At 48.3% G+C, this 68,647-nt stretch overlaps 1 protein-coding gene and 1 long non-coding RNA gene across 2 annotated transcripts in view; one reads left to right on the top strand and one right to left on the bottom strand.

The window, feature by feature from the left end:
* The first annotated feature begins 19,365 nt into the window (after positions 1-19,365).
* Positions 19,366-45,941, top strand: TMEM173 (transmembrane protein 173). The gene is made up of 7 exons (XM_030573212.1): positions 19,366-19,552; positions 36,297-36,541; positions 38,578-38,764; positions 42,450-42,558; positions 42,708-42,946; positions 43,929-44,115; positions 45,349-45,941. The coding sequence occupies exons 2-7, from the start codon at positions 36,297-36,299 to the stop codon at positions 45,531-45,533; spliced, it is 1,152 nt and encodes a 383-aa protein (XP_030429072.1). The 5' UTR covers positions 19,366-19,552; the 3' UTR covers positions 45,534-45,941.
* Positions 45,942-61,123: 15,182 nt separating this feature from the next.
* LOC115656414 overlaps positions 61,124-68,647 on the bottom strand; it is a 13,112-nt gene continuing 5,588 nt past the window's right edge. Inside the window, exons 2-3 of the long non-coding RNA XR_004001656.1 lie at positions 65,371-65,375; positions 61,124-61,316 (exon numbers count right to left, since the gene is read on the bottom strand). This is a non-coding gene — a long non-coding RNA (uncharacterized LOC115656414). The remainder of the gene's footprint in view (positions 61,317-65,370; positions 65,376-68,647) is intronic.

The raw sequence follows: 68,647 nt of genomic DNA, 5'->3' as shown, positions 1-68,647 counted from the left end.
ACATGATCTCCACCCCCTCCAGAAGTGGAGGGTACTTGCTATAGTAGGGGAAGAGGCCAGCCGGCTATTTCCTATAACGTGAACCAAGACTGAGCAATTTCTCTGTATGAAATTCTGCTTTATCTCCCCTGGAGAGAGAGAGAGAGTGGAAAAAAAATCAATAGGGTCCTGTGGTGTTTGAATGGTAGAGTGCATGTTACAGAACATTTATACCACTGTGGAGAGCAGAACTTTGTGAACCTGCTCTGGGCACACAATATGCATGTATATCTCATGTGAACTACGACCACTGACCAAATATTTTTTCCCGCACTGCTTGTAAAGTTATCTGAGTAAAAATGATCATACAGATCATTGTTGCAACCACTGTTATATATTTGCAGCTAATATTGTACAAAGGTTGTCGAATGAGGGGGTCTATGAAAAGGTTATGATTTGCTGATTATGATTATGCTATCTGTATGCATGTATCATTTTTGTATTTGAAGTTATAAGTATTGGCTCTATACTTGGATTTCAAATGTTTGCTCCTGGGGTAACGCCCACATGTTAGCTAGCCAGCAAATCTTGGAGGGACTATTCAGATTAAGTGGCTCACGGAGGGAAATTAAGCATGAACACGTGACTTGCCCATGTAAATCCAAACTCCATCTTGTTGCTGTAATTTTCCACAGTAAGAACAATGGGATGCCCTCCACATGGCAAAAGCTATAAAGGGCCCTGGGAACACCTCCCCTTTGTCTTCAGTCCTGCTTCTTACCTCTGGAGAAACTTTGCTACACACTGAAGCTATGAACAGTGGACTGAATGACCCATCCAAGCTGTGGATGTACTCCAGAGATTTGATTTAAGCTAGTAGTTTATTCCATCACTGCTACAAGCCTGAACCAAGAACTTTGCCATTACTGTATGTAATGGATTCCTTTAACCAATATTAACTCTCACCTTTCTTTCTTTATATAAACTTTTAGATTTTAGATACTAAAGGATTAGCATTAGTATGATTTTTGGATAAAATCTAAGCTATAGATTGACCTGGGTGTGTGGCTAGTCATTTGGGATTAGAAGAACCTATTATTTGATTAAACTGGATGTAAAGAACCACTCATCTCTGAATCCAGTATTTTTGGTGGTGATATAAGAACTAGAATGCCTGAGGAAACTGCCTTTGTTTTCTTGTTAGCCAGTGTGGTGAAACATGAGTTTACTTCTGTGTAGGGTGACCAGATGTCCCGATTTTATAGGGACAGTCCTGATTTTTGGGTCTTTTTCATATATAGGCTCCTATTACCCCTCACACTGGTCTTGATTTTTCACACTTGCTGTCTGGTCACCCTACTTTTGTGGCTGGTTTTGGTCTATCTTATAAAAGAATAATCACCAGTTATGGGTTATGTTTTCAGGGCTGCCCGGGGGGGTCAAGTGGAGCAATTTGCCCCAGATTGCGGGCCCCACAGGGGCCCCCATGAGAATATAGTATTCTATAGTATTGCAACTTTTTTTAATGGAAGGGGCCCCCAAAATTGCTTTGACCCAGGCCCCCTGAATCCTCTGGGTGGCCCTGTGTGTTTGCCCTATTTCTCAGCAGTTCAACCGGAATTTGGCATCCTCAGTTATGACCCATTAAGGCACAGTTACACCACTGTCTCCATGAAGGGTTGATTTCTGAGCAAATACATGTTTTCAGTTTTTGGATCTGCCAGGGGAAAGGGTGGTGGCTGCTGGCCCCATTATATGACAGGAGAGGGCTTTGCCGGGCAGGGCACCTGAGGGGAGGGAACAGGAAAAGGGGTCAATGGGTATGTGCCCTCAATACTGTGGGCCTAACAATGGCTAGTAGGCAGGACATTAGCACATAACCGAGGCCAGGATCCTGGATGGAGCAGCTGTCATCTTGGGAATGTGGATGGGGGGACTAAGCGTGGGGGAGGGAAGCTGCTAGCTCACATCTGGGGCACCTGTAACAGAAGCTGGCACAGTTAATCCTAATAATACGTTGTAAAGATAGGTACTTCTGCCAAAGATTCCCTCCAGAGGATCTTCCTCTTTGGTCCTGGCCTGGCTTGCTGGCTGGGGCTTGGGCTCAGCGAATGCAGGGCAGGAATCTGGTTGGCTTTCAAGCTGGTCAGAGTCCCAAGCAGATCTTGGCTCTCAGGGGGACAGTTCTCTGGCCTCGTCCCACTGATGTGCCGGTGAGTGTTGCCAGCTGTCCTGGGGGCTGGCGGGGAGGGAGAGCTGGCAGCAAGATCTAAAAACCTGGAATGGGCAGCTGTATAACTGTAAAATCCTGTCCCATTCTTCATAAAACAGACTATTCCTGTGTCCCCTGCCCAATGTTTTCCTTGCATTCCTCATTTTAATGAAGCCCACTTGAGCTGCTTGGTCTCTGTCTGGCACTGGTGGGCATCCCAATCACGCCCCCCACATCTGCTTTGCAATGTCCAAAAACAGGTCTTCATTACAGTGGCAGGCAGCAAGAGCTTCCTGCACCAGCACTTGTCCTGAGATGGCCATGAGATCCAGGGTGTCAGCATGGCTCCATGCAGCAGCATGAGGCATGCTGTAAGGTAGAATTGCTGTAGTATCACACGAATACTGATACACTCGAATTCAGGCGCAAATGTGCAAAAATCTGGCCACAGGCCAGCTTTTAAACTGGAGGGGACATCCTGGGAACTTGACACCAGAGCAGGGGAGGGCACACAGATAGACATCAGTAATAGTCAACCACAAAGCAATGTGGGATAGCATTGATGGCATGGAGACTGTTGCCCCCTTACTAAAACTCAGTAGGGCTTTTTGCTTGGCTAGCTCCTAGTACCAAAAGAAAAGGTGAAGGGGGAAATCAGGACCCTGGGACTGACAGTCCCCAGGGGCAATGGAAAGAGGCCAATGCTCCAGGTCAGCCTGATTGACAGGGCAGGCAGGCTAATCAGAGAGTAAGTAGGCCAAGGGGGTCCCATCCTCTCTGTGAGCTGAAATTGCCTGGAACGGAGTGAGGCTGAGCTAAAGAGTAAGCAGGGGTCCAAGCTGAGCTGGGAGCAGAGCCATGCCGGCCAGAGAGAACAAGAGAAGCAGCCCGGGGAGCAGACCTGTGCTGGGAGGGAAGCTGCAACAACCAGGCCAGAGAAGTAGCCCAGGAGACTGGAAGCAGAGCAGCAGCAACACTGGGTCTGGAGCAGTCCTGATCTGGATGTGGTGAGCAGTTGGGGAGAGTGAGGGGGGACCCTGGGCGGGGGGACCCTGGGCAGAGGGCCCATCACAGGGAGACCCCACCAGCAAAGAAGTCTTGCAGGGTAGACTTGAGGGGGATCATAATCATAACCCCAACATGGGGGCTGATGCTGGGAAGAAAGGTCCTGCCATCTAGAGCCTAAAGGCATGTGGCCACCACTGGAGCAAGTGTCTAACCTGCAGCATCCCTGCAGCACAGCCAGGGCCTGAGCAGGAGGCCTAGGACATGTGAGGAACAGACTGAACTTCCTTTTCATTCCAGCGATGGCTGTTCGTGGTGTCCCCTGTGCCACAGAGTGGGGTGACGTGTTTTCCTTTAACCTTTTCCATTTTTTCCTTATTTTTTAAAATTCGGTTGTTGTTTAATAAATTGTATTTGCTATGAACTGTATGAAATGATCAGTGGGTTAGGAAAGCATCCAGTGCTGAGAGGGCACCCCGGAGTGGGAGCACCCTAGCCCCTGTCCTAAGTGACCCCGACAAGGTTGGAGTTGAGTCCCCCGGGAATCCTGGGCCCAGACTTGTTGGGGTTACAAGGACTCAGCCACATCCAGAACCTGTGTTAGCTGGGCCCTACCTTGTGCTCAGGGAAGCCCAGAATCCATATCCTGACCTACTCCTGTACGCTTTTCTCCTTCGGCTCACCTGTGCACAACAAATTAGGATTTTGCGCTATATGTGGGGGAAACGGTAACATCCTTATATGCACAGATATAAAAAGGATAAACTTCTCAACCTTAGTGGGCAAAAGCCAATCTTTATGGGCCCATGCAACCTGCAGGGCCATTGTTAGAATGCTAAGAAAAGAGACGCAGCGATAAGGTACAATTGGAAAAGGTTATCTCTGTTCTGTGCACACATGAGGTGATCAGCTTCAAAGACACTTGCAGAACAATAGGTAAGAAATGGTGGTGAAAGTGGAGTCAAGGGTTAGCAAAAAGAAAGCTCTCTCTCAGCCTCAGAGACAGACAGCAAAGCAGTTTGCATTTCCTTCAGAAGCCAGGAATTGATAGGATTTAACTTGTTTCTGTAACTTCTTTAAGTTTTATGTCTTTAGGGGTATGAGACAAATCAAATATCATGGCTCTCATATCAGCCACTCTTTTTTTCTCTATCCTCAGCTATGTGCCATCTCTGTGTATTCCAAGTCATATTTGCTGACCAGATTAGCTCTGCAGAGCAGGGACAATCCTTCACTATTTATTTGTACAGTACCTAGAATGATAGGGCCCTGGCCAAGCTCCCCTCTAGGTACTACCCTAATATAAATGTAGACTAATAATAGGAAGATCTTACTACTTTTTAGTCCTGTTACGCTCTGGAGCGCCAACACAGCCGTGCAATAGTGAGCTGGAGTCTATTCTGGTTCATGCATCATCAATAGAATTGTTAACTACAGAAAGTTCCATTGTAGAATCTTCACCTCGTGGTGATTTGAGTTTGAGATCCCTGATCTAGTCTGACCTGCACATTGCAGGCCACAAAACCTCACCCACCCACTCCTGTAGTAGATCCAGAACCTCTGGCTGAGTTACTGATGTTCTCAAATCATGATTTAAAGACTTCAAGTTACAGAAAATCCACCATTTACACTAGTTTAAACCTGCAAGGGACCTGGCCCCTAGGCTGCAGAGGAAGGCAAAAGAAAACCCTAGGTCTCTGCCAATCTGACACAGGGGAAATTTCCTTCCCGAACCCACATATAGCGATCTGTTAGGCCCTGAGCATGTTAGAGGTATTTGCTGCTAGTAGTTGCAGATTGGCTACATGCCATCGTAGGCAGTCTCATCATATCATCCCCTTCTTAAATTTAGCAAGGTCAGTATTGAAGCCAGTTAGATTTTTTTTCTCCCACTGCTCCCCTTGGAAGGCTGTTCCAGAACTTCACTCCTCTGATGGCTAGAAAACATCTAATTTCAAGCCTAAACTTGTTGATGGCCAGTTTATATCCATTTGTTCTTGTGTCAGCATTGGAACTTAACTTAAATACTCCCCTCTCTCCCTGGTGTTTATCCCTGTGATATATTTATAGAGAGCAACCATATCTCCTTTCACCTTTCATTTGATTAGGATAAACAAGCCAAGCTCTTTGAGTCTCCTTTCAGAAGGTAGGTTTTCCATTCCTTTGATCACCCTAGTAGCCCTTCTCTGCACCTGCTCCAGTTTGAATTTATCTTTCTTAAACATGGGAGACCAGAACTGTACATAGTATTCCAGATGAGGTCTCACCAGTGCCTGCTATAACGGTACTAACACTTCCCTATCTCTGCTGGAAATACCTCACCTGATGCATCCTAGGATTGCATTCGCCTTTTTCATGGCTACATCACATTTGCACCTTATAGTCCTCCTGTGATCAACCAATAAACCTAGGTCTTTCTCCTCCTTTGTCACTTCAAAATGATACACCTCCAATTTATTGCAAAAAATTCTTGTTGTTAGTCCCTAAGTATTCTGTTAATTTCATCCCTTTTCTATTACTCCAGTTTTCAAAGTTATCCAGATCTTCTTGTATAATATTCCGGTCCTCCTCCATACTGGCAATATCTCCCAACTTTGTGTCATCCACAAATTTTATTAGCGCACTCCCACTTTTTGAGCCAAGATCATTAATAAAAATGTTAAATAAGATTGGTCCCAAGACCAAGACCTGAGGAACTCCACTAGTAACCTCCTTCCAGCTTGACCATTCGCTTTTCATTATGACACTTGGTTTTCTCTCCTTTAACCAGTTCCTTATCCACCTTTCAATTCTCATATTAATCGCCATCTTCTCCAGTTTAACTAATAATTTCCCATGTGGAACTATATTAAATGCCTTAATAAAATCCAGGTAGAGTAGATCAACTGATTTTTTTAGACAAAGGAAATGCAGTAATCTTCTCAAAGAGATCAGGTTGGTCTGGCACGATCTACCTTTTGTAAAACCATGTTATATTTTATTCCAATTACCATTTACCTCTATGTCCTTAACTACTTTTTCTTTCAAAATTTGTCCCAAGACCTTGCATACAATTGAGGTCAAACTAACAGATCATTTCCCAGATCTCTTCCCCCGACCCCCCTTCTTAAAAACGCAGACTATATAGCAATTCTCCAGTCATAAGGTACAACTCCCAATATATAGACTCATTAAAAATCCTTGTTATTGGGCTTGCGATTTCATATGCCAGTTCCTTTACTATTTTTGGATGGAGATTATCCATCCCCCTCAATTTGGTCCCAATAAACTGTTTAAATTTGACTTACACCTCAGATATGGTAATTTCTACTTCCATATCCTCATTTCCATTAGCCACTCTGCCACTACCTCATAGTTCCTCATTACTCTTATTAAAAACTGAGGTAAAGCATTTGTTGAGGTGTTGAGCTATGCTAGATTATGTTTAATCTCAGTGGCATGGGTTTGTGAGATGTGTTCACCAGCAGATGGAGCCATAGAGTCATCTTCAGAGACTCATCGTCAGTAACATACTTGCTGAAATAGGAAGTCAGGTGATAGCTAGAAGTTGCAAAGAACTGGGGGAATGTGCTGCTGTGCATTTCCACAGGAGAGATGAAAGTCATCAGTGCCACTCGGACAAGTCACGATGACACCCAGATCCTGTTGGTTAAAGGTGTTTGCCTGTTACTCAGAGGCTGGAATCCTGTACCCATTCTTGCCATGGCTTGTGATCCATTTTCCTTACCTCTTTCCACATGTCATGAACACAGATTATACCAAGGACTACCCAGAAAGCTGAGCCAGGTCACTGCACGGCTGGGCGTCTGCTCTCTGCTGGAATGCAAACCTACCAAGACCCACTCATTTGGAGAGATCATATCTTTTGGGAATCATCATAAGGAAGATTTTAAAACATCTCTTTCTTGGCCTGTGTGTTTTAGGAAGACATTATCTCAGTCATTTAAACTGAAAACCTCTCTTGCGACAGGATCTCCACAGCTTAAGCTTTGTTGGAGGCTCAGAGAGGCTTACACTGATCTTTTCTCATGAGTTTTTCACACCTGTGGGTCAGACTCCCACTAGTGGAAGCCAGTGCCCCTTCACAAAGTCACTTTAGTAGTAGTTCATTCCCTTTGCAATGCGTAGCAGACACCACAGGTAGCTAGCCCCAGAGCAGCTGTAAGTCGCCAGGCAGCACCGGATTTTTCTCTATAGTCAGTGGCTGGCAGAGGTTAGTGTGTCTTCTCGCTCTCTCTACCAGCTCGGGTAATTGACAAGTAAAGAGACACTGAGCGGTCCCATCCCAGCTTGCTAATTCCTTTTCCTCACCTCTTCTCACTAGAGATGGGCCTAAGCTAGAAAACTCAGATCTAGATCCAGATCCAAAGTTTCCCCAATTTGGGGGGTACTGAGATCCAGGGATTTGGGCTGGCCCACTAGAGAGATTGGAGCCAACTGCAAAGTTCAGATCCCAATCCATTCTTTCCCCAAGTCCTGGGTGTCTGGATCCAGGCTTCTACTTCTGGATGATGTCTAACTCTCAGCTGTCTGGTTTTGTTCCCAGATGGTTTGTAGGGATAGTTCAAAGCTAGAACCATTTCTCCACCACCTTCCCCAGGAGTTTTGGGACCACACCCAGCTCTGATTCTGTTGATCTTTATTTGTGGCCAGTGTATTTGCTGGCTTATGGTGCAATTGCTGTTGTTTTTTCTGTGGAGCTGTTGGTCATGTCATTGTTCTAAACCTCATTGCGGTGGTTAGGGTGATGCTAAAACCTGTTGTGTTTCCTGTTGCTGATTTTATGGTACAGGCCAGCTGCATCATACACGCTGACTTTAGAACATAATCCCCGCATAAGATGTGACTCCACTGTATATTTCTAGATAGCTGCTGCTGCATTGCTGACCCCAAATATTCAAAAATCATGAGACACTCCAAAAAAATCACAAGATTGGCTTAAAAATTAAAATGTTTAAAAAAAAAAACAACATTTTGGGTTCCCTTTATTTGCCTTCTGGCTGTTAAGCCTTTAAGATGTGGTCATGTTTTCAACCATCTTTCCACAACAATGAAGACTAGAAACTTGTTTAAAAAAATGAATGCTGAGATTCTCAGGCCATCACATGATTCCAGGAGCCTGGGACTTTAAGAAAAACACCACTTATCATGAGTTGGCAGTGCCGTTGCTATGATACTGGTATCACTGATATAAGACAGTGAGTGTCATAAACAGATAGCTAAGGGTTAATGTTCTTTTACCTGTAAAGGGGTAACACCAGTAACCTGAAACACCTGACCAGAGGACCATTCAGGAAACAAGACTTTTTCAAACCTGGGTGGAGGGAAGTTTTGGGTGTGAGTTCTTTGTTCTTTGTCTTGTGTCTGTGCCCTCTCGGCTCAGAGTGATTTTTCTATCTCCTGGCTTTCTAATATTCTGTTTCCAAGTTGTAAGTACAAGGATAGTAAGACAATAAGTTTATATTGTTTTTTTGTATTTACATGTGTGTAGTTGCTGGAATGTGTTAAATTGTTTTCTTTTGGAATAAGGCTGTTTATTAACTTTTTTTTTCTTAAGCAATTGACCCTGTAGATTGTCACCTTATACAGAGACTATTTTTAATGTACTTTTCTTTCTTTTTATAAAGCTTTCTTTTTAAGACCTGTTGGAGTTTTTCTTTAGTGGGGACTCCAGGGAATTGAGTCTGCAGCTCACCAGGGAATTGGTGGGAGGAAGAAGTCAGGGGGAAAATCTCTTTGTGTTAGATTTACTAAGCCTGACTTTGCATACCCTCTGGGTGAGGGGGGGAAGAGGGATTAGCTCTCTCGGTACTTGTGTTTCCAGGACTGGAAACAGGGAGGGGGGAATCCCTCTGTTTAGATTCATGGAGCTTGCTTCTGTATATCTCTCCAGGAACCCAGGGAGGGAACACCTGGAGGGGAGGAGGGGGAAGGGAAATGGTTTATTCCCCTTTGCTGTGAGACTCAAGGAATCTGAGTCTTGGGGTCCCCCAGGGAAGGTTTTGGGGAGACCACAGTGAGCTAGGCACTATATAATTCCTAGCTGGTGGCAGCCGTACCAGGTCCAAGGTGGTAACTAAGCTTGGAAGTTTTCATGCTAACACCATATTTGGACGCTAAGGTCCAGATCTGGGAAAAAATGTTATGACAGTGAGACAGAAGGAACAAGGCAGCATTGTATAGTGCCTAGACCTGGGCACAAGGAATCATGAGACTTGAGTCCTTTTCCCAGCTTTGCCCCTCGTTCACTGTGGGGAAAGTCATGTCTCAGCTCCGTGCCTCACTTTCCCTATCTGAGAGTAAGTGTAGGCTCCCAACATGGTAGTCCTGTCTGGAAATTTGCTGCGGGTGGGGAAATCCCAAACATTTTCAAGACTTATTATTTTTTCATCTACATTTTATTTTCATCCAAATTTTCTGGTGCTGTAGTGGGAGCCATGAGCTGGCCCAGGGAGCTCACTGGAGTCCCTCCTCATTTACACTTAAGACTTCACTTTCCAGGGCTCTCAGGCAATTTCCTTTTGCCAGCATGACACTCACCTTAAAGAGAAATTCCAATTCCTCCTACTGACCTATTGCCTCACTTTTAAGTCAGAAATTCTAATGACAAATAAAATATCAAGGTAGAGACTGAAAGTAACACATGCCATGATGGAAACAAATGGTACATCCATTTAACTGGAAACCTATGGTACCCTGCGGCAATATGGACATGGCCTCATATGGGGGGGCGGGGGGAGGGATAATTTAGTGGTTTAAGCATTGGCCTGCTAAACCTAGCATTGTGAGTTTAATCCTTGAGGGGGCCTGTACACGAGTGGAGCCGGGGCTTGACCCTCTCTGGGGGAGGAGGGGAGCCACACCCGCTCACTACACACCGGGGTGGGTCCGGGAAGATAGCCGGCAGTCCTCTCGGCAATCCCCAGCCATGTGGGGCAAGGGGCTCAGGTCCTTCGGCAGGTCTGAGCAACAATAACATTTAAGGCCCCAGCCCTCAGTCAGGGCAGGGCAGCAAACACTGAGTCAAGAAGCTCAGGCCCTGGGGCAGGGCTGAGCAACAGTAACCGGCTTCGGACTCCTCAGGCCAGGGAGAGAGGGAGTCTGCCACCCCTGAACGGGTGGCAGGGGGGACGCAGGCCCTCCCACTCCCCTGCGTCCCAGTCCGGGGCCCTAGCAGCGGCTAGTGATCCACCACTCAGTCAGTGGGGATCCTGGCCGCAACACACTGACATAGGATCCGTCAAGGCTGCAGCCAGACTGGGGTCAGCTGCCCCTGGGCTACTTCCATACTCCCCCTCGGGGCCTACCTGGGTCCTGACGTCGGCCTCTGCAGGGTCCAGGAGCATGGGCTCTTCGCGGCCGGGGCTGGGTGGCAGGTCCGGCAACTCCTCCGGAAAGTCGGCCCAGGGTAACTTCGGGTAGCAGCCGCGGGGAAGCTCCGGCGGTTCCTTTGGGTAGCAGGCGCGGAGGAGCTCCGGCGGTTCCTCTAGGTAGCAGGTGTGGAGGAGCTCCAGCAGGTCCTCCCGGTAGCGGGCGTGGGGGAGCTCTGGCAGCTCCTCCTGGTAGCGGGCGCGGGGGAGCTCTGGCAGCTCCTCCTGGTAGCGGGCACGGGGGAGCTCCGGCCAGTCTGCGCGGCTGCCCTGGGTCGCAGGTGTCTCCCAGTCTCGAGCTCCCTGAGGGACATCTGCTCGCTCCAGCTGCTGGCGCCTGACTGAGCTCTGAGGGCCGGCCTTTATAGTTCCAGGTCGGCGTCTGACCCTTTGAGGGGCGGGCTCAGAGCTCTTTAGCTCCACCCACTCTGGCCTCCGACTGGGCTCTTCCTCCTCTGGAGGACCCACGGCTCCCAAACTGGCTCACTACAGGGCCACTTAGGGATCTGGGGTACACAAGAAAAATAGTTGGTGTTGGTCCTGCTTTGAGCAGGGGGTTGGACTAGATGACCTCCTGAGGTCCCTTCCAACCCTGGTATTCTATGATTCTATGAAAACCTACTGTGGCTCCATAAGAATACACTGTGTGCAGGGGTGAAATAGACTACACAGCTGTGACCCTAACTGCATCCCAATGCTAGAGGGCAAGGGGCTCATTAGTACGTGGAAGTGAGTTTCAGATGGCCTGACCAGTTGAGCATACCCTAACGCACTAATGTCAGACCTGTATCTAAAGGGTTCCCACTAAGATATCAATAGGCAGCTAATAACATACTGATCCTTAGTCTTATTGTGTGGTAAATGTACAGAGGACATAGTCAAAATGACAAGTGGGTCTGCCAGACTGGACTAAAGTTACCCCATCCTAGATAAAGGACTGTGGTTCAGCCACCTGGAAGACATCTCCAAGGTCCATTGAAAGACAATAGGAATGCAAATTAAACAGAGCCATCAAGACAGTAGGGTGAGGAGATTAAATGGACTTTACCTGGGGGGGAACCTTCTGAAGAATCCATTGCAGAGGTTCATTGCACTATAAAGAGAGGGGCAAAGAACCCCAAGACATCTCTTACCAAAGAAGACAAAGGAACCGCTCATTGGATTTTGTGGACCCAGAGTGGTAAGGAAACTACCTTGAACACAGACTGTAGCTTGTTTTGTTAAGTCTTAGCCTCTGGAATTCGCTTTCCACTTTTATTTGCTTGAAACCATTCCTAACTCTAGGACCTGCCGAAGGACCTGAGCCCCTTGCCCCACATGGCTGGGGATTGCCGAGAGGACTGCCGGCTATCTTCCTGGACCCACCCTGGTGTGTAGTGAGCGGGTGTGGCTCCCCTCCTCCCCCCAGAGAGGGTCGAGCCCCGGCTCCACTTGTGTACAGGCCCCCTCAAGGATAAAACTCACAATGCTAGGTTTAGCAGGCCAATGCTTAAACCACTAAATTATCCCTCCCCCCGCCCCGCCATATGAGGCCATGTCCATATTGCCGCAGGGTACCATAGGTTTCCAGTTAAATGGATGTACCATTTGTACCTGAACTCACTTAGAATCCTACCTCCCTTTGTTAATAAACTCGTTTTACTTTGTAATCTAAACCAGCCCAGTGCTCGTTGGAGGTAAAGTGAATGTTAATTCCAGTTAATGTGGCAAGCTGCTGGGTATTGTGTCCTTAAACGCACAAATTTGAACCTTAATATCTCTCTGAGTGCTCCAGGAGAGGGATGGATATTGCAGAGCACACGGCTTTGAGAAAATTCAGGGCTGGGAGTGGTGTGGGGAGTCACCCCTACACAAGGTAACTGGACAAGAGAGACTAGAGCGGGGTTGCTGTGCTGTGGGCAGGCTGGTGGGGTCAGAGATGCTGAACCAGGGCTGCACAGCACACAGTGACTCAGGAAACTGGAAGCATCCAGACAAGAGAACCACAGCAGAAGCAGAGCATTTTAAGGAACCCAGGGTTACAGGGCAGGCGGTAACACAGTCTCTGACTTGTCTGGATTGTACCCCAGAACATGACAACAGGTGATGAGAAATGTTTAGGCGCCAAGGAACCATGGGTGTCGGGAAGATTATGGAATGCAGACAAGCCGTCTTTCAGGCACTGCCTTTTCCAGGAGAGACACTATGCAAGCTAAGGCTTGCAACTACTCCACTTCTGCAAACTACTCCACTGACTCCCACAGAGATTTGCAGCACAGAATAGTTTGCAGAACTGGAGCCTAAAGTTTCTTTTCCTTGTGTTTGTTAGTTGGATTGTAATCAACAAATGGAATTTCCTTCTGCATTACAACGACAACGGCTCCTCTGGATCCTGTATTCCATCTCCATGTTTCTGCTGATCGCACTTTTCTTCTGCAGTTTGCAGTAGTTAAAATGTTTCTTTCATGCAGATCATTAGTAATAATTATTGCACACTGAGCTGATTTTTGACTGGTGTTGTCTGAGGCTTTTGGGAGCCAGACCATCCAAAACCGGAAGTGAAATAGCTGTAAATAGCTCATACATTATGCTATGTTCTGACAATAGAACTGAACCAAATCAATGAGGAGGAGGGATAGCTGAGTGGTTTGAGAAGTGGCTTGCTAAACCCAGGATTGTGAGTTCAATCCTTGAGGGGGCCATTTGGCAATCTGGGGAAAAATCTGTCAGGGATGGTACTTGTTCCTGCTGTATGGAGATTGAGGGAAGTCCCAGATAACTGGAAAAAGGCTAATGTAGTGCCCATCTTTAAAAAAGGAAAGAAGGAGGATCCAGGGAACTACAGGCCAGTCAGCCTCACCTCAGTCCCTGGAAAAATCATGGAGCAGGTCCTCAAGGAATCAATTCTGAAGCACTTAGAGAAGAGGAAAGTGATCAGGAACAATCAGCATGGATTCACCAAGGGCAAGCCATGCCTGACTAACCTAATTGCCTCCTATGAGGAGATAACTGGGTCTGTGGATGAGGGGAAAGCAGTGGATGTATTATTCCTTGACTTTAGCAAAGCTTTTGAGATAGTCTCCCACACTATTCTTGCCAGCAAGTTAAAGTAGTATGGGCTGGATGAATGGACTATAAGGTGGACAGAAAGCTGGCTAGATCGTCGGGCTCAATGGGTAGTGATCAATGGCTCCATGTCTAGATGGCAGCCGGTTTCAAGTGGAGTGCCCCAAGGGTCGGTGTTGGTGTTGGAGCTGGTTTTGTTCAATATCTGCATTAATGATCTGGAGGATGGCATGGATTGCATCCTCAACAAGTTTGCAGATGACACTAAACTGGGAGGAGTGGTAGATATGCTGGAGGGTAGGGATAGGATACAGAGGGACCTAGACAAATTAGAGGATTGGGCCAAAAGAAACCTGATACGGTTCAACAAAGACAAGTGCAGAGTCCTGCACTTAAGATGGAAGAATCCCATTCACTGTTACAGACTAGGGACTGAATGGCTCGGAAGCAGTTCTGCAGAAAAGGACCTAGGGGTTACAGTGAACAAGAAGCTGGATATGAGTCAACAGTATGCCCTTGCTGCCAAGAAGGCTAGCGGCATTTTGGGCTGTATAAGTAGAGGCATTGCCAGCAGATCGAGGGACTTGATCATTCCCCTCTATTCGGCATTGGTGAGGCCTCATCTGGAGTACTGTGTCCAGTTTTGGGCCCCACACTACAAGAAGGATGTGGAAAAATTGGAAAGAGTCCAATGGAGGGCAACAAAAATGATTAGGGGGCTGGAACACATGACTTATGAGGCGAGACTGAGAGAACTGGGATTGTTTAGTCTACAGAAGAATGAGGGGCAGTTTGATAGCTGCTTTCAACAACCTGAAAGGGGGTTCCAAAGAGGATGGATCTAGACCAGTGGTTCTCAAACTGGGGTTTGCAAAATGTTACCGTGGGTTCTCGGGAAAAAATTCCCTAACGGTGGACAGAGCTGTCCCTAGGGACCCCGGGCAGCACGGGGCCAGCAGCCCAGAGCCCCTGGACTTCCAAGAGCTAAGCAGATCAAAGCAAGCATACCTATCACACTTTGGAGATTTAAACTTCAAGACTCCTTATAAGAAACAGAAAGGGAGGTGAATATTTTTTGCTGTTTTTAAAATTAAATAGACAGCTAGTATTGTGTTTAAAATTATTATGAAGAACAAATTTAAGCTTTGTTGTAATGTGCGCTGTTTGCCTGGACTGCTAAAAGCTTGTGTAGGAGGAACTCTTTTGAGTTGGCTTCTTAAATACCTTCATGCTGTTTCACATCTGATACTCCTTGATGAAACATAGGAGCCTTGTCTTATAATAGGCTTATTCAAAGTGACACAAGCTACGAAAGTGAAATCTTGGAAGAGTGTTGTTGTTTTCATAATGTAATAAACATACTGTAATGATTAATAATTAATAATAAATAGTAATAAGCATGTCATAAAACAAATTTTATATTTCCAAGATCACTGCTTTTATAATTTATACTCAGGTAAAGGAGAATATTCCTGGAAATATTCATTTTTAAGAGGGGGTTTGCGAGACTTGACGTGCTAGTGAAAGAGGTTCACAGGCTGTTAAAGTTTGGGAACCACTGATCTAGCCTGGTCTCAGTGGTGACAGATGACTGAACAAGGAGTAATGGTCTCAAGTTGCAGTGGGGGAGGTTTAGGTTGGATATTAGCAGGGCCGGTGCAAGGATGTTTCGCACCATAGGTGAAACTTCCTCCTTGCGGGACCCGGTCCTCATCCTGAGGCACCCCCACCATGGCAGCTACCCCCCTCTGCCCTGAGGCACCCCCCTTGCGGCAGCTCCCCACCCCGCACCCTCCACCTTGAGGCACCCCCCCACATCCCAGCTCACCCCTGCTCCGCACATGAGCACCCCGGGTATGCAGTTACTGCTTCACTTCTCTCGCCTCCCAGGCTTGCGGCACCTAAGCTGATTGGCACCGCAAGCCTGGGAGGCAGGAGAAGTGAAGCAGCTCACCCCTGCCCCACCTCCTCCCCGAGCACGCCATGGCTGCTTCACTTCTCCCGCCTCACAGGCTTGCGGCGCCAATCAGCTTAGGCGCTGCAAGCCTGGGAGGCGGGAGAAATGAAACAGCCATGGTGTGCTCAGGGAGGAGGCGGGGCAGGGGTGAGCTAGGGAGCGGAGTTCCCCTGTGTGCCGCTCCCCCCCTTACTTGCTGCAGGCGGCCCTCCCCGCGCCCCCCTGCCCCAGCTCCCTCTGCCTAAATGCCGGCGGCGACTGGGGCGGCTAAAGATCCAGCCGCCGCGGTCACGGCCAAAGAAAATGGCGCTCCTCAAATCCCAGCACCCTAGGCGACCGCCTAGGTCACCTAAATGGTTGCACCGGCCTTGGATATTAGGAAAAACTTTTTCACTAGGAGGGTGGTGAAGCACTGGAATGTGTTCCCTAGGGAGGTAGTAGAATCTCCTTCCGTAGAGATTTCTAAGGTCAGGCTTGACAAAGCCCTGGCTGGGATGATTTAGTTGGGAATTGGTCCGGCTTTGAGCAGGGGGTTGACTAGATGACCTCCTCAGGTCCCTTCCAATCCTGATATTCTGTGATTCTATGATTGCAAGGAATCCAACCACAAGAGGTCTGACGTCAGTGTAGCGACTCACAAACCATGTGAAAAGCTGGATAGGTGTTACCAGTGGATCCATGGGATTCTTCTGAACTAGAGAGTATTGCAAGCAATAGAAGGCATAAAATCCCAGTTTCTGAGTAGGCTTATTTCTTCTCCATCCAGTCATTTTGTAGCCAGTGGTAAATTAGTTCAGTGGGATATATTTCAAATGAGATTGTATCATAGTATAAATGATACTTTCAATTGAGAGAAAGGAGATCCTTCTATGGGGACACACTGCTGCAAAAGATGGGTATGAAGGAGGCTGCAGCATCAGAATGCATTCTGAAAAATAAAGGAGTGAGATTTCTCAACAAATAAATGACCAAGCTTATTAGTTGAAATCAACTATGTATTTCACTTTTAATTATTAGACGGACATTGAGCCTCTGTTGAACATGGGATTTTGCAAATGATCAAGGACACCCGAAAACTTGATTCAGCATCTTCCCAGGCGAGCAGTTTTGTTCTGTTCTACAGGGTTCTGTTTTGTACACACTATCTGAAATATACAAGTCCTTGACTTCTCCACCAGGGAGGCCTATTCTTTTGGCCATTGGTAAAGTGACCCTATGTCCCCAGTTTCCAAGGACAGTCCTGAGTTTCCATTTGATGGCCCAGTCTCCCTGGAACTTCTTTTGATGACCTGGCCCTCGTGGTCACAATAGGAAATGCTGGGTGCTGAGCTCTTTTGAAAACCTGGTCCTTGGTCTTTTTTTTCTGAGTGATCAGTTCATTTGCCCCAGTCTCTGCTGCTGTTGGTCATTTGAGAACATTTGTTATTTGCCAGGCTCAGCTGCCCCCGCATTGCTATTGTGTGAGAACCACTCTGCAGAGTCTGTAAAACATCCCTTCCCCCATTCTCTCTGCCCTTACTCATGGTGTTGGTCAGTTACCACTCCCCTTGACAAGCACCACCAAACTGGTGTTTTCACGTTCTCCAGCATTTCCCAGACTTTAGCAAATTGAACCCCCCTCACCCTCCATTTTAACAAAATGTAACCAATTATGACCTCCCATCCCCCGCAGCCCCATCATGTATTGCTGAAGGCCTACCTGAAATGAGCTTTCAATCAGAATAGATAATGTAGAGCTTCATAATATACTACACCTCTACCCTGATATAACGCAACCCGATATAACCCGAATTCGGATATAACGCGGTAAAGCAGTGCTCTGGGAGGGGTTCGACTGCACACTCTGGTGGATCAAAGCAAGTTCGATATAACGCAGTTTCACCTATAATGCAGTAAGATTTTTTGGCTCCCAAGGACAGCGTTATATTGGGGTAGAGGTATACTTCTCCCTTCCCTTCTGCTTTGATTGGCAGTGAAATAGTTAACAATGTTGGCACTTAAAATACCATCACTGGCATTTGAGGTTGCACCTATTGAAATGAATGGAGCAGTTCACAGCATGAAGCTACTGTTTCAGACTCTCTGCAAACTCAGAGAGCTGGCATTGCATTCATTACACTCAGCTCATTAACCGCTAGTGATTTCAAACCCACATCTTCAAAGTTATCTAGACCCCTAACTGCCATTGATTTCAATGGGAGTTAGGCACCTAAATACCTTTGAGGATCTTGGCCTTACTTTCTTAAAGTGAAAGTTTAGATTTAGAACTATTCAGAGGTCTGCACAGGCCACGTCAGCCAGGCAGTTGTCCTCTCCCTCCCATCCTGGGATGTGGGGATACCACACACTTTGGAATATGCTGATTTATTCTATTCAAAGATTGTGGCACTATATGAACTTTTTAAAACCTCATGGCTTCTGGTGACTTCGTCTCTGGGACTTGCTCTAGTCCTAGTGTTTGTTTGTCTGTGATATGTGATTGACATCAGTCGATACTCATGAGTGTACAGCGCTTTATTTCCTATTCACAACCTGAGGCTTTTGTATAAAGCAGGTTTTTGCTCCTCAAGATATAGGAAGGCGCTTCTGTATTGAAATAATAGTCAGAGACAAGATTTTCAAAAATAGGAGCCTAACTAAGTGTTACCATCTCTCGTGATATTATTGCAAGTCTGATGATTCTTACTTGGTAGTTGGCTCTCAAAGCCCTACCTCCCGGAGTCATGTGAATATGTGAGAATCTCGCTTTCGTTAAAAACAGGACATTTCTAGTCCTCTCGGTGTGGAGAAAACCTTCAAAACATGACCTATATGTACTGCAAAGGCTCAAAACCCCAAGTAAAAAGAACCCATGATGTATTGTTTTTAAAATCCTCCTAAAGTTTAAGCCAATCTCCTGATCACAGGGGGCCTGACTCATGGTTTTTGAGTGCCTGGGGTTGGAAATACTGTTAACTGGGCAAATATCTAGATGAGTTGATGCATCCTTGGAAGACCTCGGCATGCCCCCAGGGATATGCGTACCCTTGGTTGAGAACCACTGCCTAGCTTTTACTTTTGAACTATGAATTCTATTTGCTGTCTGCAGGCCTGACCCAAGCCCGGTGAAGACACCCAGGGACTTCACTGGACTTTGATTCAGACCTTGTTTCTCTCATATATGATTCATTAGTGACTTTAATGATTAAGGTTGGGATTTTCAAAGCTGTATAAGATAATTAAGCCGCACAGAAATATTCAAGTACTATTTATTCCAGTATGTTCAGGAAGGCTATTTTGTGTGTGTTGGAATTCCCCAACCTTTACTACTTCTAATTTGCTGAGCTGTAGCCACAGCAACACGTAACTGTGTGGGGTGGGGTGGGGTGGCTGGGGACCCATACATGTGACACCATTTTCTTATAAATACTCCTCATTATCGGCGCATTATCTGCCAGATGTTAAACTCCTCCTTCGCAAACTGCTGATCTCGACAAGTTCTAGCCCTGTTTGACTTCCCCTTTTTTTAAAAAAAAAAATCAGGGTACAGCCTGTGGCTGATGAAAGGGCTGAGTTGCAGCCTCTTCTAGGAACAGCCAGTATCTGTTTATATCAGAGACACCTGCAACTTCCCACTCAGCTTTGCAAAGAACCCAGCCCCTGTGCTGCAGATTCCTGTGTGACCACAGAACATGAGAGTGCTCAGCCTGGGTGGGAGGACTGGAAGGGATTAATTGCATACAGGCTGCTGGTTTCATTTTCATTCTCTGGACTGCTCTTCTCAATGAATCATCAGACTCTGAATGAGTTTCCACAAACCCACACCCTGGGTATCTTCACGCAAAGATTTCAGTTGTAGTGTGGCAGAGCGACGGGTTCCAATTTCTGCTCTCGACCTGCCTCGGAAAGCACTAGCTGCAAGTGTGTGGGCTGGGGCGTGGAGCAAACCACCAGAACAGGAGACATCAGAGCAGCTTCAAGAACCACGGGCTGTTAATTGCACAGGTGAGCACAGCATTCCCCAGCAGGTGCAGAGCAGCTCCCACCCTCCAGTGCCTGGGTAGCTGGGCCAGACCTAATGCTAACAGACAGCTTGAACCCTGCCCAGGGCCAGCTCCAGGTTTTTTGCTGCCTCAAGCAAAAAAAAAAAGTGCCGCCCCTTGAAAAGTGCCGCACCAAGCATGCTGGTGTGTAGGGCTGGCCCTGACCCTGTCTCTGCCTTGTTCTTATTCACTGGTGCTTTGGAAGCTGGAGGCAGCCGGGCCTTTGGAGGCCCATGGCTCTGTGATCCCACTGGCAGTGGTTCTCCGCCTATGGACTGGTCAGTCCGTGCTGGCCTGGGAGGCGGAGGTGGGGAATAGGGTTGGGAGGTGTCTGGTGGAGGGAGGCTCTCTCTCTTAAACCGCTTCCCAGAATGTTGTCATGTGAGCCCACCGGAGTGGCAGTCGTCCTCCTGACAGAACCACATCCCACGCTGCCCGCTTGGCACTGGAAGACCTGAGGAGTTTAGACTCACCCAGAGTCTGACCATCTTCCATTAACCCTGCAGGACCTTGTAGGTGACACAGGTTTCCTCCCACAGCTGTTGGCCAGTACTCCCCCCTCTCTCCCACCCCCAAACAGAGCTCTATATACGGTCACTAAGTCCCTGGCCATTGTCAGTCTAACATGAGGGACACTCTGATACTGCAGAGATGAGCACTAGTACCAAACCGGACAGAAAGGACCCAGCCTGGGACATCAGGTCATGGCCAGTGCCGCAAGTACAATTGCCACTCTGTATAGGGGGGGAAGGCTCAGTAGGTAGCTAGGAATTGAGGTCTGCACTAACCTAGCGCTTGGAAGACCTGGGTTTATCTCCTTGCTCCCCAATTTCCTCTGTGACCCTAGGCCAGGGGTGCCGAAATGGGGGGATCCTGGGGCAAAGGGGCAGCATAGAAGCGGGGCCTTGGGGAAAGGGGTAGTGCAAGGGCAGGGCCTTGGGGAGAAGGGGCGGCATGGGGGCAGGGCCATGGCTCGGCAGCCAGCATCAGGGGTGCCATTTAAAGGGGGTGGAGGGCTTCTGCCCCCCTCCCCTCAGTTTTGGCATATGTCCTAATCCCAGGCAGAGCTCTTAACTGAGGGCACGTCTACACTGGCAAAGTAACAGTGCCGGCAGTTACAGTGCTGCTTAGAAAGTGCTGAAGGAAAACCGCTGTTGTGTGTTCAAAGTGACAGCTGCCAGCACAATAGCGTGTTCACACTTGCAGCACTTTTCACAGACAGCAAATGTGAAAAATCGGGACGGGGTGAGGGGTAACAGGAGCCTATATAAGAAAAAGACCCCAAAATCAGGACTGTCCCTATAAAATCGGGACATCTGGTCACCCTAAGCACTTGCGGAGCAGTGCACTCTGGGCAGCTATCCCACAGAGCTCCTCTTTCCATTCTGATGCCTATGTGGAATGTGAGTTCTACAGGGAGGTGGGGCTTCCAGGTTGTGCCCCTAAGGCAGCGAGTCAGTCTTTCGTTTACAAACAGGCAGAGTGATTCAGATAAGAATAAGCATAAGCTTTCGTGGGTGAATACCCACTTGGTCAGATGCATGCTCCAAATATCTGTTAGTCTATAAGGTGCCACAGGACTCTTTGCTGCTTTTTATAGATCCAGACTAACACGGCTACCTCTCTGATACTCAGATAAGAAAGGGCTGTTAATTAAATTAAGGATCTGGAAGTCCTTAGATGAGCCTGTAAAACAGATATGCCTCTGCGGGGGAGAGGGGAGGTGCTTTAAGACAGAACACGGGGGATTCAGAAGACATACAGCCAAGATTGCATTAAGAAAAGAGGGAAATGTGAGGGGGATAGGTGAAAAGAAGGGGCCAAAACCAAGGGAAGGGATAGCATGTGGCACCATCACCACAGTATCTGAGCACCTCACAATGTCTAACCTAAAAAGCGACAAAGAGTCCTGTGGCACCTTATAGACTAACAGACATATTGGAGCATAAGTTTTCGTGGGTGAATACTCACTTCATCGGATGCATGTGAATGTCTAACCTATTTCTCCTCACAGTCCCTCAGTGAGGTAGAGCGGTGCTTTTATCCCCATTGTACAGATGGAGTACTGAGGCACAGAGAGTCTAAGGGCCAGATTTTCAAAGGTGTTTCGGAACCTAATGGGATTTTCAAAGGCACCTGGAAGGTTAGGTGCTTTGTAAAGCCCACTAGATGCCTAGCTGCATCTTTGGGTGCCTAAAAAGCTTTGAAACTCTGTCCCTAAGGTAGTGGCCTGAGGCCATACAGGAAGTCCATGTGGGAAGTAGAACCCAGGTCTCTCAGAGCTAGCTCTCTATCCATTGGACCAGCCTCTCTCTCTGCTGCATGCTGCAAAAAAGAGGATTCTGATAGATGGGAGCAAAACCAAGAAGGCCAGTTCTCTGAGATCCCAGCAAATGATCCCAGGTGATTGTGATTGTGAGAAAGAGATCATGCTTCAACTTGTAGATTGCTCTAAGGGGCATATGAATGTTTAACACATCTGGCATGTAAATACCTTGCAACCCAGTCTACAACAGTGCCACGCAAACACCTGTTCTCACTTTCAGGTGACATTGTAAATAAATAGTGGGCAGCATTATCTCCTGTAAATGTAAACAAACTTGTTTGTCTGAGTGATTCTCTGAGCAAGAAGTAGGATTGAGTGCACATGTAGGCTCTAAAGTTTTACATTGTTTTGTTTTTGACTGCTGTTATGTAAAAAAATAATAATTCTACATTTGTAAGTTGCACTTTCACAATGAAGAGATTGCACTATAGTACTTGAATGAGGTGAACTGAAAAATACTATTTCTTTTGGGTTTTTTACAGTGCAAATATATGTAATAAAAATAATAAAGTGAGCACTATACACTGTATTATGTGTTGTAATAGAAATCAATATAAACCTCTACCCCGATATAACGCTGTCCTCAGGAGCCAAAAAATCTTACCACGTTATAGGTGAAACAGCATTATATTGAACTTGCTTTGGCCTTGAGCATTTCCGTTATTAATAGTCAGCAAACATGCCTGCCCTGACCCCCACCTTCTTCCCATCCCGACTGACCCCTCAGAACCCCCGACTCATCCAACCCCCCCACTCCTTGTCCCCTGACTACCCCCTCCATTGACCACCCACCCCAACCACCCCTCCCAAGACCCCACCCCCTGCCTATGCCCCCCTGCTCCTTGTCCCCTGACTGCCCCCTTCAGAGACCCCCCCATCCCTAATCACCTCCAGGACTCCCATGCCCTATCCAACGTCCCCATTCCCCATCCCCTGACCACCCCGCCCCCAGAACCTCTGATCCATCCAACCCCCCTGCTCCCTGTCCCCTGACCGCCCACTGAGATGCCCCCCTGCCCCTTATCCAACCCCTCAGCCCCAGCCTGGCACCCTTAACACGCCACTGAGAGCAGTGTGTCAGAGCCAGCCATGCTGACGCGCTGATCCGCTGAAGCGTGCAGCGCTGCCCCCCAGAGCTCTGTTTTACTGCATTATATCCAAATTTGTATTATATTGGGTTGCATTATATTGGGATAGAGGTGTCAAAATATTTATAATAAATTTAAATTAGTATTCTATTATTGTTCAACAGTGAGATTAAAATTGTGATTAATCGTGATTAATTTTTTAATTGAGTTAATTTGTTTTGAGTTAATTGCTTGAAATAACTGTGATTGACAGCTCTGATTCAAACTTTGACTGCCTTTAGGTGTTACAAATAGCTCACAAATACAAAAATAATTCCAAAAAACATCATTTGGCTGCTATCTTTTTAAAAGCAATGCACTTGGGTAAAAACACCATCAGCACTAAAGCTTTTTCTCCAAATAAGCAAATCTAACCACTAGTGCATGAAATATAAATGTGTAGTTTTAAATGTATCAGCAGCAAAAAAGAATACTCTTTTTCCATCTTTATCCATTCTAAGCGCACAGACAAAAAATAATAACAAAAACTGGTTTGTTATTAAACATCTTACAAATATAACAACAGCCAGGGCTTTGTTTTAGCTACAAATAAAATAAGTTGTAAGTGTAACCAGGGTGTGAATGAGCTCTCCTTGACATCTAGTGATGAGCTGAGGGAAGACACTTCAGGAACAGACTGACTTTGCATAGTCATGCCTACTCTGCCTAGGTATGCAGCATGATGATGGATCTGCTTTGCCAAAATGATCCCTTTTGGCCGGTGCTGGGTTATAGATCACTTCAGTATTGAGATCCGGGGAATGCAATGTTCTTCTTATTGCATGAATAAAGCAGTGGCAGCAGAGGCAACAGCAAACAGCCAGTTACAGGGCGCACAGTGACTGCATACATTGCTTGGTGCCTCTCCCCGCTTTCTGGGGTGAGAGGTGAACACACCTCTGAACTCTGGGTCTTTGTTAACCAAAGACAGCCAACTGTGAGTAGGGTGCAGTGGCGGGGGGAGGGGAAGGAGGTGATGTGTTAAAGGGACATTTATTTGTAGGACTTTCCCACCACAAGGTGGGAAACTGAGGCAAAGGACACTGCCTAATCCGCTGTGAGGTTGGGTTCCTTTAGAGTTGTGTACTGGTAAATGTGGTTGTTGTATTTTCCCAAACTAATGCTTGGTTCCCTTTTCCTTTTCATGAAAAGTTCTCTTTTGTAATACACACACTCAGTGCTCGTGAGAGGGGAAGTATTGGCTCTTAAAGGCACTCTGGGGTGGTGGTAAATTTTCCCAGATTACTAGGTGGGGGCTTCAACCAGTTCTGTGTTGTGTTAAGAGGAACCCCTTTATATTGAACGCAGTCCTTCTTGCTGCCGACTCCACCCAGCAGAAGGGTTAAATAAGATTTTAGCTTTATTAATGGCTAAAAAGTTTAACTATATTTTTCTAACGTCTAATCAAATACAATTTGTAAATCCCAATTTTAAAATAAAAAATGTGCAAACCTTAAAGTACAACCAAATACACCTCTACCCCAATATAAATCGACCTGATATAACTCGAATTCGGATATAACACAGTAAAGCAGCGCTCCAGGGAGGCGGGGCTGTGCACTGTGGCAGATCAAAGCAAGTTCGATATAACGTGGTAAGATCTTTTTGGCTCCTGAAGACAGCATTATATTGGGGTAGAGGTGTAGTTTTTCTATGGGCTTAAACTAAAATAAGGTTTTTGTTTATAATTGTGGTGTTATGAACCAAATCAAAGGTCTGATCCTATGGAGAACTGATTAATTAAAAAGGGGGCCTATGTTGTCATAATTGGGCCTAGAAATTTAACTTGATTGTGAGCTCAACTGTAAAAACTATATGTAAATTCATACGTCACAATACCCTGTAATGAGAAGCGTAAATGGGAGAAGTTGCACAAGGACCACACAAAAACTAAATGAGTCCAAACGAAAAGGCTACTAATATAACTCAAGCACAACTATCACTTAAAATTGAAAAGAAAAGTGTAAAACCAGCAAGCAGTGAACCAAAATCAGAAATTAGGGCTACTGTAATTGGCGGACAAAATAATGAGGGGAGGGCAAGGGTGCTGGAAAGGCCATGGGCGGCGAGTTATATACCCACATGGTGCCCAGGCACCAGCAATATTCAGAGCCCAGGGGCCCAGCTCCACCAATGTTTGGGGCCGGATCTTCCCCTGCCCGGCCCCACCTGCTGCCCCCCTGCACCTCCCCCAAGTGTCCCCTGGCCCCCCTTTGCTGGCCCTGTGCATATCCCTGGGCCTCTGAGGGAGCAGAGCGTCCCTTCCTCTTCATAGCTCCATGCTGCCTCCCTGCAGCAACTGCTGTCGCAGGGTCCTAGGGCCATCCATATCAACTGCCGGGGCAGACTAACTCTGAGCCTGCCCTTCCCCCTCAGACCCTTCCCTTTTCCAGCAGGACCCTCCAGCAGCACAGGACCCCTTACCCACAGTCACTGCTCCTGCCCCATGCTGGGCAAGGAGGCAGCCCCATCCCTCATCCCCGGTGAGGCTACAGTCAGGGGCAACAGCAGAGGAGGAGGTGCACGCAGCGCCCCCCGGCACCCACGATGGGGGAGGTGAGGGGAATTCCTGGACCTGAGATGGGTCCTAGGAGCACATGCAGTGACAGTGGTGGGGGTGAGTGTGCAGCTGGGGGGGAGGTGTCAAAGTTAGATTCAGGACTCACAGTTTGTCAGACCACTCTGTTTTAGTAGCACAGCGCTCTGCTAATAACACCAGATAATGTGAGCACCATGCAAGACACAAACTATCTTATTTATACAGATAAAAGGGCACGAACTTAACAAGATAACAAAGGAAGCAGAATCAGACAAGTTTACCAGCGACTAGACATGCAAAGTTAATTTCCTCACTAAGTTTTACCAATCTCTAGTTAATGTTTCACCATTAGCTTAAATGGGCTCATTGTTTATGCCTTAATGTTTCTTTTCCTGAAACCTGTATTTCAACATTTATTTCTGCTTAAAGGTGCATACAGCATTTTTTTAATCCATTCTTATTTTTACAATATAATTCATTCTACTTTCACAGCAGGAAAGGGGGCTCCTCCCCCAAAGCTCGCTGCTGCTGGCAGGGAAAGAGCTGGGGGGAGTCCTCCTCTCTGGCCCCTGTCCCAGAGCAGCCTGCCTGCACCCCAAACTCATCCCCATCCCTGCCCCACCCCAGAGCCCATACCCCCAGCCAGAGCTTTCACCCTCACCGCACCCTCAACCCTCTACCCCAGCCCTGAGCCCCTCCAACACCCCAAACACCTTATCCCCAGACCCAGCCAGAGCCCTCATCCCTCTGCACCCTAACTGTCTTCCCGAACCCTGAGCCCCCTCCTGCATCATGAACCCCTCATCCCCAGCCCCACCCCACAGCCCTCACCCCACACCCCAACCCTCTGCCATAGCCCTGAGCCCCCTCCCACACCTCAAACCTCTCACTTCCAGCCCCAGCCAGAGCCCTCACACCGTACACCCCTACCCTCGCCCTGAGCCCCTCCCACACCTCAAACCCCTCATCCCCAGCCCCTCCAGAGCCCTTTACCCCCGCATCATAACCATCTGCCCCAACCCTGAGCCCCCTCCTGCCTCATCAACCCCTCATCCCCACCCCACAGCCCTCACCCCACACCCCACCCCTCTTCCATAGCCCTGAGCCCCCTCCCACACCCCAAACCTCTCATCCCAGCCCCACCCCAAACCCAGCCCCACCCCTGCACCCCATCCCTCCCCCAAACTCCCTCCCAGAGCCTGCACCCCCTCCCTACACACTCCCTCCCATCCCCAAACTCCCTCCTAGTGCCTGCACCCTGCACCCCTCCTGCACCCCAGACCTCCTCCCCCACCCAAACTCCATCCCAGAGCCTTGGGCAGGTGGAGGGCGGAGTTTGGGCGGGGACAAGTTCTGGGCACCACCAAAATTTCTATAAACCTGTCGCCCATAGGAATGGGGGAGCCAGGAGGCCATGGCCCTCCCACTTTTTCCCAGCCATAAGGGCAAGTGATGGGGCTGGGGGTGGATGGAGAAGAGCAATTGGGGGTGGGGTCTTGGGTGGAAGGATGGGGTGGGGCCTCCCCCCACTGTTAGGGACTTTCTGCTGCTTCTGCGGGAGGAGCTATTCCACTCATCACTTGCATTTTGGGTTCTTAAAGAACAAGACTTAAAGAAAAAGAAAAACTGACTGCTGGAGGAGTGTAACCCAAACGCCTCCGAGTGTGGTGTTCTATCCCATCTAGTGGTGTAGAGAAAGAGCTGCTGATGACCGGGGTCTGTCGGTGTTACATGAGCTTCACCTTCATGGCTATCACCCCTGCCTTGTCCTGGGACCCCGGGTCCTTGTCATCCTAATCTTAAAACATTTCCTGACCAAGCCAAAGAAACCAAGCCAAATGCCATTGTGAGGCTTTTCCCCTGCCCCTCCCCTCCAATGTGTCCTTTTCCTTCCACACCTTTCCTTCTGTCTAACCAGAGTCTGGCTTAGACAGCCAAATGTGTACATTTTACAACACAGCCATACCCTGTGATCAAACCAAGGCAGCCAAATGCAATGCCCTAAACAGCCCAACGCTGGTACAAGTTTGCTGAGTCCCAAAATAGCTAATAAAACTGCTTGTGTTTCTCCAGCAGTAGAAGTTGCAAGTAAAACTCAAGAGACAGAAGCGCCATTTTTGATCTTTGGTGCTCTGTTCTGTCCCCTTCATGTATCTTTGTCTTGTCTTCTAGGAAATGGAATTGAACTTCAACAGCTATTGCAATGACAGCTTGAGTCCATTTCAACTAACTTCTTTTCTCCACCCCAAAAAACCCTGTTATTATCATATTTAACACCATCTAAACGACTGTAAACATGGAGTTTTTTTCCATCTGAAAACCTCTCTCCAGCTAAAATACAAAAAACAAGAAGCATTAAAATAAGTCTATGTTAAAGCATTTGAAATGTAAAGTATTAGCTGTTTTTCCTTCTTTTCAGTATTTTTAATAGAAGGTGTCATAAACAGATAATTAAGGGTAAATGCCTCTTTTACCTATTAAGGGTTAAGAAGTTCACCTAGCCTAGCTGACACCTGACCAGAGGAACCAATGGGGGAACAAGATGTTTCAAAAGGAAGGAGGGAAGTTTCCTTTGTTTAGAGTCAGTTTCAGTTTCAGCTGGAGTAAAAGAAGATCAAGGAACCAGCCTCTTATCAGAGTAATAAGTTTTAGAAAAGAATAAATAGGTTTATGTTTATTTTCTTTTGTAACTTGTCTTTGTGCAATTAGGGGAATAATCAAATTTGGATATTCTTGTGTGTACTAAGGTTTTTGCCCAGGGGAACATCCTGTGTTTTAAATCTGTTGTCTGTGAGATCAGCTTGTATGCTATCTCCGGGGGGGGGGGGGGAAGGTTCTTTCTTTTACTTTTCTTTTCTTTAATTAAAAGCCTTCTTTTTTAAGAACCTGTTTGATTTTTCCCCCTGTTTTTTTTTAAATCCAAGGGGATTGGATCTGAACTCACCAGGGATTGGTGGGGGGAAAAGGGAGGGGGAAGGAGTAATTCTTCCTTGTTTTAAGATCCAGGGGGTTTGGATCAGTGTTCACCAGGGAATTGGTGGAGGAGTCTCTCAAGGCTACCCAGGGAGGGGAAGGTTTTGGGGGAGAGGACAGAGTTTTCCATATGACTCAAACATTTGGATGATGGCAGCAAAACCAGATCTAAGCTGGTAATTAAGCTTAGGATGTTCATATGCAGGTTCTCATATCTACTCTAAAGTCCAGAGTAGGGGTGAAACCTATGACAGAAGGTTAAAATGATTTTAATAGTCTGTTTGCCATGGCACTAAGCAAGCTAAAGTCTCTGTATACCCAACCCAAAACCTTTTTTAACGTTAAACAGTGAGAGTGTTACATTCACTCCTTTGACCTATACCAGGGGTAGGCAACCTATGGCACGTTTGCCAAAGGTGGCACACAAACTGTTTTTCAGTGGCACTCACACTGCCCAGGTCCTGGCCACCAGTCCGGGGGGGCTCTGCATTTTAATTTAATTTTAAATGAAGCTTCTTAAACATTTTAAAAATCTTATTTACTTTACATACAACAATAGTTTAGTTATATATTATAGATTTATAGAAAAGGAACTTCTAAAAACATTAAAATGTATTACTGGCACACAAAACCTTAAATTAGAGTGAATAAATGAAGACTCGGCACACCACTTCTGAAAGGTTGCCAAACCCTGGCCTATACGGTCCATCTAAATTAGTGCAACAGTTTTGGCACCAAAGATGGGGCCTAAAGGGTTAATACATATCCAGTAGCTAATATCTTAGCAAACAAGCAACTGGTTTTTAAAGCTGATTTAAAACAAAAATTTGTTTTAAAATTTTGCATGTGTTATTCTCGTTTGCAAAGCCAACCATTAATGATTTTGTTTTTTAAAAAGTGTTTTTTTAAGTTATAAATTCTTTTACATTTTTTTAACAAATGTTTTGTTTTGTTTTCTTTTTTCCCCCCTTTATTTTAGGGTTTGTAGTTTTTATAAACAGTAAAAACTTTAAAGGTTTAATGTAAAAGTATTTTAGAAAAGGAAAAGTAGGAAAATAATATTTTAAATTGTTAGATTGCTAAAGCAATCTTTTACTAAAATGCTAACTTAATTAAAAGCTGCTACCACATTAACTATACATTAAATCTCAAACCACCAAAAGCTATTGCAACACCAAACTTTTTTTTGTAATTTTTGTAAAAAATATCAACCCGAAAGAGCCAGAAGCTGCATTTTCTACCTTTGCTGTTCTTTTCTGACCCCTTTGTGTGTCTTCGTCATGTTTTGTCTTCTAGGAAACAGGACTCCACTTTAACAGGAACAGTAACAATGATGGATCCAACCCATCTCAACTAACTTTTTCTCTTCTAAAATCTCTCTCCAGATAAGAAAAAAGAAAACAGTTGCTGAAATAAATTTTACTTACTACTCTATATTTAAAATGCTTTAACTGTTTTTCCTTCTTTTCTAAATTTTTAATAAAAGGTTAGCAAGCTCTTGAATGGTGTTTGCTATGAAACTAAGCAAAGTAATGTCTCTGTATACCACTTGCTTAACACTGTTTAATGTTAAACAGTAACGGGGTGATATTAACACCTATGGCCCATATAGACCATCTAAATTAATACAATAGACCTCACCAAATGCTTTGGCATTTGGTCTTATAGACTCAGACTCATAGACTCATAGGTCAGAAGGGACCAATATGATCATCTAGTCTGACCTCCTGCACAAGGCAGGCCACAGAACCCTACCCTACCACTTTTATACAACCCCTAATCCAGGACTGAGTTATTGAAATCCTCAAAACTGGTTTGAAGACCTCAAACTGAAGAGAATCCACCAGCAAGCGACCCATGCCCCACACTGCAGAGGAAGGCGAAAAACCTCCAGGGCCCCTGCCAATCCGCCCTGGAGGAAAATTCCTTCCCGACCCCAAATATGGCGATCAGCTAAACCCTGAGCATGTGGGCAAGACTCACCAGCCAGCACCCAAGAAGGAATTCTCTGCAGTAACTCAGTTCCCATCCCATCCAACATCTCCCCGCAGACAATTGAGCAGACCTATCTGGTGATAATCCAAGATCAATTGCCCAAATTAAACTATCCTATCATAACATCCCCTCCATATATTTATCAAGCTTAGTCTTGAAGCCAGATAAGTCTTTTGCCCCCACTACTTCCCTCGGAAGGCTGTTCCAAAACTTCACTCCCCTAATGGTTAGAAACCTTCGTCTAATTTCAAGTCTAAACTTCCTAATATCCAGTTTGTACCCATTCGTCCTCGTGCCTACATTAGAACTAAACTTAAATAATTCCTCTCCCTCCCTAACGTTAACGCCCCTGATATATTTATATAGAACAAGCATATCCCCCCGCAGCCTTCTTTTGGCCAGGCTAAACAAGCCAAGCTCTTTGAGTCTCCTTTCATAAGGCAGGTTTTCCATTCCTCGGATCATCCTAGTAGCCCGTCTCTGGACCTGTTCCAGTTTGAATTCATCCTTCTTGAACATGGGACACCAGAACTGCACACAATATTCCAGATGGGGTCTCACCAGCGCCTTATATAATGGTACTAACACCTCCTTATCCCTGCTGGAAATACCTCGCCTAATGCATCCTAAAATCACATTTGCTTTTTTAACAGCCGTATCACATTGGCGGCTCATAGTCATCCTGCTATCGACCAATACCCCAAGGTCCTTCTCCTCCTCCGTCGCTTCCAACTGATGCGTCCCCAACGTATATCTAAAATTCTTATTATTAATCCCTAAGTGCATGACTTTGCACTTTTCACTATTGTATTTCATCCTATTACTCTTACTCCAGTTTACAAGGTGATCCAGATCTTCCTGAATAGTATCCCTGTCCTTCTCCGTGTTAGCAATACCCCCCAACTTTGTGTCATCCGCAAACTTTATTAGCACATTCCCGCTCTTTGTGTCAAGGTCAGTAATAAAAAGGTTAAATAAGATCGGTCCCAAAACCGATCCTTGAGAGACTCCACTAGTAACCTCCTTCCAGCCTGACAGTTCACCCTTCAATACGACCCGCTGGAGTCTCCCCTTTAACCAGTTCCTTATCCACCTTACAAATTTCATATTCATCCCCATCTTTTCCAATTTAACTAACAGTTCCCCATGCGGAACCGTGTCAAACGCCTTACTGAAATCGAGGTAAATTAGATCTACCGCATTTCCTTTATCTAAGTAATCCGTCACCTTCTCAAAGAAGGAGATCAGATTGGTTTGGCACGATCTACCTTTAGTAAATCCATGTTGCAATTCGTCCCAATTACCATTGACCTCTATGTCCTTGACTACTTTCTCCCTTAAAATTTTTTCCAAGACCTTACATACTACAGATGTCAAGCTAATAGGCCTATAATTACCTGGATCACTTTTATTCCCTTTCTTAAAAATAGGGACTACGTTAGCAATCCTCCAGTCGTACGGCACAACCCCCGAGTTTATCGACTGCTTAAAAATTATCGCTAACGGGTTCGCAATTTCACACGCCAGTTCCTTTAATATCCTCGGATAGAGATTGTCCGGGCCCTCCTATTTTGTCCCATCAAGCTGTTCCAGTTTGGCCTCTACCTCAGTTGCGGTAATATCCACCTCCATATCCACATTCCCACTTATCATCCCTCCATCATCGCTAAACTCCTCACTAGTCTTATTAAAAACTGAGGCAAAGTACTTATTTAGATATTGGGCCATGCCTAGGTTGTCCTTTACCTCCATTCCATCCTCAGTGTATAGCGGCCCCACTTCTTCTTTCTTTGTTTTCTTCTTGTTTATGTGGCTGTAGAACCTTTTACTATTGGTTTTGATTCCCTTTGCAAGGTCCAGTTCAATGCGGCTTTTAGCCTTCCTCACTTTATCCCTACATGTTCTGACCTCACCAAGGTAGCTTCCCTTGCTAATCCCGCCTTTCTTCCACTCCCTGTAAGCTTTCTGCTTTCTCCTAATCCCCTCTCTGAGTTGCTTGCTCATCCAGCTTGGCCTACAACTCCTGCCCATGGTTTTTTTCCCCTTTCTTGGGATGCAGGCTTCCGACAATTTCCGCAGCTGCGACTTAAAGTAATTCCAGGCCTCCTCCACATTTAAATACGCCAGTTCCTCCGTCCAATCCACTTCCTTAACTAATTTCCTTAACTCTTTAAAATTAGCCCTCAAGAAATCGAAAACCCTAATCCGAGATCTACATTTGTTTATCCTTCCATCTAGTTTGAACTGAATCAGCTCATGATCACTCGAACCAAGGTTATCCCCTACCACCATTTCTTCTACGAGGTCCTCACTGCTCACGAAAACCAAATCTAAAATGGCATCCCCTCTCGTAGGTACTTCAACTACTTGATGAAGAAATCCATCCGCTATCACATCCAGAAAAATCTGACCCCTATTATTCTTGCAAGCACTCGTCCTCCAGTCTATATCCGGGAAGTTGAAGTCTCCCATAATCACACATTTCCCCTTTGTGTTTACTTCATTAAAGACATTAAAGAGGTCTCTATCCATATCCAAATCAGATCTGGGCGGTCTATAGCACACCCCAAGCACTATCTCAGGGGAAGCTCTAGTTGCTTTTTTACCCAGTGTGATTTTTGCCCAGACAGACTCTGTCGTATCCATTCCATCGCTTCTTATTTCATTACAGTTAATCTCATCATTGATGTACAAGGCTACTCCACCACCTTTGCCTTTCTTCCTGTCTTTTCTAAACAGCACATAGCCTTCAATACCTGTACTCCAGTCATGAGTACTATTCCACCAGGTTTCTGTTATCCCTATAATATCCGGTTTCACTTCCTGCACCAGTAGCTCCAGTTCCTCCATCTTGTTACCTAGGCTCCTCGCATTAGTGTACAGACATTTTAATTTTTGGCGTTTAGAGTCAATGACATTCTTTCCCCCGTCGTGCACAGACCTTCTACCACCAGCATCACCCGTTAATCTGGTTTCTACTCCACTATTCCTCCTTGGATCAATTCTTTGGTCCGCAAGGGTATCCCCTCTCACGTTGTTTACTTCCCTCTCCAGGTTGTATTCCGGCGTGGAGATCTCCTGAATATCTCCCAACCATCTCCCCCAACTTCCTAGTTTAAAGCTCTCTTGATGAGGTCGGCGAGCCTCCATCCTAGAATTCTATTTCCTTCCTTACTTAGATGAAGTCCATCCTGAACGAACAGTTGTCTGTCCGCAAATGCTTCCCAATGACCGTACATCCCAAAGCCCTCCTTGTAACACCAATGTCTGAGCCATCTGTTGATCGCCATAATCTTGTCACTCCTTCGTCGCCCTGCCCTAGGAACCGGCAGAATCCCACTGAAGATCACCTGAGCCTCGATTTCTTTGAGCGTCTTCCCCAGTCTGGCATAATCCTCCTTGATACAGTCCAGCGAGTAACTAGCCGTATCATTCGTTCCCACATGAAGGACAATCAACGGATTCTTTCCCGCTCCCGCTAGGATCCTATTCAGCCTCAGGTCCACATCCTGTATCTTAGCCCCTGGCAGACAGCACACCCTTCTGTTCTCCCGATCAGGTCTAGTTACAGGCCTGTCTATTCTTCTCAGTAAAGAGTCTCCAATCACGTAGACTTGCCTTTTCCTGGCGACAGTGTGATTCTCCAGTCTATCCCCCACCCCAGCTTGCCGCAAGTCCTCTCGATTTGTATTCGCCCTTACAATCCTCCTAGGGCTCATACTTGGTGCCGCCTCCATCGACTCCTCCCCTCCTTCTGCAGGACTAGCTGCTCGTCTCTTTTTCCTTGCCCTCTCTCCTTCAGCAGCCTGCTGTGCTCCATCTTCATTTTCCAACTCAGCAAACCTGTTCCTGAGTTCTAATTCTCCATCGCTGGCCCGTCTTTTCCTCTGCCTGGTTCTGCTAGTCACATGCTTCCACCGTCCACTTTCCTCACCCAGCAGCCCCTCCTCAGAGTACTTTGGTCCTGCTTCTATCCGCTTGTCTGAGCTTATCTCCTGTGCCTCATCATGTCTGTGTTCCATCATCTGCTCAAACCCCCTTCTAAACTCAGCCAGAGTATCCACCTGCATCTCCAGTCCTCTTATCTTTTCTTCCAGCAGCTCTATCAGGCGGCACTTCATGCAGACAAAACTCCTTTCAGGTGCCCCCTCCAGGACCATGTACATGCCACAGCTACCGCATCCGGTCATACTCAGCATGTCTCTACCTGCTGCCTCTGCCTCCGTCATACCATTCCACCTCTGTGCCTGGCAGTCCACGCCTCACGCCGTTCCACAGGCCACCAACGAGCACTGGACCCCTGCCCCTTTCCTTGTCTGCCTTCCTGGTTTCTCTGCCTTGGTCTCCCCTGTGACCTCCCCTTGGGAACTCCCACTGGAACTCCCCTGTTAGCAGCTCTGTTGGCTGGCTTCTGTGCCGCTGCAGCTGTCAGAGACCCCTAGCTCAGAGGGGCCCAAACGAGGCTGCTATTTCCCCCATGGGATCCTGAGTGAGTTCATGCAGATCAGAAAGGAACCCAAGGTTCAAGATATTGGTCTAGCCCCCTCAGTGCTGCTTGCCTGGGAACACTGCAAAATTCTATGGCAGCTGCTTGCTGCCTGCTGGTGTTTGAGGAAGATGATGGAGGTTCTCATTAATTTATTCCTCTGTAAATCTCTCCTTGGGCTGGCATAGAGCCAACTTAGCATCTTCAAGCCACCTCTCCTCCCAGTCTTGGGTGCACATCTGGGGCAATGGGTGTCTCCCTGTCCTGGGACTCCCCAGCTGCAAGAATGGTCCCTTGGGGCTACTGGCAGCCAGCACAAAGTAGAGAAGCCCCAAGACTGCTCTAAGTTGTTCTTTGGGATAAGACCAGTCTCAGCAGCCACAGGATCAAGGAGCTGCAAAGGTGGTTTAGAGGCATCTTTGTGCCACCTTATTTCCCTCCCCCCCGCCTTAATGTCAAGCACCCAAAGGCTAGTCCTGAGGATCTGGCCCAGGGTCTCATGAAATGGCTAGCTGATCACAAATTCTCTAAAGCCATAACAAGCTCCTTTCAGTCTGATCCTCTCTCACCACGGTAACAGAGGGTCACTTGGCCTTAAAGAGCTCCTGAAGCAGGAAAGAGAGGACCCTCAGAAAGCTTTGAAGTTAGGTTTTCAAAAGTCGCTGCTTGCATTTTAAGGGCCATTTTTGAGCCCTTGTGGGGAAGATGACTGACTAACCACCCCACCGAATCAGAGCACGTAGGCCAAATTCCAGCCCTTTGTGGGAAGTGTGCATGAGAGAGATTTGCAAAGGGGATCTACAAGTAGTCTGGGTAGGACACAGTTGGGATGGAGGGCACCTGCCCATCCAGGCTAGGCTGGGTTAGCAGTCACTTCTTGCTGCAACTTCTCCCCCCACCACCACCAAGATTTGGGGCCATTGGATCTGCCCTGTGTTCAGCCTGATTGCCCATGTCCCTGTTGCTTCACCAGCCCCGATGCCATGGTCCCTTGGAAAGAACCATTTCAGAGCAGTGCCCTATAACATGCAGGGCTAAACCACCCCAGAGGTGGCTTCATGTCAGTGATCAGTGCATAAATTGTATAGGTTTATGAAGTGCTTTGGGATTCTTCACGACACTCTAGAAATCCAAGATCTTATTGATTGTGCCTGTCCCTTTGCCTCATCCCTAGCTGCTTTTTAACAATGTCTGGGACTGTCCTCAGGGTTGTTGTTTTTATCAGTGTTTAAGATGTCTGGGTGTGTCTCTTTGCTGCAGATGTCTCATGAAACGGAAAGACCCAGTGTCCAAACTTCCCCAATCATCCCCAAACCTCGGGGAAGAAGGGCTCACTACGCAACCTGGGGCTTCATTGTTCTCTGCATATTTGCCATGTATCACATGGAGCAGTCCTGGCACCATCTCGCAGAGTACATCACCTTCTACTTCGCGGCCCTGCAGATCGGAGCTCTGCTCAGAGGGGTTTGCAACCTCATGGAAGAGATTTGGCACGTGCAATCCAGGTGACTGAGTTTACAGCTCTCTGCTCTTGAGAGGCATGCTCAGGCTGGCACTTGTAAATGGTCCAGGAAAGAAAGTAAGAGAACTAATCCCTGTGAGGAAGGCAGGCAAACATAGGTGCATGGGTCCTACTAGCTATACAGGAGCCGTAAAGGAATACAAAGAAGCATGGGCTTTGCAATCTGATCAGTGATGGTTTCCCATCTGCCCCACGCTCCTCTCTGTTGATGTCCCTCAAGTTTCTCTGCTCAATCCCTCCCTCTTCTCTCTCCCTCTATCCAGTCTCTTGTGCCTTTACTATTGGGAGCAACTCTGCAGATTGCCCATTACCCATAATGCCCAGGCAAGAAGCTGCATGACTATTAAGTCACAACTTAGGGATGTCCCATGCCTACGTCCCACACATCTATTAAAGCCCATGGGATCTACGTGGGAGGACATCATCTGTGGGGGTTCTCTCATGTTGGCCTATGTGGGTTCAGGGCTTGCTTTGTCTCTGGTACAGGTTCACGTCCAAACCCACCAGATCTCAGATGTCCCTGGGTGCCATGTCACCCCAGTGGAGTCAGGCTGCCTGGGCCTGCCCTGGCTGAGGCAAAACCCAAGGCCTCCAGTGTAGAAGGCTCCCCAGCAATGGCACTCCACACTGGGGCTGGATTGCCTTCCCCAGTAAGCTCTACAGTGTTGGTTGGGGAGGCAGCAGACACTGCCGTAGCTGTTACTTCCCCAGCGTGGGCCCATCTGCTCCCTGCTGGCTGAGTCCCCACCTATGTGGACAGTCTTTTATAGGGACCTCCTGGGCTGGGGAGGGAAGAGAATGGAGAGAGGTAAATAGTGATGTCCCCCAGCGGTCTATACTGAGCCCATCCTATTCAACATATTCATAAATGATCTGGAACAAGGGATAAACCGTGAGCTGGCAAAATTTGCAGATGATACAAAATAACTCAAGGTAATTAAATCACAGGCAGACTGCGAAGAGCTACAAAAGGATCTCACAAAACTGGGTGACTGGGCAACAAAATGGCAGATGAAATTCAATGTTGATAAATGCAGAGTAATGCACACTGGAAAACATATTCCCAACTATACATACAATATGATGGGATCTAAATTAGCTGTTAGCACTCAAGAAAGAGATCTTGGAGTCATTGTGAATAGTTCTCTGAAAACAGCCAGTAAATGTGTAGCGGCACTCAAAAAAGTGAACAAAATGTTGAGAATCATTAAGAAAGGGATAGATAGTAATACAGAAAATATCATATTGCCTCTATATAAGTCCATGGTATGCCCACATTTTGTATACTGCATGTAGATGTGGTCATCCCATCTCAAAAAAGATATATTGGAATTTGAAAAGGTTCAAAAAAGCACAACAAAAATGATTAGGGGTATGGAACGGCTTTCATAGGAGGAGAGATTAATAAGATTGGGACTTTTCAGCTTGTAAAAGAGAAGACTAAGGAGGATATGATAGAGGTCTATAAAATCATGACTGGTGTGGAGAAAGTGAATAAGGAAGTGTTATTTACTCCTCAGAACACAAGAACGAGGGGTCACCAAATGAAATTAATAGGCAGCAGATCTAAAACAAACAAAAGGAAGTATCTTTTCACACAAGGCACAGTGAACCTGTGGAACTCTTGGCCAGAGGATGTTGTGGAGGCCAAGACTATAACAGGGTTAAAAAAAAACTGAGATAACTTCATGGAGGATATTAGCCAGGATGGGCAGGGATGGTGTCCCTAGCCTCTGTTTGCCAGAAGCTGGGAATGGGTGACAGGGGATGGATCACTTGATGATTACCTGTTCTGTTCATTCTCTCTGGGGCACCTGGCATTGGTCACTGTCGGAAGACAAGATACTGGCTCAGATGGACCTTTGATCTGACCCAGTATTGCCATTCTTATGTTCTTTTCAATGCAGTGGGGATCTCTCCTTCTCAGGGCAGGGGTGTGCTGAGTCTGGAAACCCCTCTGCATGCTGATGTCCCGGGTGCAGACTGACAGCCCTGTCTCCTTGTCTCCCTTTTCCTCAGATATCGCAGCAGCTGGTGGAGGGTGGTGGTTGCCTGCTTGAGCCCGAGTCTGCGCCGCCACATGCTCCTGCTGCTGATCAGCATCTGTGCCTACATGGCCTTGTTCAGCGATACTGGGCTGCAACTCTTCCTCAACCTCATCCTCCTCTGTCTCTGCCAGCTCCTCAGCTTTGCCTTTGGGCTTCAGGTAAGGGCAGGACACCTCAATCCCCAGCAGCCTGGCAATACACCCCTTTGCTCCCCAGAGAATCCTCAGTGATCCTGGCATGCGTAGGCCAGGCCTGCGTAACCCAGGCTATGCGGTGCTCTGCCCTCCACTAGTGGACAGGCCACATATAACATTTTGAGTCCTTTAGCTACACCCTTTGGCTAAGGAGCCTGGGTTCTCTAGTTCACATCATGGACTCATGCTTTAAGGTCCTGAATTCCCCACAAGTGGTGACCCATCCCAAGGTGTTTCATTGCAGGTGCACATGGAAATTGCAGCAACTAAACTTAATCATTTTCTCAATCAATGTTGTGAACTCATTGGGACCCCCTGCGGTGGCTGATCTGAAGCTGATTGGAGCATTGTTCATCTCAGTCTAGCTTCATTCGTCGCCTTACAAGAAGAACTAGGAGAAGTGGGATGAAGCTGAGCAAAGGAAAACTGAGAATGAAGATAGCTCACGTGGCAGGTGGCTGTGCTGGGGCTGTACATCCTGTCTGGGCTGTAAAAATCACCAGCGCTAGTAAGCATTCCCACTAGTAATAATAGGAGATGCTTCTTCAGGATGAGATATCTGTAGAAGACATTCCTTGGTCCTTTATATCTGGACTGGGGCAGGCACTGAGGGTTATGCTGCAGGGAACGATCCTGCATCACAAAGAGAGTGGAGAGCTGAGCTGCTAGGTCAGGCTCATCTCTGATCCCTAGGGACATTTAATCTGTTGCAAGGGAGATTCAGGTTAGATATTAGGAAAAGCTTTCTGACTCTAAAGGTAGTTAAGCCCTGGAACAGGCTTCCAAGGAAGGTTGTGGAATGCCCATCACTGGAGTTTGTTAACAACAAATTGGACAAACACCTGTCAGGGATGGTCTAGGTTTACTTGGTCCTGCCTCAGCGCAGGAGGCTGGACCTGATGCCCTCCCAAGGTCCCTTCCAGCAAGGCGGACTTTAGGCCGATTCCCCCAATTCCCCCAAATTGGACCCGGTGCCTAAGAGGGCCCTGCGCCCAGCCAGAGTGCAGCAAGCCCGCAGCCCCGCTCCCTGGGCAGAGCGCTGCAAGCCCTGTGGCCCTGCTCCCCAGCCAGAGCACTGCAAGCCTGTAGCCCTGCTCCTCCCGTCAAAGCGTGGCAATCCCCGCAGCCCCGCTTCCCCGGCCAGAGCACGGCAATCCTCGCGGCCCTGCTCTCCCACCCGGAACAATGCAAGCCCGTGGCCCTGCTCCTCCCGCCGGAGCACAGCAAGTCCCACGGCCCCATTACCCCAGCTGGAGCATGGCAAGCCCCATGGCCCCGCTACCCCAGCTGGAGCCCAGCAACCCCGCAGCCCTGCTACCCTGGCCGGAGCGTGGCAAGCCCCACGGCCCCGTTATCCTGGCTGGAACCCAGCAACCCCGCAGTCCTGCTACTCCGGCAGGAGCGCTGCAAGCCCTGCGGCCCCACTCCCCTGGCCGGAGCGTGGCAAGCCCCATGGCCCGGCTCCCCTGGCTGGAGCACAGAAAGTCCCGTGGCCCCGCTACTCTAGCTGGAGCGCGGCAATCCCCACCCTGCTACCATGGCCGGAGCCAAGCAACCCTGCTGCCCCGCTCCCCCAGCCAGAGCACGGCAAGCCCCGCAGCTCCGCTCTCCCAGCTGGAGCGCGACTCTCTGAAGTGCTGCCGAAGACTTGGAGCGGCTCCCAGTGAGTACAAGCCCCATGAATCGGGCCCCGCACTTGCTAAAGCCGGCCCTGCCTTCCAGCCCTGCATTTCCATGATTGTAAGATGGAACCTCACCATGTTTGCTGTGGCTGATGAACCCTGCCTTGTCTGCACATGCTGCTCTTCTTCCAACTGAATAGTTTTAGAAGCCACGATGCAGCAAAATTCTTTTCATTAGAGCAACCCCATTAATATTTGATATCATCGTCCTGATGCCACCATCTGTCTCGTCAGGGAAGCTAGCGGACTACTCAATTCAACTAGCTTTTAATGAGAACTACCACCCCAGGGTTCCAGTACCATCCCCAGCACCCGCAGAACTCCTACTTTAGAATGTTGGCATTTTTAAACCTGGCACTCAAGCGAGTGCTTGGGAAGAGAGGTATATTTAGCTGCTGTTTCCAAAGGGTTAATTAATTGGAGTGCTGCAGGCTTACAAAGCTGCCCTCTGCTCTCCATAACACCAGTGTAAATCCAGTGTATTTCTAATGACTTCATTAGGGTTACTCTGAATTGACACTCCAGATTCAAAGATTAGAAAACATGCCTTACGATGATAGACTCCAGAAAGCTCAATCTAGTTATTTTAGCAAAGAGAAGATTAAGTGGTGAGTTGTTTACACTCTATAAGTATCTACATGGGGAACAAATATTTAATAATGGGTTCTTCTTTATAGTTTTCTCTGCTAGACTGAAGATTCAATAGCTGGAGGTTGAAGCTAGACAAATTCAGACTGGAAATAAAGCGTACATTTATAATAGTGAGAGTGATTAACCACTGGAACAATTTACCAAAGATCATGGTGGATTCTCCATCACTGGCAATTTGTAAACCACGACTGGGTGTCTTTCTAAAAGATCTGCTCTAGGAATTATTTTGGGAAAGTTCTTCGGCCTGTGGAATACAGGAGGTCAGATTAGTGACCACAATAGTCCCTTCTGGCCTTGGAATCTACGACACCACTAGAACTGAGAGCAGAGTTTGGCCTATGGTGAGAAATAGAGACCCTTACAAAAATTTTGAACTGAGAGGATTTTGGTGTGAAAGGAGGATCTAGGATGCCTAAGGGGTTTGAACACCTAATCTATATAATAGAATTCTGGGATTATTACCAGTCTGTGTCATGCTGAAATTTAGACTCTCTGTTGAGTCAGGGAGAAGTAGTGAACACAGCTACAAAAATGGTTGAGAGCTCTTTTGTTTAGAATATCACCAGGTTCAATCGCCACTGGGATTCACTGTCAGTTACGATCCAAGTTTTAAATTCTAGGCCATTTTGACTTCTCAGATTTCACCCCTGCAGCAGCAAGACATGCCATGCCAAAACTCCTAGGCCATGGTGATATCAGAGGTAACTCAGCCAATCACCACCCTTATTCTACAGCTAATTTGCATGCAGTAATTTCATGGGTTGTAGAGGTAGACTATGCAGATGATAGATCACGTGACTCAGCTGCCATACCTGTGTGGACAGCACGGGTTTCGAGCCACTGGTCCACACTAAAATTGTCAGACACTTAGGTGGCTTTGAGCATCTCAAACAGGGCACTTGCAGGCTGGATTTCTGGGCTGTCTTCCCAACTGTGCCACTGAAGCCTTAGGCCTCATAGTGGTGTACAGCAGACCTGGAAGTTACACATGTGTGTGTGGTCAGAATCGGGCCTGCTCTTTGAGTTGGGGTAAGACATTTAACCCTGGTGGGCCGCCCTTTCCTCATCTGTTAAAGGAAGATGATGATTGACCTGCCTCGTAGGGCTGCTGTGGGAGTTGAGTAGGGTTGGTTTATAAACTCTTTGAGGAGTTCTAGACCTGCAGTGTATGGCTTATGCAAGGGAAAGCATGGCTGCTTGGCTTTCAGGTGTATTCAGAGAGATGGCAGGAGACACAGTCACCAGTAGGTGTGAGAGGAAATCCTGCTTAGCTTGTGAGATGGTTTAGTTATGGCATTTCTTCCTTCAATCTGTAGAGTCCCTCTGCTGTGGAAGTGTCTGAAATCTGTGAAAAGAACAACCGCAACGTAGCACAAGGACTAGCCTGGTCTTACTATGTGGGGTACTTAAAGTTAGTTCTGCCACGTAAGTAGTTGTTTCCCTGTTTGCATGGGAATACAAAATCCTTTGTAATAAAACTCCTCCTTTGCACACATCAAAGGGGAGCCAATGAGCCAGTCAGAAAGCTGCTACCCTCACTTCATTCTCTCTGCTCCATGTTCTTTTCCTCTAAGGCCTTAAAGACTTGATCAGTGAGTTCAACAGAGCCAATAACAATTTGCTGAAGTGCAAGGAGACCTGGAAATTGCACATCCTTCTCCCGGTGAGCTGTGAGATATACGATGACCTGCAGAAGGCTGACAGCCACATCCAGTACTGGAAGGATCTCCCGGCACTGCAGTTGGACCGTGCTGGCACTAAATGGAGAAGCTACAAACAAAGCATCTATACAATTTTGGGTGAAGACAAAAAGGTACATTTATCATCACGCTTCTCTAGCTGAAGGGCCACGGGAAGGATGGATGTGAGCAGAGACGGGCCTGGGACACAAAGTTTAGCTGTGGATCCAAATTCCCCAAATGGTTGAGAAATTCAGGTGCTGGATTATGGCTTGGGCCCACTTCTAGCCAGGAGACATGAATAGTGTAAAGGTGGCCATGCTCCAAGATAGGGCTGTAGAGCCTCCAAAGGGCCAGTTCAGAACAGCATCCAGCAGTTGGGATGAAGAGAAGCACATGCCTTTGCACAGCCTTGGGATTCACACAAGGCCTTTCATTGCAGCCATAAACCTCTGCAGGAAAATCCCAGTTTACTTAGCTGTATGCAAACTCTCTACGCAGTAAAGCTCCTATCTGCATTAATACAGCTACACCTAGAAGCTGCACTAACCCTGTTGTATTGACAGCAAAAACAGCCTTGGACATATACCCCCATGCAGTAGGATAAGGCCTTCCTGTTCCAGCCTCCCTCCATCCCCCAATATACACACTGCCAGCTTGATCACCATCCCTGATTCCCTCTCCCTGTTCCCATTTGTCACTGGCACTATCAGGCCATGGCAGACACTGAAGTGCCTTGTCCCCCTGCCTGCTTGGACAGCAGAGCACTGACTGCAGCAGTCCAGCTGCCCAGCGTAGAGGCAGAGCCACCTCCATGCTCGTGAGCAGGCAGAGAAGGCAGCTGTGAGGAGTCTCTTGGCTGCCCAGGGCCAGGGGCCAGTGGGGAGGGAGCTGGGGTGGTCCTTGCATGGGCACACAGGTCCCCCAAAAGCCTAGGTATGACCCTGCTTGGCAGAGCTCTGGCAGCTGCTGTGTTGTGCATAGGAGGGGGCATCAAAAGGTTCAGCCAGTAGCGCTGGAATTCCCGGGGACCAGCCACCTGGGGAGGGATGCCTTAGCCGTGGTCTTAGGCCTGCTGGGGTAATGACCAGGTCTCTCCCTCTCTCGTCCCTCTAGCTGTATTACTGCATTGTGGAGTACGCCCCCCCGCTGCAGTCCCTCTACGCTATGTCCCAGGATGAAAGCGCCGCCTTCAGCAGGGAGGATCGCCTGGAGCAAGCCCAGCTCTTCTGTAGGACCTTGGGGGAGATCTTACAGCACTCCAAGGAATGTGTGGGCTGCTACCGGCTCATTGTGTATGAGGGTGAGGAGCTGGGGGACTGCACCAGGGGAGGAGAAGTGCTGGGGTCTTATCCACACCCTGATCCTCAGGCACAGAAGCTTACTGCGTCTTCCGGCGCACACCCAGCACGGCAGTTAGCAGGATTATACCATCATCTCACTGGTGCTCTCTGGTGTTCACTGTGCTGGGTAAGAGTGGCTCAGGGTCCCCATCATAGATCACGTGGGCCCTTTAATGCACATGGGCTCCTGTGGCATGGGGGGCTAGGTCCTCTCACACCATAGCCCCTTGGGCCATGGGGAGGTTTCTGCAGTGCATTGGGGACCTTTCGTGTGCAAGGCCTCCTAATTAATGGGGTCCCTGATGCCCCTCCCCAGGCTCTAAGGCAGGGGGATCCCAAAACATAGCCACCATCCGTCAGAGGTGACTCTGATGCTGTGGAGTAGGAAAGCCCCATTTAGCCTGTTTTGCCCTCTGCCTGTTTCTCCTGAGTTTGCTGGAACTGGATGACAAAACCCCACCAGAGCTTCCTGAAAAAAACATTCGGAGAGGAACATTTCTCATTTTGCTCAAATTGTGAGTGAAAATTTTCCATTTTTTTTTAGTTTTGTTTTGGTGGGGGGAAAACTCACTCTCACTTTTCTCTACTGGAGAAAGTGTGGGAAAAGTGTAAGAATGGGTTTTTTTCCCCTACTTTCTCTTGCTTTTTTGTACGTATTCCCTGTTTTCCACTGGGGAAAAAATGTAAAACTGGGGGAGGGGGCAGGGGTTCCCACCAAAATGAAAATTCCCAACAAAATTCAAAAATTTCTTTTTGAAATTCATTGATAAATGAAATATTTCCACCTTTTGGAGCAGGGGAGAGAGAAATTTTTCATTTTGGTCAAAAGGTGTTTTCTTTCCCCTCCCCTCAAAATGTTTGGCTGGAAGAGCATCCAACAGCTTTACATTTCACCCTTTCTGCCAACAATTAGCAAGTCTAATGCTAGACACCTGGCCGCATTGGCAGCTGCAAGGCTTGAACCTGTAAATTTTAGGTTAGCTGATATTGTACTAAGCTCCTGGACCTCTAGCTGTGGCCTGGCTGCCACTAGAGGCACTAGAGTGCCCCACCAAGTAGATGTGAGATGCATGGGCAGCGATAGTACCTCTTCTTGCTGAAGGGTTTGGAGGATCTGCTTGCTGGAGACTCAGATTGCCTTGGATCACAGCCCATTGAAGCCGGTGGTGTTTGTTTTCTATTTTATTTTCCAGAGTCGGGAGACAGCGACAGCCATTTATTGTCAAAAGAGATCCTAAGGCACATCAGACAGCAGCACCTGGAGGAATATACCATGTGTGAGGGGAATCACGAGTCCACCACCTTCCTCTCAACAGAGCCCAGTATCCTGATCAGTGACTCGGAGCTACCCAGGCCTCTGCGGAGCGATGGCTTCTGAAACATGTGGGTGGAACTGGCAGGTTACTCCCTCTTCAAGCCAGTGGTGTAGCTGGGTTCTAAGAGCAGGGGGAGCAAATATAAAAAAGGCACCCCCTCTTGGCTCCTTCTCTGGCCGCACCTCCCTTGGCTCCTCCTCTGGCCGCTCTGCGCCCCCCACTTTGGCTCCTCTGGCCACGCTGTGGCCATGATGAGCCCCCCCTCACTCCGACCGCACCGCCTCCCCCTTGGAGTCTTGGACCCACCCCCCGGAGCAGTGCTCGGCAGCATCCTGGGTCCCCCACCCTCCCAAGGGGCTTCTGAACCACTTGTGGCGACTGGCAGCTCCGTCCGCCTCGTCCCCCAGCTCATTGCTGGTTTGAAAAGACTTCTGTGCACACCACCCCCCGCCGCCTCCCCCTGGTCTCTGGGGAGAAAGGGCAGCCCCTAAGGAAACCTGGAGGGGGAACTCTCACCTGACCAACGCCAGCCTGAGCGCGGGAGACGCCGGGCAGGCGTCAGCAGCGCTTCTGAGCGAGAGAGGCGGGCTGTGTCCTGAAATAACCCTGCAACTAGGGCAGCGGGGCGGGGGGGGGGGGGGAAGTAATGCTAAGCACAGGCTGAGAGAGGAAAGCAGGAGCGAGCCCGGGCTCTGTTTCTCTTTCTGTTCCTCGGGCCATCCTGGTTGGCTCCTCTGGCCGTGCCGCCCCCCCCCATGGCTCCTCCGGCCGTGGTCCCCCTCACTCCTCTGGCCATGCCCGCCCCCCTCCCCATGGCTCCTCTGGCTGTGCTGCGGCCATGCTGCACCCCCTCTCACTCCTCCAGCCGTTCCTGCTGCCTCCCCAGCCATGGCTCCTCCGGCCATCCTCCCCCTACATGGCTCCTCTGCAGGGCCAGCGCTTCCATTTAGGTGACCTAGGCAATCGCCTAGGGTGCCAGGATTATTGGGGGGCGGCATTTTGCCAGGTGGGGGGGCGGCAGGTGGCTCCGGTGGACCTGCCGCAGGCGTGCCTATGGAGGGTCCCCTGGTCCTGCGGCTCCAGTGGACCTGCCGCAGGCATTCCTGTGGACAGTCCGCTGCTCCCGCGGCTCCGGTGGACCAGCAGACCATCCGCAGGAATGCCTGCGGCAGGTCCACCAGAGCTGCGGGACCAGCGTGCGGGGCGGTGAAATGGCCGTGTGGGAGGTGGGAGGAGCGTTTCTATTATCTCAGTAAGTTGCCAGCAGACAGGGAAACACTCTTGAACAATTGTATGGATCTTCACCAGATGCTGACACATGGGGAATGTTCAGACCTCAGTGACACTGAGCTCTATGTCGATTTGGACAATATCCATCACATTTTCAGGGCTGCCCAGAGGATTTAGGGGTCCTAGGGCAAAGCAATTTCAGGGGCTCCTTCCATAAAAAAAAGTTGCAATACTATAGAATACTATGTTCTCGTGGGGGCCCTTGTGGGGCCCGAGTCAAATTGCCCCCCTTCCCCCTCCCAGGCAGCCCTGGGAAAAATAAACATTTTAAAACCTTCCCCATCTCGGCACAAACCCAGTTTTGAGAAAACTTCTTTTCAAGTCATCTTTACAAGGTATCACTGCTTCTCAGCATCAGCTAGTGCTAAAAGGCACTAAAGCTCGTTAAAAGATTGGATAAATAATTTCCATCAAAACTTTTTTTGGATTGAAAACTAGGGGTTTTTAAAAAGCACACAAAAAAAATCACATCTGCTTTCCTTCAAAATTTGTTGTAGTTTTTTTAATTGAAAAGCTGAAATTAGTCTGCCAAAACCTGAACATGGTTTGGGGTTTCAGAAGTGTGTGGCCAAATATTTGCTGCTTGCTGTGTTTGTTTAAAGAAACAATAAAAAAATTCTGCTTAAAAAAAAAAATCCAAAACTTTTGAACCACCTCAACTTGTGACCAAACGCCTGAGCCCATCCAGTCAGAGATTTTTCCAGGTTTCTGATACACTGCTGGCTTCCTTGACTCATAGCTGTCTCCATAACTTTGGGTTCATTTAGCTTAGAACGTAAGAACATAAGAATGGTCCATCCAGCCCAGTATCCTGTCTACCGACAGTGGCCAATGCCAAATGCCCCAGAGGGAGTGAACCTAACAGGTAATGTTCAAGTGATCTCTCTCCTGCCATCCATCTCCACCTTCTGACAAACAGAGGCTAGGGACACCATTCCTTACCCATCCTGGCTAATAGCCATTAATGGACTTAACCTTCATGAATTTATCTGTTTCCTAGAGACTGGCTCCATGGGGTCCCTCACAAGCTGGAGACAGATACTGTGGATTTGTCTTTAGTATAGCTTATGTACATACTCCACGAACTGAGCATTTGAACGTGTTCCAGAATCTGGGATGAGCCTATGTTGTGAAAACTGAAATGCTCAAAATAGAACATGCATGTGAATGGACATAGGGTGCTAAAATTAAATTAACCCACGGATTCTCAAACTGGGGGTAGGGACCCCTTGGGGTCATGAGGTTATTACTGGGGGTTGCGAGCTCTCCGCCTCCACCTCACACCCCGCTTTGCCTCCAGCATTTATAATAGTCTTAAATATATAAAAAAGTATTTTTAATTTATAAGGGTGGGGTCACACTCAGAGGTTTGCTATGTGAAAGGGGTCACCAGTACAAAAGTTTGAGAACCACTGAATTAACCCCTCTGGAGCCTTGGGGAATCCTAGGTGGTGTAGGACATTGCTCTTCTCATGTGATCCCTCCCCCATGGAAAAGATAACAGCTTGGCTCTTCGTGTTAAATAGCTGTCTGCAAGCCTCAAACTGCGGAATGAGCTTTAGAGTAGGGAAGGCTGTGTCTCTCCAAACAGCCTGGCCCTGCCCCCTATCTGACCCCATCCACTTCCTCCCCCCTGACTGCCCACCTCAGAATCCCCAACCCATCCTGCACCTTGTCCCCTCACCCCCCTCCAAGACCCCATAAACACTACCCTGGGACCCCACCCCCCACCAACCCCCCGGTTCCCTGTCCTCTGACCCCGCCCCAGAACCTCTGCCCCCTCACTGTCCCCGGGACTCCCTGCCTCTTATCCATCTCCCCCAGCCCCAGCCGCCTGCCATGCTGCTTACCCCTGCCTCCCCCATCTCCCGGGGGCTCAGCACGCCTCGGCCAGGAGCGGCCCTGGACAGCCCTGCAGCGTCCTGGCACCAGTGGGGCCTGCGTTCGCCCCCTTACCTTGTGGCTCTGAGCAGGGAGGAGCTCAGGCCCCGCCTGAGCCATGCCACTTTAGCTCTGTCCAGGGCCACTCCTGGATACGATGCGCTGAGGCACCGGGGGATGGGGGAACGTAGGGCCAGAGCATTCTCATAGGGGCCCCTGCAGGGCCCAGGACCTGGGTAAAATTGCCCCATTTGGCCCCCCTCTGAGTGGCCCTGCACAGTTTGCCATACGAGAAGCACTCTCCACTCCAAGTTCTCCAATTCATTCATGATGCAGAGCTGAAGGACACTTTTCCTCATGTGAGGATAGCTTTGAGGATTCTGCTCAGACTGTTGGTCACAGTCGTGACTTGTGAGGGCAGCTTTTCGAAGCTCAGGCTCATTAAAACATATCTTGGATTGGCGATGGCGGATGAGAGACTGACATCGCTTGCTATTTTATCCTTGCAAATGCTATTGGCTAGTCTCTGGATCTCTCTGATGCTGTGCTTCAATTCGTGGAGACAAAGGCAACAAAAGCCATGAACTAAAGGATTATGGTTAACAATCTAAGGCTATCACCTACTGTAATACTATTTAATACTGCTCCACCTCATGGTGGTGCACAGTTCAATTTCTTCATGTTAGTATATTTCAGTTATTATTAAAATTAAAAAGTTTGCTTAAGCATAGAGGAAACAAATTTTTTATTTGCTTATATATGGCATGAATAAATACAGATTTACAGCTCCTAATGTGCAAATTTATCATCTTATGAGACAGGGATAAATCATGTATGCAAATCGTGCATCAAAGTCATGAAATGGTCTTCAAATGGAATAAAAAAGAAGGTATTCAAAAGTTTAACGACTATGAAGAGGGGTGCTGAAGATGCTCCTTTCCTGGGGTGCAATTTGGTCTAGGGCCAGCCCTGGCCACGGGTTCCACCGTGTTACCTGTCAGCTCTGTGTTCTTGGAGAACCAGGGCGCAGTACCCAGCCTGTCTGATTCACGAAAGTCCTTCCCCCCCCGCCCACTGCCCAGCCTCTCCTTGAACCAAAACTGATCAGAAGAAAAACTTACAAAAAGCAATGAAAAAGCAGTAGGATACACACCTACACCCCTGACATAAGGGTGACAGGATTAAGGAAACTCCCCTAGCTTCATTTGCATGGAAGATGGGACAAGGAGGCATCTCAATTAGCATACAGAATGGAGAACAGAGATTCCAAAGCAAGAACCGCATGGAACCCTGGAACCAGAAAAGCCGAGAAGCACTGCATCATGGGGGAATCTCTGCTCCACATGTTAATGAACCCATGCCTGCACACGCCCAGCTCAGCAGTTATCAGACCAATTCTAGTAATAAATCCTTTATTGGTATTCAAAATAGCGATGCTCCCTAACTGCATTGTGAACTCCCTGGAAGGAACATCGCCCATAGCCAGGAATCATCAGCTCCCATTGTCTAATCTGAACAAAACAACTTTGGAATACTCCCTTGAATCACCAGTTTACACATAAACAAATCTAGTCTTCTCTCTTGAACTATTGTTGTTTCTCTACAAAAACCCCTACCCAGGCTCAAGTAAGTGCTCTAATGCCTGGATCCAGGGCTGGCTCTGGCTTTTTCGCTGCCCCAAGCAAAAAAAAGAAAAAAACCCTGTGTGGGGGCTGGAGCAGCAAAGGCAGGGGGGTGGGAAACCAACCTGCAGGCCAGCCGGAGCAACAAGGGGGACGGGGAACAAACCTGCCACTCGGCTGGAGCAGCGAAGTGAGGGTGGGGCGAGGGGTGGGAAACCTGCCGGCCGGTCAGAGCAACGAAGGAGGGGGGCGGGAAACAAACCTGCTGGCCAGAGCAGCGAAGGGGGGGGCGCGAAACAAACCTGCCAGCTGGAGCAGCAAAGGGGCGGGGTGCGAAACAAACCTGCCGGCCGGAACAGCAAAGTGGGGGGGGTGGGAAACAAACCGCCTGGCCGGAGCAGCGAAGGGAAGAAAAAACAAAAAAACAAAAAGAGGAAAAAAGATCTGCGGGGCGGCAGGAGTGCGGGTGCAGGGGGACTCCCAGCCCTGTAGACCCCAGGCAGTGGAGTGCACACCCCAGCTAGCGGGGGGTTAGGGAGGGAGAGAAGGGGGCAGCCAGGGCTTCCTGAAGCGAGGCACTCGCCATGCAACCACTCCCACCGCACCGCCTGCCGAGAGGGCTCCATGCCGCTCCGGTGGGCAGGCAGGGAAGGATGCGGGCTACCGGGCTGGGCTTGCTGCAGACCTGGCACCGCTCCCAGCAGCTCCCATCCTCTGCGCCGCCACACCCTACAGGGCGGCAGGAGCAGCAAACCAAAAAGAAAAAAACCTGCAGGGGCAGTGGAAGCTGCGAAGCGCAAAAAAAAAAAAAAAAGGATTGGGAAGAATGCCGCCCCTTGGAATCTGCTGCCCCAAGCGCCAGCTTGCTTGGCTGGTGCCTGGAGCCAGCCCTGCCTGAATCCAAAATCTGCATCAGTTCCATTGGGACTTCATCTTCTCCTGACTGACTGTGCTGGGGGCTCTGCCTGTCTCCAGCACTCCGGACCTTCAGCTACCACTACCACCTAGGACCCCTGATTGATTCAAGCTTCACAGAGTGATGAGAATACATCTCTCTCTCTCTCTCTCTCTCTCTCTCTCTCTCCGGAGTATAGCCTTCTAACCCTGACTTGTGTGATCAGTTGCAGTTTTCAAAACCTGACTGTTATAATGAAATTTAACTTAGATTTAATATTATAACTGTTTTGTTTGTTTGGCTTCCCTATGGTTATTACCTGGCAATAAATAACTTTCATGATGTTACCGAAATGTCAGGTCCGCCTAACTGAGAGCCAATGACAGCTAGACAGGGATAAGGAAAAGGTTGCTTTATTCTGCAGAAGAAAGGAGAGTTCTGTACCTTGGTACAAAAAACTCCATACAAAAACCGAGAATCTTTTATACACACTCACACACAGGCTTCGGTTGTGTTAGCATTTGATTGGTGGTTAGCAAACCTTGCACTTCTGCAATTTGCTTAGCAAAAACCAGCTTAGAACCAGCTTTAACTGCCTTAAGACTGATAAGGAAAGACAGTTCAAAAGTTCAGACTACTGTGTCCATGAGGTGTCCAATTTCTTTTAAGGGTTGCCAGCTATTATAAGGCTACTAGCTATTAGGGGGTCGCTGCCAGCTGTCACAGTCCCCTCTTTGGGCCTGACAATGCAAATTGTCAGTCCCGTTACGCAATTTGCAATCAAGTTGGAGGGAGAGATATTGTGTTTTTTTACGGACAGTAGAGCTCTTAGTAACAGCACTACATAAACATTTTGCACATTGCAACATTACCTGAACAATACATAGAAAGAAAAGAAAGAAAATAATTTATTTGTTAATTTTACGGAAAAGGCCAGTAAACCATGACCCAAGGTTTGGGAGGAGGTCCTCAAAATTAAGGGTATGATTAAGAGATACAGTGTGGAAAACAACAACTGCATCCTTGATGGCATGCAAATTTTTTTTAATTAAACCAGAGCGATTAATATAAAAACAGCATTATTTTTAAGGTGAGCACAGCCCCCCCACCACTTCAGCATTCATAGCATCTAGCACATGCCTATTTTGCAGTGTTACTTTTGCTATGTTATTAATTTCTTGTTGTAACTTTTGGAACGCGTCCAAGGAAGCGTTAACTGCTTTTTCAAGTTCTGCAGAAATGTTTATCACTGCCCTTTTTAGCTTTGCCACCCCCAGTCCAGGAATTAGTTTACATATAAAGGAATGAAATCCCGTTTGCCTGATTACTAGGGGGTTGTCGGCACGTTTAACCCATCCCCTTTCAAGGGTATGAAGAGCTTGTGAGAATAAGTCCCCAGGTTGAGGATTTGGCGTGAATCCAGTGTGGTGTTTACTTGAACGTCTGGTAATACTTTGACCACACCGGCTATGCCAACCCGGCGGGAGAGCTTTATAAGCATTATGGCCACAAATAAAATACAGACCGGGGCTCTGTAAATAAAGGGCGAGGGAGCTTCCTGCTACTTGGTGGCGCCAAGATACCCTAACATCGCGATGTTTGGAGTCGCCAAATACCCTGCCCCGGCACCGCCAATGGGATGCATTCAAATGTCCCATGGCGTGGGTGTTGTTTAAGACACTCCCACAGTATGTAACAGCAAACAAGTGTGATGTAAAGCTTACTATTGCCCCTGGCATTCAGAGATTTTTACAAGGGATGAGTGAGGTGATAAAATGCCAGAGGAGATATTCATATAATATGCATGGGTCTCATTTATGGGACCCAAGGGAAGAAATGAAGGAAACCACTTCCCTTGATAACGTTCGCCTGTTAATTTTGCAATATAGGCCTTTTGAAACTGGCAGGGAGGTCTCTGGGTGTCTACACCAATTTTTAAGGGGTAAAAGGTTTCATTTTTAACACTAAACTTAAGGGTTTGATTGCAGGTTTCTAAGGGAATGTAACCCAGTTCCTTCCTGGTCCCATCAACAGCCTTAAAACATAGTGCCAACTTATACTTAAACCCAAGGATATCGAAAAGGGGGACCCCTTGGGCCTCCCAAGTATGATGCCAAACCTCAGACGTTTTTCCATACTTATTGGACTAGTATTTTTTTTTTACTACCATTTAGCTTTTCGCCCCACTTGTAGGGAGAGAGTTTCAGAGAGGTTTAAAGGTACAGCCCACAGTCCTATTTTTTCCTCAGAACGAGTTTGATGACACAACCAACAGTCAGACAAGTGTCCCAACGTGGCCAGTCGCTGAAGAGGTTTAGCCTGTGGGTGCGGGTTAACTTGTACAAGGGGCAGGCTCAGAAATAATAGCCACTGCAGCACCATCTGAGAACGCATAGTCACAAAGTCTCAGGATTTTGTTTATCGGAACAAAAGCTTTAGTCCTTCGAGAGGTTCAGTTTTCCAGGTATCGTCTGCTTCTGGCTGTTCTGGGTCACGGTGGGAAGAGCTGACAGTGCTCCCTTGAAGTCCGATGTCGTTTGCTTTTGGCCTCGACCTAGGGGCTAGCTTGATTCGGGTGTGGTGGTATCCCGTTCCCTTACTCGAATTGCAGTGTGGGAGGTAAGAAGGACTTGAAAAGGGCCAGCCCACTGGGGTTGGAGAGGCTCGATTTTCCACTCTTTTACATAGACCCAATCCCCTAGCTGGATCCAGTGAGCAGGTACATTAGCGGGTAAGGACTGAAATTGGGCTGCATACCTGTGAAGAGACATGAGAGTATTTTGGAGAGAAACAACTTATCTGGTCAACTCCTCATCCCCCCAAGTGGCTAAATTAGTTACAGGTCCTGGGTCAGCAAATCCGGTGTATGGCCTGCCGAATAAGAGTTTAAAAGGTGAGAGACCAAGCCGACCCCTAGAGGCAGTTCGAACTGCCAAGAGGGCCAAAGGCAGAGCCTAAAGCCATTTTAACCCAGTTTGTGCACATATTTTGGAGAGCTTAAGCTTTAAAGTTTGGTTGTTTTTTTTATTTGCTCAGAAGATGGTGGTCTTTAAGGAGAATGTAGAAGCCAGGTCATACCTAGGGCCTTTGCAATGTATTGAATAACCTGGGCAGTGAAATGAGTCCCTTGATTAGAGTCAATAGACCTAAGAGGACCAAACCTAGGAATAACATGGTTTAATAAGGTTTTCCCCACTTCCAAGGCAGTTGCTCGTCTAGTCGGGAATGCTTCGTCCAGCCAGTCAGTTGGCACACAATTACAAGAAGATACTTGTAGCCTTGGCACTTGGGCATCCCTGAGTAGTCGATTTGGAGCCGTTCGAAGGGCGTATATGCCCATAACCTTGCTCCAGGGGGGCCTTTTGGTTCCCTCCTTGGATTGAATTTTGCACAAATGTCACAGGTGGAAAGGACTTTTTTGGCTTCCTGGAATACCCTAGGGGCATACCAAGTCTGTTTACAATAGCTGCCATGGCCTTTGCTCCACCGTGTGTTTCTTGGTGTAGCTTAAATAGGGCAGGCCACAGAGCAGCCCGGGGCAAGGCTTTTCTCCCATCAGGTAGCTGCCACTCCCCCCTTGGTGTCTTAGTGGCCCCTATGTCCTCCCAGCGACTAACCTTTGATGGTTCAGGGACAAATGGGACCGGTGTTGATGGGGGAGAGGGTGCGAGCTCCATTTGCTTGGTAATATAAGGTTGTAGGGAGGCCGCTTTTGATGCTGCATTAGCCAATCGGTTCCCACAGACAGTGGGATCATTTCCCTTCTGGTGGGCATGAACATGAATAATGGCAATCTCGGATGGCAGGTGCATGGCCTTTAATAGTTCCAGAATTAAGGGCCCATGTGCTACTTTAGTGCCACCGGAGGTAATAAAATCACGCTCTGCCCAGAGTTGGCCCGTGGCATGGCAAATGCCAAAAGCGTATTTGGAATCAGTATAGATGTTTACAGACTGACCTGCTGCCAGCTCACATGCTTGGGTGAGGGCTACCAATTCTGTTGCCTGGGCTGAGGTGGAGGGTCCCAGGGGTGCAGACTGTAATACCTCAAACTTGGTAGATACTGCAAATCCAGATATTCGTTGGCCCTCCATGACCAATGCCAAGCCATTTGTATACAGTTCCAGGTCAGCATTTGGAATGGGCACATCTGAAAGATCTGGTCGAGGTTTTTTCTGATAATGCACTACTTGAAGACAATCATGTGAAGGCTTATGATTGTTGTCCGGAAAAGGTAAAAGGGTTGCAGGGTTCAAGGTATGACATTGCTCAATCTTCAAATTGGTTCTGCACAATAAAGAAACTTTTAAATGGATTAGTCTCTGAGAGGTTAAATTCTGAGTGCCCTTTTGGACTAGCAGTAGTTGGACCGCATGTGGGGTCTGTAGGACCATCGGATGGCCTAAAGTAACCTTTTCTGCTTGGGGTACCAGAAGGCCAACAGCAACCACCGCCCGAAGGCAACCAGGAAAGCCTTGTGCCACAGGATCCAATTTCTGGGAATAGTAGGCCACAGGTCGTTCCTTGTACGAAAAGTCTGGGTCAGGACACCTGAAGCCACCCGAAGCCACCCCTAGTCGCTCATGCACATAGAGAATGAAGGGCTTCCGATAATCGGGGAGTCCAAGGGCTGGGGCTGAGGCCAAGGCTGTTTTAACCTCCTGAAAGGCTTTGATAGCCCCAGAATTCCAGTGCAGGGGCTCCTTGGCATCATGGGTTATCTGCTCATAAAGGGGCTTTGACATTTTTTCAAAACCTGGAATCCAAGAACGGCAAAATCCTGCAAGGCCTAGAAATCCCTGCATTTCACGTTTAGTTTTTGGCTGTGGGATGTTAAGGATTGACTGGATACGGGCACTAAATAGAGCTTGATGTCCTGGGGTCAGTATATGACCGAGGTAGGTTACCTGGTCCTTGGCAAACTGAAGCTTAGAAAAACACTTTATGTTCCTTATTTACCAAGCAATTTAGCAAGTAAATAGTGTCTGTTTTGCATGTTACCTGATCAGGAGAACAAACCAGGACGTCATCCACATACAAGAGATAAGTGGACCCACCAGGTAGTTTAATATCAGCTAAATCACATGTCAGGATAGAGGAGAAAATGGTTGGTGATTCAACATATCCTTGTGGTAGCCAAGTCCAGGTCAGCTGTTTTGCCCTCCCGGTCTCTGGATCCGTCCATGTAAATGCGAAGATATCCCAGCTGTCTTGATCTAGGGGAATACCCAGCTGTCTTGATCTAGGGGAATACTTAAAAAGGCATTACACAAGTCTGTTACCGAATAGCAAGCAGTACCTGCTGGAATGGCAGTCAGGATAGTGTGAGGATTAGGTACCACATTGTGTCTAGCCTGAACGACTTTATTCACTGCATGCAAGTCCTGGACAAATCAGTATACCGGTTTTTCCTCTGGATTCATGTCAGGTTTTTTGACTGGCAGAATGGGGGTGTTGAAAGGAGACTTGGTGCGAACTAGCACTCCCAACCACAGGAATGTGGTGATAAGGTTCTGGAGGCCTAGCAGAGCTTCTTAGGGGATGGGATACTGGCAAATTTGAGGAATTACAATGCCTGGCTTCAAGGTTATATGCACTAGTTCTATCCGGAGAGTGGCCAAGTCTGTTTTTAAAGTACCCCATAGGGATGCTTTTACCCCCTGTCTGAGTCGCTTGGGTAGGATTGGGTCTGCAGGCAGGATCGAGTCCTCTGAAGCCTGGGTCAAAACAGCACATAGCTGGGGAAGTTGGTTTTGAGGTAACCAGAGGACGATCCTGTCATCTGAAAAAAAGATTTGAGCATGCAATTTACACAACTGGTCTTTACCCAAGAGGTTAGCTGGGGAATCCGGAGCTAGCAAAAAGGCATGGGAGGTGGAGACACCAGAGATTTCCACAGTCGCCTTCTGCAACACAGAACAGTCAAATGGCTTTCTGCCTATACCCATTACAGGAATACTTTTATTCATGAGGCTTCCCTTCTTCGGCTTGACAGTAACAGTGGAGAGGGCAGCCCTAGAGTCCAGAAGGCAAGATTAAATGGTTCCTCCCAAAGTTAGACGGACCTGGGGGTCCTTGGAGGAACAAACATAAGTGGTAAAATCATTTGAATAGATGACAGAAGAACCCCCTGGTCGTCATTCCTCACTGTCGTTAACGTCTGTTCTCCCCACAGTCATCTGCAGCACGTGATTTTTGTGTTTGGGAAGGTGGGTGGGAGTGCTGGGTACAAAGCTGCAATAAGCACTTCTTTAACATTCCTTTCTGAACACCAGGTAAAGACCATTTATTTACATGTAATTCAAAGGGCTATCCTTCGAGGGTTTCCGCTGAGACCAACCCATCCCCTTTTCTGGCACTCAAATAGAGAATTAAACAGAAAGGAGGAGGGAATAATGGTCTAATCCAAAAAATCCAAGCCAACAATCTCTGCTCACACTGACGGCTACAGGGGATGGAACAGAAGGATCTTAATAAGACCTCAGGGCTTCCTCGCACGCTATGGCTTCCACCCTGAGGAATTACGAACAAGAAGCTCAGTTCCGCCCACACACCTAACACCCAAAGGTATAAGACAGAAATACAGTAACCAGGTAACCAGAATATAACCAGAACCCAGGAAGTGTTTCCTTATCCTGTTAGGGCTCACCTTATCGGATCACGAACCCCAGGGGCCGCGGTGAAGTGAGGAAGAGGGGCTAACCACCCCAGTGGCGCCACTCCTAGTTCACCGCAGCTGTCCGGAGTTCGATGTCTGAGCTAGGAGGGTCCCATCTGCGGTGCCAGAAACGGTTACCAAAATGTTGGGTCTGCCTAGCTGAGAGCCAATGACAGCCAGACAGGGATAAGGAAAGGTTGCTTTATTCTGCAGAAGAAAGGAGAGTTCTGTACCTTGGTACAAAAAACTCTACTCCACACAAAAACCGAGAATCTTTTATACACACTCACACACAGGCTTCAGTTGTGTTAGCATTTGATTGGTGGTTAGCAACCCCTGCACTTCTGCAATCTGCTCAACAAAAACCAGCTTTAGACCAGCTTCAACTGCCTCAAGACTGATAAGGAAAGACAGTTCAAAAGTTCAGACTACTGTGTCCGTGAGGTGTCCAATTTATCCTAATGGTTGCCAGCTATTATAAGGCTACTAGCTGTTAGGGGGTCGCTGCTAACTGTCACAATGATTAAGCTGGTTACTTCTCTCTCTCTCCCACTCATGGGTGTTTTTTTGGTTTCCTCATTCGCTCTGCAACAACGTTCCTGGTTCCTAAGCTAAAAGATCCTTGCAACACCCAAAAATCCTGTGGGGTTTGCTCAGCGAGTGGGTTACTTCCAGAACAATTGTAATGTGAAAGGGGGGATAGGGGCGTGCTGAACCTGGGACATATAAGCGTGGCAGATTGAAAGTGCTGCTCAATCCAGCCTGCTCAGGCATACTCTATTCTGATGTGATACACAGGGCATATGAGGGTTACAGCTTGGAGGTGCTGTTCGATCCAGCCTGCTGAGTCCAGGGACATATAAGGGGTCAGCTTGGGGGTGCACCTACCCACAGGCAGAAACCTAATCTTCTAGGGAACTTTTACAGCAGAAATTAAATTACCAAGCGAGTTAAGGCGCCCGCAGGTTTAGGTGGCAGCTGAGTAAGTGTTTTGTGGAGCATAAAATTGGGACTTAGGCACTGACATTCCTTTGTGGATCCAGGCCTCTGTAACTTTAGCAATGATGCCTTCTTTTACAATTTACTTTATAGTTCCCATTATTTTTTCTGTTGACAAAGGGTCCTGGGTGAGGCAGATGCTGTACTGGCTGAATTGTTTTATCTGTTTCCAGGTATAACCTGCCTGGAAGACATCCTCATCCTTCAAAAACATGATGGTAATCTTTCAGCAGCTTTGCTGCAGGGATGCCACCATGCGTGTCTGCTCTGGGTATGTTTTGTTTTGCTTATGTATCTATTGTATGAATCATTTGTCCCAGGCTGAGAGTCACTAGGTTAATGAATTCACTTGTTTTAACTACAAACAGTGGCCTCTATGTTCCCTAAAATTTCAGGCTGGATACGTTACCTTGGTGCTCTGGTTGTAATTTACATTGTCTCAGTGGTATTATGATCATGTCGTCATATAATTAATTTGACTTTTATAGATTTCAAAGGACCACTGTGATCATCCAGTCAGACCTGATACCCTAGGCAGGACATTCATCTGGTTTTAAGCCGGACCATCCTGCTTTTCTAAGGGTTGTCCCTGGTCCGACACTAAGATAAAACTGGACATGTTTTTGTCCAGTGTCAGATAGCGGACACCATTTTGAAGAGCACACCACCCTGCTCCTGCTGGTGTGACCTTGTACGCATGGCATTTGAGGTCACACCAGTGGGGCAGGGTGGGGCACTCTTCAACATAGCATCCCCCATGCGGCATGACCTTGCACGCACCATGCATGTGAGGTCACCCCAACCGAGGCAGAGTCATGCCAGCAAGGGTAGGCCAATGCTGTTCCCAGAAGTACCAGAATGTCCGGTATTCGAGGAATGCGTCAGTGGCCACAGAACTTCTCCAAAATAATTTCTGTTTGAATTAATTGCTTGGCTGCAGTTTTGCTTTCCTGTCATACATATTGCTGAGGAAGTCTTTGTAGCACATTCATTGATCCCCCGCCTTCTACTTTGCATTTAATTTTCTGCTTGTTTGTGTGATGCTGCCTTGTCTTTGCATCTGGTGTTAGTCTGAGCTTTACGATTCAGTGTTGTTGTTTTGTATTACATTAATGTCTCATATGGGCAAAATCTTGGTCATATGAGGGCATAAACACAAGGAATCATGCTTTGAGCAGCTACAGAACTCCTTCACCAGGAAGCTCCTGTATTTATTAAGCTCCCTGCTATAACACAACCTAGTCCACTTTGGTAACTGTGGAGGACCAGGAACTCTGTAATTTCCTCTGATTCTTTCTGTGAATTATCTCTGAGTCTACAGCACTTATGTTCTACATTTGGATGTGAGTTTATTCACTAGCTTTGCACATCTATAGCTCACAATAGAGTTAGTGGGGCTCTGAGCCTTCTCGTTCAAGGTGCTGTGCCTTTCATCCCTATGTGACATTACCCAAGGCACAATCTGGACTGTTGTACAGCTGTGTCCCCTCAATTCTCCAGCCTGGGGTGCCTTTTACACTGCTTCACTGTGAGAGCAACCACTCCTGGTCTGCTCACACTCAGCCTCCAGTATGTAAATCACCCCCAGCTATGCTGTACAAATGCTATAGCCAGCCAGACAGCCACCCACCTATGAATTACATTACAGAGAGACACCAGCAAATTCCCAGTTCCAGACTTGTCCCCAGAAATGTGCGTCTTGGACTGCCCAGCACCCTCCCAGGCCATACAAGCTCTGAGAAAGTCCATCATTTTATTAATAGAAAATGATATGCACAAATCTTGTTATTCCAAATGAAGCTCCCAAACACTTCAATCCAAACACACTGGTTTAGATAAAACAAATGAAACAAGTTTATTAACTACAGAAAGATAGATGGTAAGTGATGACAAGTAATGAGACATGAAAGTCAGAATTAGTTTGTGTTTTCCCTTTTATTTCTTTGTAACCAATACCTAGCTTAAATAGCTAAGTGAATTCAAAGCAAAAGTCTCTCTTATCACACGCTCTAAGTCTTACTGTCTGAATCTTCCAGCCAGGATCTCCCCCAGTACAATGATGCTTCCTTTGTCTTTCAAGTGTTGTCAGTGCCATGAGTAAAGATGAAGGGACAGGTTATTTGTGTCCTCTTGTAGTGGGGTGGTTACCCACTCCTGCCCTTGGCTGGGCAAGAAGTCTGGGCTGATTGGGGGAAAGCAGGCTCAGCCATGGCCATGTCCCAATCAGGCCCAGCTGGCCCCTGTAAGAGGCAGTGAGCCAGGAGCCCAGGCAGTCTCCCTCTGACTTGATAGGCTGGCTGGGGAACTCACTCAGGGGACCTAGAGAGAGGCAGGGCTGGGGAAAGGCTTTAGGAGCTGGGAAGCCCTAGGCTAATAATTCCCCAGGATGCAGGGCCTAGTTCTTGGCCTCCTAGGTATTGAGCTTGCAGAGGGGCAGTTGGAGGGTGGGTAAAGGCAGCCAGTCCAAACCCCTTGTTACCTGTGATGATTGGCTGATACACTGCAGTCAGCACAGGGGCTAAACAGAGACTGGCAGTAGCCATGACTGAGGTGATGTGGGGATAGGGAGTGGGGATTCCCCTGGGGTGGGGAACTCCAGTAAGACTGTGGGGTACTGCAGGAGGCAGAACCCTGGGATAAGGGCACCAGGGTGCTGGGAGAGACATGGGGGGCCAATGGCAAGCAGATCACTGGCCTGCTCCTGGGTCAAGGAGCTAATTCCCAAGGACACCCAGTAGGAGGCGCCGCAGGGGTGAGTCTGCACATTTACACCTCTGTTCTCACTTACAGTTATTTTCTTCTTTGAAAATCATCTCCAGCTGAGGTTCAGGAGGCAGAAGGTCTGCCCGGGAACCTCCAGCTGCGCCACTGCTAAGATGAAAATTTCTCACTCACACCCTTCTTTCTGCCAAAGAATGGTCACTTAACCAGGTGATCGACCATTTGATTATAATGACAACTGGCTGAGGTGTTGGCTAGCCTTTTGTCTCTAGCAGACTGGTTTGAAGCTGTTTCCCCAGACTTGGAACATGTCTTATACAGTAAAATTTAACAACTTTACTTATAATGTTGCCACACATATTTTACCAGGACAATCATGATCAGCAAATGATGGGTTTTCAAATGATGACTCACAAGGCATACTTCGTGCAACATGTATCATAGTCTTGAAAAAAGGGTGAATATAAGGGTACAGACCATCACACTTTATTACTGATCTATCACAAATTAGTTACTCTCTTAAGATTTGACGCTTATGTGAGTCAGCTATTTTGCACAGTTTGGCAATATACTGATCTATTGTTTTGCCAAATTCTTGACAACACTTATTAACAAGATATAAAGGGTACCTGACACTTTTTGTGGGTTGAAAATGTTTTTGCACCACTTCCAGCATCTTACTTGGGTCCTCCCATTCTGCTACCAGAGCCGTTGTTGGAGTTGGGGGTGATCTCTGGTAAACTTATTAGCATACATGTACATTCTTATTGTTTTTAATATGTTTTCTCTGTAACGCTTTTACATTAAAAATAAATGTGCTTGCTAAGAAAGAGTTGAGTGGTACCTTAACTGGAGCAATTACACTGTTTTCAGTCTCTGATGAGAAGCAAAGCAGTTCTACTGAGACACCTGCCTTTTGGAGGATTCACAGTGTAGGCAGGGAACTGTGCAGCCTGGAAATACCCCGGTGAGGAGGTCTCTGTCCAAGAGAGGTGACAGCTGGGAAGCTGGAGAGCTAAGAGTGAGTGCCCTTGCTGGACCATAGACAGGGAATATGGGTGCAGTTGACCTGAACTGTGACAGCTGTCAACTGGAGAGTGAATCCATGGGTGCTGCCACTCCTCCTCCCTGTCATGTGGTCTCCACAGACTCCTATACCCTGCAGGCTCAAAGAGAAAAGGATGAGTCCAGGGCACAGGCCTGGCACCATGGAGATGCATAAGTGGCTCCACCTTCCTGCTCACAACTGGTCGTCTCAGCTCCCCTCCCCAAACTGGACACTGGCTATTCCAGAGCCTGCTAGGCTGATGAGTCCTCACATCTATACCTGCCATTGCTGGCTGCCTTTTCTCACTGTTCTTGGGGTGCGTGGGCAGAGAGAGCTCCCTCCAAGCTGAGTGTAGGTCAGGAAGGCTCCTCCTGGAGGCATATGGGGGACTCAGCCATGGAGACAGAGGGCAGCAGCAGGGCTGTCACTGAGCTGGCTCCCAGCAGCTCAGCAAGCCAGTTCTCCATGGTGCAGCGGTAAAAGAGAAGTGGCTAACCTAACCTAATGGGCCCCAATGGAGAAATGAATGAACTCTGTTTACCCTCAACTGCGCTTTGGCTCGCACTTGGAAAGTTGATTAGAAATCGGCCTCTAGACCTTCACAGGGAGAAGAAGAAAACTCCCGAAAGAGGACCTGAGTGGAACTGCTGCAGTGTGGGACTGCTGCAGTCTGCCTGAGTTTGAAGGCAGCCTGGTAGGATGGCTCGGAGACAGGGAACAGCCCCACATTCATCTCAATTCTGTAGCCTAATAAGGCCGATGTCCGTGTCATCATCGTTAACCATTTCACTGCCGATCCCCGTGTGTCAGAAAGGAATGGGATGGGGCTGTACCAGAGATTGGCACCCTTTCTGGGAGCAGCAGCTCGCTCTGGTGCTACAGCTGGGCTGTATGGGGGAGATGTCGCTGCTTAGTTCTTTTCCCCCTTCAGACCCAGGGGGCACCTCAGCCCCAACAAGGGGGTGCCAGTCCTGCAGCGCCCAACCATGCACTGAGGTCGAGCAGAACCCAGAAGCATCAGAGCCCATGGAGGGGGACCCAGCCAGCATGGAGACCCCAAGCAGGAGGAGGGGGAAGCAGCCAGCTGCCTCCAGGCCTTGCCAGGAGTGAGAGGAGGGGAAAAGGCCAGGGAGGCCTTGGGCTCTCCCCTTAATCCCTTCCCCCCCCATTCTCTTCTCCCTTCGAGTTCCAGTTACCTGGGTTTGATTTGTAGATCTCCTCTGACTCCAGTTTGGGTTGATCTTTCCCCACTGGGGTAAGTGCTGGGCCCAGAGATCAGTGCCTCCAGCTCACTGCCATGTGTCACAGCAAAGACTGCTGTCACGGCATGTGCGTCAGTAGCCTGGCAGTGCATCTCTGTGAACATCTCCAGTGCAGGGAAGGGGAGGGCTGCGTTCCTCTGCTTTGATGGAAGCAGGGCCTGATGGTAAAAGATTTGAGAAATGCTGGCTGATTGGATCCTGCAGCGCTGAACTCAGGCATGGCAGAGCACAACAAGTGTCCAGCCCTAGCTGTTCTCAGGCATTATCTTTCAGAAGGAAAAGAGATTGCTTCTGGTTACTTCCTGAGATCATTCTCCTCCTTGTTTATTGTGTTTGCTCAGTTACCTGTTGGCTCACCTCTTCTCTGCCTGGATGAGACATGTGGTTGGCTGGTATCTGCGCCACCCAGAACTGTGAACATCACAGTGTCTCATCTTACAAACAGTTATTCAGACTTTTTATGTTTCTCCTCTGCCTTTTACCCCCCATTTCTTTTCCCTGTGCCTTGTTATGAGCTTTCCAAGGATACTCGCGCTTAGGAATAATGTACAGTGAGGGCCAATCACCTGGGTTCACCAGAGCTGATGATTGTCAGAGAGCTGTCTGCAATGCTTCCTGTGTTGGTCCCCTGGTGGTAATTCTGGACATCTTTACTCAGGTTTTACTCATTCCACACCCAGGAAAAGAGCCCCTCGAAATCAATGAGAAGGGCAGGTGATGAGCACTTCTTGGCTTTGCCCAGTCACTTGAGCATCAGGGAGTTCTGTCTGAGTAAGGAAAGAGTAAAACCTGAGTAAGATCTGCAGGATTTGGTGGATTGTACATTAGTCAGTATCGCCTCTTTTGCTGTATTTATTCATCATAATAATAAAACAGAGGTAATGACAAGTTTCCATAGGGAACAGGGCGGCTCTGGGAAGTGTCGATAGCAGAGCTGGGCGGAAAAGTTCCCACAAACAATTTTGCTTTGGAATGTGTTTGGTGAAAATGGAAAATGTTTGTGGCAATGGTTGGATTTAGGACAGAATGGGGGCACGTTTCCTGCCGACTGCCTGACTTCTCAGCACTCACCTGGTGTGCTGTTGGGGAGCCCCAGGATTACCAAGTCTGTGGTGCTGTGCAGATTCCTTCTGAGTTGAGGACCCCATGGCTTCCAGACTCCTGGGCGAGCTAGTTCCCCAGGCTGATGACTGGGACTCACCTGGCCTAGGAACCATGGGAGTCCCAGTGCCTCAGCAGCCCCCCCAACTGTGCTGAAGAGGAGGTGGGAGGCTGGGATTCCTGGTCTCAGAACCATGGCTGAGCCAGGACCCACAGAGCCTGGGAGCCAGTGCATCCTGGTTCCTCTACAACCAGCCAGGCAGACTACTGAAGACGCAGGGGTCTTCCCCCAACAACTGTGTGAGGTGGTTGTTCAGCCAGTGACTCAATTGCTCCCCTCATGCTTGTTCAGTGGCTGTTGTGAACTGACCTGGTGGTTCAATTTGGTTTCTAGTGGCCACATCTCAACAGCGTAACATCACCAGTCCTGGAGATCAGCCGAGGCCCAAACAGGCCCTGGAGCCTTCCCTCCATTGCTGCTAGCCAGGTTATGTAGCTGGATAGGACTTTACGAGATGTCAATCCAGCCCTTTTCAGCTGTCCTGGGCATGGCAGTGGTGCACTCCTCAGCGTGAGAGACCAACAGCAAAGGCACTTTTGTGTTTGCTGGGTTAGGAGCACGGAGCCAGAGTGCTGAGGGGACGGTGGCAGGGTCATGGGTGCAGAGGAGGAAGCAGTTTGTGATCTGGGCCTTTGACCTGGTGGTGGGTGAGTTCCAGCAGGAGTCCTGCACCTGGTGAGTGTAACCATGGCCAGGCTGGGGCCATCCAACCCCCCGTGTATGAAATGGATGAGGACAGTGTCTCTTGGCATGGCGTTCCCTGCTGTCTCCCCTGTGAGCAACCAACTCGTTCCAAAACTCCAGCCTCAGCCTCCAGGATGACAGTGTCCCAGCTGAGATGGAGAAGCCTGGTCATTGCCTTGTCGCGCCCTCACTCCCAACTTTGCCTTCGGGGGGCTCCCACAGAGGTCACCATGTTGTGTGACTGCAGCAAAGGAATACAGAGAGTCACCTTCTACCACTGACCAAGGAGCTTTTATTGGGAAAAGGCCAACAGTGTTATCCATAGAGCTACCCTTTGTGCCTGCTTCACCACTGAGCTTCTGCCTCAAACCATTCCCAGTCGTTTGGTTTCCTGCTATAGACATCCTCCCACCCACTTCTCCCTCACAACCCCCTACTCCATCACTGGGCCTAGCGCCCTGGGCCTACGGCTCCAGAAGCACAGGCCTCTACCATTTGAGCCAAGAGAGATCTTGTTGAGCTACTTCCAATCCTCTGTCCAGTGCCCATCTCGAGTAGCCAGGATGGGTGCACACAGGGGAGTGAAGGGCTATGAATTCACACACTCCGAAGGGTCCAGAGCAGCCCTTTGGAGGTGACTAGCCCTGTGCAGTACAAGGGAGTGCAGTAGTGGACTTCCCAGCCCCCCATGCCGTGCCCCCTTGCAGAGCTGTCTGCCCTTGCGCAGTAGGGCATGTTACAGGGCAACTGGCCCCTGTAAGTGAAGTGAGTCCAGCCCAGGTGTGTCCCAGGTTGATCTGACAGAGAGGGCAGGGTGGCATGAGAGGTGCCCAGCTGTGATTGGAGGGGTCAGTGCTGGGAGGATGATGCAAACTCAGAGACTGGCAGAGGGGCTAGCCTGCTGGTCTTCCCTAGCAGAGGCTGAGGTGCTTGGAAGGCCTCCAGCTGGAAGGGATGGGCTGGCTGTTCGATGACAGGCCAGGTGAGGCAGAAGATGCCAGAGGTGAGGTCTGAGGTAAGTTGCTGGGCTGTGTCTGGGAATGGTCCAAGGGTACGGCGTTGGGGATAAACGGACTTTCCAGGACTCCTTGCACTAGGTGCGTGGCCTCGAGGAGCGGGTAAAATCAGACCCAAGGGAACTTGGGGGTGGAGCCTTTAAGAAGCCTGAGAGGGGAAACTGAAGCAGTAACCCCAGTGTTATTGCACCCAGCCACAAGGGGACAATAGGAGGCAAGGTGACAGAGTGGGATCTGCCCTTAGAGCACACTTTTGTGCACCACTGTCCCCCACTTTCCCTCTGGTGCAAAGGGGCAGAGGGTCAGCAGGCCCCATTGATTTCAGTAAGAATTAATCCCTGTGAAGAGCTAAGACCAGGACCCTCTCCTTCATCTCTTCCTCACTCTGTGCTTCTGCTTTAGAGATGGGCCTCAGCCTCTGGACCAAAACACCCCTAACTCGCAGGGCAGCTGAATCTGGGGATCAGGTTCTGATCCATCTCATGCCTGCACGAGTCCCTTCTTTTGTGCTTCTTTACTGCCCTTGAAACCGTCAGCTCTTCCATCTTGGAGTCCGTGTTCCCATTTCCACTGTGGTGGAAGCCAGTGGTGTAGCCAGGACAGGACACTTGGGTGGGCCTCAACTTCAGGTGGGTGAGTAATGACAAGTGGCAGGGGACGGGGGCAGGAGGAATCGGGGCCGCTTCCCCACCACCCTGTTCAGCCGGCCTTGCGGGGGTTGATGGACATGCTGGTCAGGGGCCCCCTGGAGCCCAGGTGTGTACCTGGTGAGCAGGGTTAGGGTGTGGGGGCTTGTCCCACTTTGCTCACCTGGTGCTCCAGCCAGGTAGCAGGGTCTGGGTGGGGGGGCTTCCAGGCAGAGCAGGATAAGCCCCCACTCCCCAGCTGGAGCGCCGGGCAGAGTGGGGTAAGCCCCCACACCTTGATCCCCCCCTCCCTGGCAGGCATGCTGGGCGAGCAGGCATAGCGAGGCAAGTGCTGGGGCCAGAGCCGAGCTAGGGTTGCGGGGTAGGAAGAGTGAATCTGGATGCTAAGTGCGTGACAGTGCACTCACTATCTCTCACAGTTCTCTAACACACACACACACTGTTGCTCTCACACCCACATACTCTGCCTCTCATGAGTCACAGTCCCCCAACACAGATTGTCACACACACACAATCTCACACTCCCCAGCACACGCTGTCACACAGTCCCCCAACCCACCATCTCACACACTCTCACACACACACAGAGTGTTACTCACATGCGTGCGCACACACACACACTTGCATTATTGTTGTTGTTATTGCTTGATACTTCCTGTCAAAATGCTCATTGTGAGCCAGGAGTGGCTAGGGGCTGCAAGAGGGCCGAGGGCTCTGGCAAGATGCAGCCCCCATGGGGCAGCGCGAAGCCTGCCTTGAGCTACTGCCACAGCGTCTGCTGTGTAAAGCTCAGTGTGTGTCAGCAATGGGGGACAGTTCTGGGGGTCTGTGGGCAGGGGTGGTAGCTGTGCCCACTCAACACATTGGGGTCAGCAGTGCCGGCTGGGGACCTTCTTCAGTGGAGCATAAGGGCACCAGTTTAATAATACTGCATAAGGTCCAATAAATCCTAAGGACGGCCTTGGGGCTGGGCGATGAGGAGCAGAGGGTCATGCACATGTTTTCATGGAGCTCTCTTAGTGTTTCTGCTGTGTTTTGCCCTGACCATATAGCAGATGCCTCTATGGTGGCAGTTCCAATGCAGTTCCCAGGTTTTCCACTCAGACCCTTCAGTCCCAGCTGGCATTTCTCTGCCCGTCAGTCATGTGGCAGCTTCCGAAAAACACAGCTGATCAATTGCAGACTTTCAGGGGCCATTCTAGGCATCAGTGGGCAGAGCTCTATGGATTTGGGTGGCAATCGGAAATCCAGAAAAACTTGATTTCCACAAAAATTCCTGTTTGCTCACTCT

This window comes from Gopherus evgoodei, chromosome 8 (assembly GCF_007399415.2).
Source record: "Gopherus evgoodei ecotype Sinaloan lineage chromosome 8, rGopEvg1_v1.p, whole genome shotgun sequence".
Taxonomy (NCBI): Eukaryota; Metazoa; Chordata; order Testudines; family Testudinidae; genus Gopherus; species Gopherus evgoodei.
Note: the sequence above shows the minus strand (reverse complement) of the source record. Positions and strands in the feature narration are given on the sequence as shown.

Coding starts and splice junctions, on each gene's coding strand:
- TMEM173 (XM_030573212.1), top strand. CDS start 36,297: ATGTCTCATGAAACGGAAAGACCCAGTGTCCAAACTTCCCCAATCATC. Junction 42,947..43,928: donor TTTTGGGTGAAGACAAAAAG/GTACATTTATCA, acceptor TCGTCCCTCTAG/CTGTATTACTGCATTGTGGA. Junction 44,116..45,348: donor CCGGCTCATTGTGTATGAGG/GTGAGGAGCTGG, acceptor TTTATTTTCCAG/AGTCGGGAGACAGCGACAGC.